Raw genomic sequence first — 67,500 nt, 5'->3', positions numbered from 1 at the left:
CTGTATCAGACTGTAATCAGTTTAGTTGAGTCATTCTAACTGTATTATACTGTAATCAGTTTAGTTGAGTATTTAGTTGAGTCATTCTAACTGTATCAGACTGTAATCAGTTTAGTTGAGCATTTAGTTGAGTCATTCTAACTGTATCAGACTGTAATCAGTTTAGTTGAGTATTTAGTTGAGTCATTCTAACTGTATCAGACTGTAATCAGTTTAGTTGAGTCATTCTAACTGTATCAGACTGTAATCAGTTTAGTTGAGTCATTCTAACTGTATCAGACTGTAATCAGTTTAGTTGTGTATTTAGTCGAGTCATTCTAACTGTATCAGACTGTAATCCGTTTAGTTGAGTATTTAGTTGAGTCATTCTAACTGTATCAGACTGTAATCAGTTTAGTTGAGTCATTCTAACTGTATCAGACTGTAATCCGTTTAGTTGAGTCATTCTAACTGTATCAGACTGTAATCAGTTTAGTTGAGTCATTCTAACTGTATCAGACTGTAATCAGTTTAGTTGAGTATTTAGTTGAGTCATTATAACAGTATCAGACTGTAATCAGTTTAGTTGAGTATTTAGTCGAGTCATTCTAACTGTATCAGACTGTAATCAGTTTAGTTGAGTATTTAGTCGAGTCATTCTAACTGTGTCAGACTGTAATCAGTTTAGTTGAGTCATTCTAACTGTATTCGACTGTAATCAGTTTAGTTGAGTGTTTAGTCGAGTCATTCTAACTGAATCAGACTGTAATCAGTTTAGTTGAGTATTTAGTTGAGTCATTCTAACTGTATCAGACTGTAATCAGTTTAGTTGAGTATTTAGTTGAGTCATTCTAACTGTATCAGACTGTAATCAGTTTAGTTGAGTATTTAGTTGAGTCATTCTAACTGTATCAGACTGTAATCAGTTTAGTTGAGTCATTCTAACAGTATCAGACTGTAATCAGTTTAGTTGAGTATTTAGTCGAGTCATTCTAACTGTATCAGACTTAAATATGTTTAGTTGAGTATTTAGTTGAGTCATTCTAACTGTATCAGACTGTAATCAGTTTAGTTGAGTATTTAGTTGAGTCATTCTAACTGTATCAGACTGTAATCAGTTTAGTTGAGGATTTAGTTGAGTCATTCTAACTGTATCAGACTGTAATCAGTTTAGTTGAGCATTTAGTTGAGTCATTCTAACTGTATCAGACTGTAATCAGTTTAGTTGAGTATTTAGTTGAGTCATTCTAACTGTATCAGACTGTAATCAGTTTAGTTGAGTATTTAGTTGAGTCATTCTAACTGTATCAGACTGTAATCAGTTTAGTTGAGTATTTAGTTGAGTCATTCTAACTGTATCAGACTGTAATCAGTTTAGTTGAGTATTTAGTTGAGTCATTCTAACTGTATCAGACTGTAATCAGTTTAGTTGAGTATTTAGTTGAGTCTTTCTAACTGTATCAGACTGTAATCAGTTTAGTTGAGTCATTCTAACTGTATCAGACTGTAATCAGTTTAGTTGAGTATTTAGTCGAGTCATTCTAACTGTATCAGACTTAAATATGTTTAGTTGAGTATTTAGTTGAGTCATTCTAACTGTATCAGACTGTAATCAGTTTAGTTGAGTATTTAGTTGAGTCATTCTAACTGTATCAGACTGTAATCAGTTTAGTTGAGCATTTAGTTGAGTCATTCTAACTGTATCAGACTGTAATCAGTTTAGTTGAGTCATTCTAACTGTATCAGACTGTAATCAGTTTAGTTGAGTATTTAGTTGAGTCATTCTAACTGTATCAGACTGTAATCAGTTTAGTTGAGTATTTAGTCGAGTCATTCTAACTGTATCAGACTGTAATCAGTTTAGTTGAGTCATTCTAACTGTATCAGACTGTAATCAGTTTAGTTGAGTATTTAGTTGAGTCATTCTAACTGTATCAGACTGTAATCAGTTTAGTTGAGTATTTAGTTGAGTCTTTCTAACTGTATCAGACTGTAATCAGTTTAGTTGAGTCATTCTAACTGTATCAGACTGTAATCAGTTTAGTTGAGTATTTAGTCGAGTCATTCTAACTGTATCAGACTGTAATCAGTTTAGTTGAGTCATTCTAACTGTATCAGACTGTAATCAGTTTAGTTGAGTATTTAGTTGAGTCATTCTAACTGTATCAGACTGTAATCAGTTTAGTTGAGTATTTAGTTGAGTCTTTCTAACTGTATCAGACTGTAATCAGTTTAGTTGAGTCATTCTAACTGTATCAGACTGTAATCAGTTTAGTTGAGTATTTAGTCGAGTCATTCTAACTGTATCAGACTTAAATATGTTTAGTTGAGTATTTAGTTGAGTCATTCTAACTGTATCAGACTGTAATCAGTTTAGTTGAGTATTTAGTTGAGTCATTCTAACTGTATCAGACTGTAATCAGTTTAGTTGAGCATTTAGTTGAGTCATTCTAACTGTATCAGACTGTAATCAGTTTAGTTGAGTCATTCTAACTGTATCAGACTGTAATCAGTTTAGTTGAGTATTTAGTTGAGTCATTCTAACTGTATCAGACTGTAATCAGTTTAGTTGAGTATTTAGTCGAGTCATTCTAACTGTATCAGACTGTAATCAGTTTAGTTGAGTCATTCTAACTGTATCAGACTGTAATCAGTTTAGTTGAGTATTTAGTTGAGTCATTCTAACTGTATCAGACTGTAATCAGTTTAGTTGAGTATTTAGTTGAGTCTTTCTAACTGTATCAGACTGTAATCAGTTTAGTTGAGTCATTCTAACTGTATCAGACTGTAATCAGTTTAGTTGAGTATTTAGTCGAGTCATTCTAACTGTATCAGACTTAAATATGTTTAGTTGAGTATTTAGTTGAGTCATTCTAACTGTATCAGACTGTAATCAGTTTAGTTGAGTATTTAGTTGAGTCATTCTAACTGTATCAGACTGTAATCAGTTTAGTTGAGCATTTAGTTGAGTCATTCTAACTGTATCAGACTGTAATCAGTTTAGTTGAGCATTTAGTTGAGTCATTCTAACTGTATCAGACTGTAATCAGTTTAGTTGAGTATTTAGTTGAGTCATTCTAACTGTATCAGACTGTAATCAGTTTAGTTGAGTCATTGTAACTGTATCAGACTGTAATCAGTTTAGTTGAGTTATTCTAACTGTATCAGACTGTAATCAGTTTAGTTGAGTATTTAGTTGAGTCATTCTAACTGTATCAGACGGTAATCAGTTTAGTTGAGTGTTCTATTGAACTGTAACGAAGTCTAACGAGCTGAAACAAGCTTTAACAAGGTGTGTGCGAGTCGAGTCTGACTCTTATAAAACTCACCTATCATATCAGCTCAGTTTGTTTGATAAGGAAATCTGACAAACCATGCATAGATATTAGTAGATTTTATTTAACCTTCATCTGAACTGGTCAGTTTTCAGCTCTGTTGTTCTCTCCTTCTCTCCTTTCTCTCTCCGTCCATCACAAAGCTGTATTCCTGGATTGTTTCACTGACACCTGATCATTAAGTCTGAGATCTGAGGTCACACACACACACACACACACACACACACACACACACACACACACACACACACACACACACACACACACACACACACACACACACACACACACACACACACACACACAGACAGGCCATGCAGAGGGATGGGATGGCCTCTGACACCCAGACCCAAATTAAGCATGACTGAGGGATGGAGAGAGAGATGGAGAAAGGAAGAGATATGGAAAGAGAAGGAGAGAGAGATTTTTAAAGGGTGGTGTTCAGGCTGAGGTTGTGTTTTGTTTTTCTAATGAGGGTGAGAAGGTCAGCCCTTGGGAAGGAACACACACACATACCATCTCAACCAGCTGTGATACTGTGGCTGCATTTACACAGGCAGCCCAATTCTGATCTTTAGCCTGTCTACACGCAGTAACCTACAGTCCCCTGTTCCTCATTTGTTGTACTGTCAGAATCATCTCCATGGAAGATAGATTAAAGACATGCTCTGGAACAGATTGAAGACATGCTCTGGAACTTTGGCGACTACCAAGTTTTCTTTAAACCTCCCACTTCGGGCTGGATGTGTCAATGTGTAGTTCATGCGTGCATAATCTATCAGCAGAATTACTGGCTTACTTCAAATAGCCACAAAATCTCTAGTTTGAAAGCGACTGTTTTCTGGAAGTTGTGCTGCGCCATTTTCCCTACATTTTCCCCTCTTGGGCCAGCCCCCTTGAAATTCGAGTTCCAGCCAATCAGCTTTAGTCCCTCGGAATTTGAGTGACAGCTAGCAAAATGCACACACAGCAGAGAGAGAGAGCAATGACATGGTGCACATATCTGCACATATGTGACGTAGTACGTCATTTTCTTGGACCACTTTTGGCTCGTAAGCGCTACTTTCATAACTACTGGCTAAAAAGTTGACAAAAGTACTGGAGAATCTTTTTAGTATGTTCTGTCACAAATGTAGACAGTGTGTAGAAGCGATTCCATATGAAAAGCCACTGGCACAGGAGAGAGCCATCCATAACACGTCCACAAGAATCAGCTTTCCAAACGTTACTCTTTTCGGGTGAAGTTCCCATTTATTGCTCATCTAAAATATAAAGAGCTCCAATAAACATACTCTCATATAAAAAGGTGCAGAGAGATGCATTCTATAAGCTGTATCTTTGATATGGTAGGAACTGCATGCCCACTCTCACCTGTGCTCACCTTTCCTGGTCACCTGTGCTCACCCTTCCTGGTCACCTGTGCTCACCCTTCCTGGTCACCTGTGCTCACCCTTCCTGGTCACCTGTGCTCACCCTTCCTGGTCACCTGTGCTCACCCTTCCTGGTCACCGTCTCCTGCACACCGGGCCCTAATTGTTCTCTGCCTTAGGCAAGAAACTATTATACAAATGCAAAAAAGGAGCCAAGAAATGTATGTGTGTATTATGTGTCTTCTTGGAGGGATGATCTTCAGAGCCAGAGGTTGCTAGCACTTAGCCCCAGCTCAGCCTATAACAAGGTAAGATCTGTAGTCGTCCAAGGCAGCATCCTGTAGCACCCAGTGTGCGTCTGTTGTAGATGGGGTGGGCAGTAACAGCAGGGCAGCCAATCTCTCCTGGGTTGTTACCGCCTTCTCTTAAGGGACCACCAGAGATCCACACCAAATCGGGTCCCAGCGGTGTCGTCATCAGCAGGGTCGATGGCCAATCAGCAACTCCACGCCGGCCCCAATATGACCCTGCTGTACAAAGTCAGACAGCCCCTGTTTCACTCGATCCACCATGTTTGAGTCTTTTTTAATTATTTCCATATATTTGTCAATTTCTTTAAATGTTCTGCGAATATCTTAAGTAAACATTTTATCAGAGCAGTTCTGGGAGAGAACGTTTTACTCCACTTCTTCCTTTATAATCCATCTTCATCTCACGCAGCCCATTCACCAGAATGTTTATTCAATGACATTTCACCAATGCGAAGATAATACAGAGCCCAATACTCTGTTCTAATGTTCATAAATGAAGCATCAACATATTGGATAGCATTTCCCTATGAAACACTTGACTCCAATTCCTATTCCACAACGCTACAATTTACAAAACAATGTTCAACTTACATCGCGCAGCACAAGAGTGGAGCGCACGTACCAATGTCCTTTGATGAGCAATGGTGCGGGAGATTTAGTTCCTGGATTCTTCTTGTTTCTCCAGGAAATGCTTGCCACAATCCTTGTTCGTTGTCACAGGCATAGCACGAGTGATTCCAATAATCCGACATGCTGCATGCAATGATCCATTAGTCCAATTTCCAAGGAGAGTTAAGTTCTTACTTTTGTAGTGGCGATTCCCTATGAAAAGCCACTGGCACAAGAGAGAGGCGTCCATAACACGTCCACACACATACATACATACTATTTAGATTTTATATGCCCAATAAATGGTAACTTCACCTGAAAAGAGTAACGTTTGGAAAACAGATTCTGGTGGACGTGTTATGGACGGCTCTCTCCTGTGCCAGTGGCTTTTCATATGGAATCGCCACTACAAATGGAAGAGCTTTATGCCCTCTCCTCACATGTGCTGCTAAGCTATGTATGTCATCAGTCTCTGTGTGCAGTATGTGGCTGTGCTTCCTGGGTCTAGGAAGGCGTACGTCTGGATAACCTTGTTGCCTTTACTGTGTTTGACCTTTACTGATACAATAGCAAGTACACATTCTTGGTCCCCGGCCCCAGTATGCCCACGTGTTCAGAGAAAACAGTGCACTGCTCACTGCTGCTTCTGATGACTGCTCTGCTGTTCCTCTGTCTCTCTGATCAATATGAAGCACACTTGGGTGAGTTGGGTTACATACACTGCATTTGAGACGCCTATGTGCCCACTTGACATGCAGCCAAAAACAAATTCAGTTTTCCTTTTGGAAACCAATCTTCTCCCTGTGGCTCCTTTTCCTAAGTAGTGGACACAGCTCCAATTTGTGACCGCCGTTACAGAACAGATATGTGATGTGTTGGGTTTGGGGGGGGGGGGGGGGGGTTGCTGTGCTGATGACACGCTGGTAGCAAAGCTGCTCTCTGTGGATCTGTGAATGAGACTTGACTGTGGCCTTTGAGTCTTGCTTCTGGATCGTGTAGGATCTTGAATATCACCGAACACTGGATGTGTGGCTATTCTCACTTGTTTTTCAATGAACAGGATGAGCTCAAGGAGTCTAGCACGCCTGCCACGGCGCTGCTCCTCTAACTCACAAGCAACCAACCTCCACCTCTCCCTGAGTTTGTAGGGTCGTTTCAGGATGATGTTCTTTAGGCTGGAGGCCAGATCCATCTCGTCCATGTCTTCCATTGCATTACAACAGCCTCTGAGGTATAACACATTGGCCTGTAACGCCTTGTGGCTAGGCCAGCTAAAAGCCTTCTCCGTGTATGCATTGGCAATCTATGTATTCATTACCGTAGTTCTCCTTTGATAAGCCCTTGGCTTTCTGACAGCCGCTATCTGGAGCCATATGTTGGCAGCTCCTAACTAGCTCTCGAGCCTGCCCTCTGGTGTACGGATCGAGGAAGTACAGTTTGTCCTGGCTAGTTTGGGCTCTATTCTCTATATACCATGTTCAAATGACTGAATGAAGGGCCTGTACTGTAAAATGTCACCATCAAAAGTATCTCTGGGTGGCAGAAATATGCTGCTGTTTGACTAACATAGCAGTAACTTCATTCTGTCTTTGGAGAATGGTAATGAGAGGGTTTTCTATGTTTTCCTGTGAAATGTCCTGAAGGTCTTGCCTGTTTTCCCCGTGGCCCTCTATGTGAGTCGGTCAGCACAGAGGGGCCTTGTCCTGTATAGGCCTGCAGACCTGGGTTTGAGTATTGTGGTGCAGCAGTGTGCTCTGTATGAGCTGCTGTCTGAATCACACTGTGTCCTGACTGTTCTGATTGAGTTGAAACACTGTGAGCCTGGGCTGATTGAATGTGCTCAATGAATTGGGGTCCCTCTTTGGGATGCACACTTGGTGCATGTCTGGCAGAAGTGCCTATCTGCCCTGTGTGAAATTCAAGGTCTGAGATCCTGTATCTCTCTGCCATTTCATCAAAGTACTCATTCATGCTATTGTTGTTGAGTTCTTTCTTCCCATGCTGAGGCAGCTGCTATTTCAGTTTGCAGCTCAAGAGTCTCCCTTCTTTTCCTCAGTTCCATCTTTCGTAGTTTAATTCCTCCTCCTTATCCTCTAGACGGTGTTTGAACTTCAGAGCAGCAGCCTTTGTTATTAATGCTGGTCTTTCAGCCTCTGCTCGGATGCAGGCTGAGGATGTGGAGGATACACCTGAGCGTGAACTCCTGTTATACCTGCGGCTGGAGGTTTGGGACACACTGTCAGTAGGTTTAACATCATCTTTCAGTGCATTCATCAGATTTCTCTGGCGCTGGGGCTGCACCTGAGATTCATTGGGACACAGTAACAGGAAATGCCTTAATATGCTACCATTTGGGTTCGTACCAATTCAACGTATTATTTTTATTTCATCCTCAGGTATCTATCATGTGATGATAGGAGTCAATAAAATCTTTGAATCCATTCATGTTTTTTTTTTACAACTTCAATATTCTTATTGTCAGTCATCAGATCAGTAACAATGTTCATTTTGCGAGTCAGCTTTCCCAGTCTACCCCTTCTGGATTTGCGCATTTGGGAAACTTTCTCCTTCAAGTCCTCTTCTGATAAAGGCTCCTCCACTAGCGCCATGTTGCCCCCATACACAACGCTATCTGCAGTTCTAGAATTCTCTTCAGCCATATTCCCTCAATAGGCTATCACAACAATATCTCTATTTCAAGATGTGACCATGAACATGGATCAATAAGCGGTCTGGTGCACTGGGCTCCTTTAACAGTGTCACTATATCATTAATCTTCACACTTAGCAACATTTCCATTACTTTGAATGCATGATACATGTAGGCATTAACACTTAAATGTACCCATGAATCAATCCAACAGTTTGTGCGCTTGTTAGGCTACTTTACATACCCAAGTGCGTCTTTTCTACGCCATTCCTTGGTTACGCGTCTTTCCAAACAATCCAGTTTTTCAATTCAAACGAAGTATTTTCCGGCAAAGTCTTTTGACTAAATGTAGTGGCTAAATTGTCCAATCTATTTGTCCCATTCTAATTCCATTCTTAGCCACAATGGAGTGGTGAAATGTTAGTCTTGACGCAAACAAATCCAATGCCCAGAATTTGATTTGGCATGGGTCCTCAGATCCTCAAACGGTTCTACAGCTGCACCATCGAGAGCATCCTGACTGGTTGCATCACTGCTGCTCTTTCATTATTTGTTACTTTTTTTTCTTATTATTTTTTTATTTAATGTTTTTTTTGTATTGTTTTTGGTATTCTTTCTTAAAACTGCATTGTTGGATAAGGGCTTGTAAGTAAGCATTTCACTGTATGCGCATGCGACAAATAACATTTTATTTGATTTGATTCAAGTTGAAAAATAATAATCAATTTATTTGTCGTTATTCTGGATACAAAAATGTGAAGAAAATTCTACCAAAACGAATTCTGATCATTCAAACTAAAGAAACAAACAGCATGGTAAACATGGTCTGCTATGGTCAAACTACTGTGCTGCCATTCCAGTAACTCCCAGTAGACCTTGGGGCATGTACGCCTGCAGAGGGGGTACACACACTTGACATGGGATTAGTGGCAAACACACTTATAACAGAAATTCATCATGAATTGGAAACATACAAAAATGTACAATACAACCTATTTGGCTCCTACACAGCGCTTTCTCTCTTGATTATCCCCCCCTCCCCCTTACTTCTGGTGTGTTTGTGTTTGTGTTTGTGTGTGTGTGTGTTGTGTGTGTGTGTGTGTGTGTGTGTGTGTGTGTGTGTGTGTGTGTGTGTGTGTGTGTGTGTGTGTGTGTGTGTGTGTATGTGTGTGTGTGTGTGAGAAGGTGAGGAGACTACCAATGCTGCTGTATTTTCTGTCTGGAATATGAGTCCTATGTGTGTAGGAGGGAAGAGAACGGGGAGAGGAGGAGAGGGAAAGGAAAGGGGGAGAGGAGGAGAGGGAGAGGAGGAGAGGGGGAGGAGGAGAAAGTGGTTGGAAGGACAGAGGGGGAACGGAAGAGAGGGTGAGTGTTCAGGGTTGCAGGTCTGTTATTCTGATCAGACAATGACTCATGGACCTGATACCCCCACTTTCTCCCTCTCTCTCCCTCTCTCACCTCTCTCTTTCTCTCCTCTCTCTCCCTCTTCTCTCTCCTCTCTCTCCCTCTTCTCTCTCCTCTCTCTCCCTCTTCTCTCTCCCGCTTCTCTCTCCTTCTCTTTCGCTCCTCTCTCCCTCTTCTCTCTCCTCTCTCTCCCTCTTCTCTCTCCTCTCTCTCCTCTCTCTCCTCTCTCTCCCTCTTCTCTCTCCCTTTCTCCCTCTCTTTCTCTCCTCTCTCTCCCTCTCCTCTCTCCTCTCTCTCCCTCTTCTCTCTCCCGCTTCTCTCTCCTTCTCTTTCGCTCCTCTCTCCCTCTTCTCTCTCCTCTCTCTCCCTCTTCTCCCTCTTCTCTCTCCTCTCTCTCCTCTCTCTCCCTCTCCTTGGAAAAGCCTGACCCAAGGAACCAGGCTTGCCAAACCATAAAAAGCAGCGCTGCCTCGCTATGTTTACAGAGTGTTTACAATCTGTCCTTTATGATGTTTTTCTCTGACATATTTTCCCCCTTCACTAAATGCTCTCTTTGTGTCATCTCTTTCTGATCAAGGGAAAGCCACTGGGTTTGGGTAAAAGCTGAGTGGTATTTCTGGGGTAAATCACTGTGTGACTTAGAGAGAGTTTGGTGGTAGGACTTAGCTTCCAATATTACAGGGCCTTTTTTTGTAGCTTTATTGACTACATACAGATGTAGGATCTTAATTTAAGCCAGTTTGATACAGCAGGAAAATAATCCTGCAGCATCAGGAAATTTGAATTATTATGTTGATTATAATTAAATGACATTTTTGTAGGGGTTGATAAAAATATTGTAAGGGAAAATCAAGTCTGAAATTTAAAAGTGGAAATTACAAACCTCAATACACCACAAATGTAAAATACCCTGTATTGCAGGAAAGTTATCCTGCAACAGTGTGATCAAATTAAGATCCTACATGTGACTGTGTTGGCATGTTTACAAGGGGAAAAATGGAAACCAATGATTGGGGGGTATTCTACGAGTTTTCCTACGAGCGCTCTGTAATTTTCTCTAGCGTCGTCAGCAGCCCCACAATCATCCAGAGGCATCAGGGTAGGAGACAGGGTTCATCGCTCGCTCAATGTTTATGTCACACTTTGATTGAACATGTGGCTAACGAGGAGACACCAGGATGCAAGCATTTCTTAGACTTTCTCGTACATCATGCAATAATTATGAGTTAATCTAGAATTATCTGACTTTGTCACTCACTTCTCTCTCTCGCTCTCTCGTACTCTCTCCCTCTCTCTCCCTCTGTCCCTCCCTCCCTCCCTCCCTTTCTGTTTGAACCTTACAGTGACAGAGAAGACTGCTGTCCTGTTCTCAGCTGAGGGGACCAGTGCATATTTCATAGAAGACAGAAGAGAGAACCCAGTTCAGACTTTATGGAAGGGGGTAGCCAGAAGTTTTTTTCCATAGAACCATACAGAATGAAAGATCACAGTCAGCTGAGTTTGACTTATACACAGACAATACCAGCCTAGACCAGACCAGATCACTACCAATACCAGCCTAGACCAGACCAGATCACTACCAATACCAGCATAGACCTCTCTCAGGCCAGAGAGAGACTGTTAGTGACATCATCATGAATGCCCCGCCCACAGGAAGCCCCAGCCCAAATATGGAGGTGAAGGTGGTCTCCCAGGAGATGGCTTTGTTTAGCAATGCCCTGGCGGCCTACACCTTCATAGCAGGTAAACATTGACTGAAACAACAGGTCTTATTGTTGAGCTGTTGTTTTGAATATAAACATGTACTGTTCAGGTCTCTGTCAGTTCAGGTCTCTGTCAGATAAATAAATAAACATTACTCTTTTTATTTTCTGCTCTCAATCTCTTTGTCTGTCTCTCTCTCTCTCTCTCTCTCTCTCTCTCTCTCTCTCTCTCTCTTTCTCATCTCTATCTCTCTTTCTCCTCTCTCTCCCTCCTCCTCTCTCTCCCTCTCTCCCTCCTCCTCTATTTCTCTCCCTTCTCCTCTCTCTCCCTCCTCTCTCTCTCCCTCTCTCCCTCCTCCTCTCTTTCTCTCCCTTCTCCTCTCTCTCTCCCTCCTCCTCTCTCTCTCCCTCCTCTCTCTCTCTCCCTCCTCTCTCTCTCTCTCTCTCTCTCCCTCCCTCCTCCTCTCTCTCTCTCCTCTCTTTCTCTCCCTCCTCCTCTCTCTCTCTCTCCTCCCTCTCTCTCATCTCTCTCTTCCTCTCTATCTCTCATCTCAGCCCAGCCTGAACGAGCAGCTCTGGTGTTTGTTAGTGGTGTGTGTCTGGGTCTCCTCCTCACCCTCTGTGCCCTCGTGGTCCAGATACACTGCCGCACCGACTGTCACTACAATAACCGACGACGACATCACCATCAGCATAGCAACAGGCATCACCATGGGGACCATCACTGTCACCACCATAACCAACCTGGCAACCCTAACACAAGCAATCCTGGCATAACCACAGAGACGAGCGAAGACAGCGAATCAGTGGACTGGGACGACGGGACTTCTGACCTATCGGCTCGACGACGGAGACGCTTTGAGAGAACGCTGCTGCACACCAGCGTGTTCACATCCGCAGAAGGTAACACACACACACACACTACGTTGTACTTTGTTGTTTTTTTATGGTTAAGTGTACAGTGCATTATTTCGTTAATATTGTTGGTTTGGTTGTGTTTTGGTCTGTAGAGTTGGAGCGAGCTCAGAGGGTTGAGGAGAGAGAGAGGATCATACGAGAGATCTGGATGAACGGACATCCTGACATCAACACTGTCACACGCAGCCTCAACAGATACTACTGACAAGGACAGAGACCAGAGGGGAAACGAGAGACAGAGAGAGATGGATAGACAGACAGAGACCAGAGGGGAAACGAGAGACAGGGAGAGATGGATAGACAGACAGAGACCAGAGGGGAAGCGAGAGACAGGGAGAGATGGATAGACAGACAGAGACCAGAGGGGAAACGAGAGACAGGGAGAGATGGATAGACAGACAAACAGACAAATAAAGGATAGTGATATGATGCACTTTTAGACAAGGTAGCATTGACAGGCTGGTGAAGCCCAGCTGTGGACAGGACTGTTAGCCAGGGAAAGGATGAGGGAGGGAGGGAGGGGACAATGACACTGGGCCACAGAACCATGGGTGTGTCAGACATAACACCAGACTTATGTCACGGCGAGATATGAACCCGGGTTCCCCCGCAGGAGAAACCAACATCTTGACCATTAGACCAAGAGGAAATTACCAAGAGCCCCCATGACCCGACTCAGGTCCACTACAGTTATGCCAACCCACGGCTTTTAGATCTGTGATGGGGCGGGAGCAAGTGCACACTTCACACTAGAGGAGAGAAGTGTGGAATGAGAATGCAGCCTGATTGTGGCCCAGGATGATTCCTCTGGGGTCAGCCCCCTCCTAATACTGAGGTGGATGTTGTCACCAACCTGTGAGCACACTGTGCTGTTCCTGATACCATCCCCATCACCGTTGACAAAGGCCCACAATTCACCTCTGTGGAATACTCTGATTTCCTGGCTGAACATTACACACTACGTTGTACCTGACTGGCACGGTCATACACAGCACTGTTCACTACCAGGACAAGGACCACAGAGAAAACCTATGAACTAAAATGTCAAGTTTGCCTTCACTCAATCTTAATGTATATTTAATTGATCCACTGTTGTATTTTGTAAATAAATTCATTTTTTATAAAATAGCAACACTTTGTTAGTTTGTCTCAGGGATGCTTTTAAGGGTTGTTGTTGGGGAAATGTTTTGTATTTATATACAGCCCTTTAGAAGGCTGGATGGAGCCACCACCATATTGCAATAATAGAAATGTGTTAGGCGCTTAAATATTTGTCCTATTCCACACATGTACATGTGTGCTTGTGTGAATTGGCATATCCCAACTCCACCTGAGACCATTGCTAATGCCTATCTGGTCCCTTCAGCTCTGCTAACACTGAGGCGGTAACTAGAGTCTCTACGATACGTGTTGCTTTTGGAGTGACGTGTGGTGGTGCAACACTACATTGTGATTTTTTTCAACGGGGCATCACAGGGTAAACGGTGCAACACAGTAGTAGTATTATCTCTGCATCATTTCTGGGTGTTTCCCCTAGCTTGTCTCCTGTATTGGAAAAACTGTCTGTAAAGTGAACACTTGTTTCTCTGCAAGAGGTTCTGTATGTACAGTATGTATGCCTCGCTTCCTTGAAGTAACCACATATCTGAGACAGGTGGATAGGTGAATGCAGTAGGATGGAGGATAGGTGAATGCAGTAGGATGGAGGATAGGTGAACGCAGTAGGATAGAGGATAGGTGAACGCAGTAGGATAGAGGATAGGTGAACGCAGTAGGATAGAGGATAGGTGAACACAGTAGGATGGAGGATAGGTGAGCGCAGTAGGATAGAGGATAGGTGAACACAGTAGGATAGAGGATAGGTGAACGCAGTAGGATAGAGGCTTTGCCACCTTGCTCTCACTTATACAATCATTATACAGATCAGTGATTTCCTCAAGGAAGGGAGAAAATAAGGAAATACAATTGAATTGAAGGATACTATTTAAGCACTCGAACAGGGAGTGGATGACTGAGACCAACACTCTGCCCTTGATTGAATAACAAAACCCTCTAGAAACAAATGTTCTGTTCTGGTCTGCCCTGTCCTGTCTTTTTCTGGTCTGTGCTGTCTTGTTCTGGTCAGGTCTGGTCTGTCCTGTTCTGGTCTGTTCTGGTCTGTTCTAGTCTGGTCTGCCCTGTTCTGGTCTGTCCTGTTCTGGTCTGTCCTGTCCTGTTTTGTTCTGGTCTGTCCTGTTCTGGTCTGTCCTGTTCTGTCCTGTTCTGGTCTGTCCTGTCCTGTTTTGTTCTGGTCTGTCCTGTTCTGGTCTGTCCTGTTTTGTTTTGTTCTGGTCTGTCCTGTTCTGGTCTGTCCTGTTTTGTTTTGTTCTGGTCTGTCCTGTTCTGGTCTGTCCTGTTCTAGTCAGGTCTGTCCTGTTTTGTTCTGGTCTGTCCTGTTCTGGTCTGTCCTGTTCTGGTCTGTCCTGTTTTGTTTTGTTCTGGTCTGTCCTGTTCTGGTCTGTCCTGTTCTAGTCAGGTCTGTCCTGTTTTGTTCTGGTCTGTCCTGTCCTGTTTTGTTTTGTTCTGGTCTGTCCTGTCCTGTTTTGTTCTGGTCTGTCCTGTTCTGGTCTGTCCTGTTCTGGTCTGTCCTGTCCTGTTTTGTTCTGGTCTGTCCTGTTCTGGTCTGTCCTGTTCTGGTCTGTCCTGTCCTGTTTTGTTCTGGTCTGTCCTGTTCTGGTCTGTTCTAGTCAGGTCTGTCCTGTTCTAGTCTGTTCTGGTCTGTTCTGGCAGGTCTGTCTATGAGCTTATACTGCCATCTGCTGTTGACTGTAATGTACTACACTTTTTCAATCCCTCCAAAACAAGGCAGTAGGCATGAAGGGTGCTTCCTCTCCTCATCTCCTTCCTTTCCTCATCTCATTCCTTTCCTCATCTCCTTCCTCTCCTCATCTCCTTCCTCTCCTCATCTCATTCCTCTCCTCATCTCCTTCCTTTCCTCATCTCCTTCCTCTCCTCATCTCCTTCCTCTCCTCATCTCCTTCCTCTCCTCATCTCCTTCCTCTCCTCATCTCATTCCTTTCCTCATCTCATTCGTTTCCTCATCTCCTTCCTCTCCTCATCTCCTTCCTCTCCTCATCTCCTTCCTCTCCTCATCTCCTACCTCTCCTCATCTCATTCCTTTCCTCATCTCATTCCTTTCCTCATCTCCTTCCTCTCCTCATCTCCTTCCTCTCCTCATCTCCTACCTCTCCTCATCTCCTTCCTCTCCTCATCTCCTTCCTCTCCTCATCTCCTACCTCTCCTCATCTCCTTCCTCTCCTCATCTCCTACATCTTCTCATCGCCATCCTTTCCTCATCTCCTTTCTCTCATCTCCTTCCTCTTCTCATCTCCTTCCTCTCCTCATCTCCTTCCTTTCCTCATCTCCTTTCTCTCCTCATCTCCTTCCTCTTCTCATCTCCTTCCTGTCCTCATCTCCTTCCTCTCCTTCATCTGCATTCTGCAAAGATAATTTAACAATTTGATCCATGAATAGCAATTTCTATCTATAGTGGTCAAGGAGGGACATAAAAACCTTGAAGTTACAGCCTACATCATTTTTTTGTCTCTTAAGTCTCTTAAACAATAGAGTGATAGCACAAATCTTTGGTAATATTCTTAGTTATTTGGTAACCATCGGGAGAATAATATGTTATTCTAATACAGGAGACTAATACTGTATTAACTATCTAATAAAAGTAATGTTGTACCAATTTGATTAATTAGTTAAAAATGACTGAAAAAAACCACAGACTGTGGCTTTAATGCGCGGCCATGACGTCAGAAGCAATCTTCAAGGGAGAACGGAGCAGAGCACCGGGTACCCTTCCTTGGAACGGACGAGTCTATGCTGCTGCGTGGGACTCATCACAACATTGCAGATCAAGATTCTACATCTCCGTGATGAGACAATACACCACGTCCCGGGCCATGGCCAGTCGGGGAGCCTCGTGCGTGGCCTGCTGCCATGTTTGCGTTTTCGCGTTTACTGCATTTCTCATTGTGGCTGAGCGGACTGCGCGTGAGTTTAGCACTGCCGTTAACGAAAACGACCGAAACACACACACACACCCCTCCAGTGATGGAGATAGGCCTGCATTCTCTCACCACACCTAGGCTACAATCACAGCAATACAGTGTTAAACCAGGGAAGGTTGCATGGTTTCATTCATATTTCCTAAAGTAATTCATTTTTTAATTTGCATTTGCAGATACATTACGATCTGTATAGGTCCGTGCATCACTAGTGTCGATCTATATTTACCAAGGTGTTACGAAAACATGCAGCAGCCGCCGCGAACAACATATCTGCTGTAGCTGAAGTTATGCTAATAGAAAAGTGGCGCATTTCTGTAATATTCGAGCGCCTTTTTCTATGTGCCATAAATGGACAGGGGAATGGGCGGACCCTACTCTCTCTCCTACCCGCCGGTCTGGTCCGGCAGATGGTTCATATTACTGGGACAGGGAGAGAGAACGAGGGAGGGCGGGGGAGTGGAGAGGAAAGGAGAGGCAGATATGGAGGGAGAGAGCACCGCATCGTTCAGTAAGTGGCTCTAGAGGCAGGAGGCGCGTGCATTTTGTAGCCTATTAGAGCTAGGAGACAGCAGCAGCATCACCCAGGTCCTACCCGGTCCTCAGCCTATAGTCGTGATAGAGGTCACATGCACACACACACAGATGTTGAAACTGTCTTCATTGTTCTACTGCTTATCACATTTGCCGTTTGGGAAAATATATTACACATTCATTAGAAAATTACATATTGATTACGTTTTAATTAGCATTCTCCTCTGTGTCTTGGGTGTTATGGACAATTTGGTACCATGTGTGTCCAGTTTGGTACCATGTGTGTCCAGTTTGGTACCATGTGTGTCCAGTTTGGTGCCAGGTGTGTCCAGTTTGGTACCAGGTGTGTCCAGTTTGGTACCAGGTGTGTCCAGTTTGGTACCAGGTGTGTCCAGTTTGGTACCATGTGTGTCCAGTTTGATACCATGTGTGTCCAGTTTGGTACTATGTGTGTCCAGTTTGGTACCATGTGTGACCAGTTTGGTGCCAGGTGTGTCCAGTTTGGTACCCGGTGTTACCAGTTTGGTACCATGTGTGTCCAGTTTGGTGCCAGGTGTGTCCAGTTTGGTACCAGGTGTGTCCAGTTTTTTAAATGTTGACCTAAGTACCAAACAGTGCCCATTATTGTCACATTATTTTTATGTAAACACCAGCTGCCATTACACTACAAAATACAGCCTGTGTGTAATGTCCTGTATCATCTCTAATGATCTACGTGTGTGTGTTTGTGTGTGCGTGTGCGTGTGAGTGTGTATGCGTCCACAGTGATCTACTGTTTTGTGTACTACCTGTGGGTGGGGCATAACTACTGTTACGCCCACTGGGCGGGGCTTACGGCCTTGTTCCTCCTCCCTGGGTGGGGTCCCCAGTTGCTCAGTTGGCTGTGGTACCAGGCGGATGGACGTATACGCAGCAAAGACCTCAAATGGACTCACATCCTACACCTGGGCATCTTTAGAAGGTAACGTACCACTGTAGTACCTCTTTGGGGTCAGAGGTCAGCGATGAAACAAGAACACTCTCTGACTCTGTGTTGTGTTCCAGGTTATGGGAGACTATGACGTCCGCTAGAGAGGATCAGTGTAGCGAGATAATGCAGCAGGCTGACGTTTCAGCTCTCCGCCTGCTGGAGGCGCTGGTGGTCACTCTGCCACAGACCGTCCTGCAGACGTACGTCCTCATCTGTACCGATGTAGGACTGTCTTCACCAGGTAGGAAAGGGGGGATACCTAGTCAGTTGTACAACTGAATGCATTCAACTGAAATGTGTCTTCCGCATTTTAACCCAACCCCTCTGAATCAGAGAGGTGCGGGGGCTGCCTTAATCGACATCCATGTCATCGGCGCCCGGGGAACAGTGGGTTAACTGCCTTGCCCAGGGGCAGAACGACATATTTTTACCTTGTCAGCTCGGGGATTCGATCCAGCAACCTTTCGGTACTACACGTGTGTCTGTGTGTGTATATTTTAATTTTTTATTAGGGGGTAGATCAGCTTTAATACTGCAGATAGATTGTAGCTTCCATCAATGTAATTGTCTGCATCATTTCTAATCCCCCATATATTTTTTTGTAAATATACACTACCGTTCAAAAGTTTGGGGTCACTTAGAAATGTCCTTGTTTTCGAAAGAAAAGCAATTTTTTTGTCCATTAAAATAACATCAAATTGATCAGAAATACAGTGTAGACATTGTTAATGTTGTAAATGGCTATTGTAGCTGGAAACTGCTGATTTCTACATAGGCGTACAGAGGCCCATTATCAGCAACCATCAGTCCTGTGTTCCAATGGCACGTTGTGTTTGCTCATCCAAGTTTATCATTTTAAAAGGCTAATTGATCATTAGAAAACCCTTTTGCAATTATGTTAGCACAGCTGAAAACTGATTAAATATGGCCTTCTTGAGACTAGTTGAGTATCTGGAGCATCAGCAATTGTGGGTTCAATTACAGGATCAAAATGTCCAGAAACAAACTTTCTTCTGAAACTCATCAGTCTATTCTTGTTCTGAGAAATGAAGGCTATTCCATGCGAGAAATTGCCAAGAAACTGACGATTTCGTACAACGCTGTGTACTACTCCCTTCACAGAACAGCGCAAACTGGCTCTAACCAGAATAGAAAGAGGAGTGGGAGGCCCCGCTGCAGTTTGAGAAACAGACGCCTCACAGGTCCTCAACTGGCAGCTTAATGAAATAGTCCCCGGAAAAAAACCAGTCTCAACGTCAACAGTGAAGAGGTGACTCCAGGATGCTGACCTTCTAGGCAGAGTTGCAAAGAAAAAGCCATATCTCAGACTGGCCAATAAAAACAAAAGATTAAGATGGGCAAAAGAACACAGACACTGGACTTTTTCTTTGCAACTCTGCCTAACACACGAAATTTGCTATGAGATGCGAAATTGAGCTCAGGTGCATCCTGTTTCCATTGATCATCCTTGAGATGTTTCTACAACTTGATTGGAGTCCACCTGTGGTAAATTCAATTGATTGGACATGATTTGGAAAGGCACACACCTGTCTATATAAGGTCCCACAGTTGACAGTGCATGTCAGAGCAAATACCCAGCCATGAGGTCGAAGGAATTGTCCATAGAGCTCAGAGACAGGATTGTGTCGAGGCACAGGTCTGGGGAAGTGTACAAAAACATGTCTGCAGCATTGAAGGTCCCCAAGAACACAGTGGCCTCCATCTTTCTTAAATGGAAGAAGTTTAGACCACCAAGACTCTTCCTAGAGCTGGCCGCCCGGCCAAACTGAGCAATCGGGGGAGAAGGGCCTTGGTCAGGGAGGTGACCAAGAACCCGATGGTCACTCTGACAGAGCTCTAGAGTTCCTCTGTGGAGATGGGAGAACATTCCAGAAGGACAAAAAATCTCTACAGCACTCCACCAATCAGGCCTTTATGGTAGAGTGGCCAGATGGAAGCCACTCCTCAGTAAAAGGCACATGACAGCCTGCTTGGAGTTTGCCAAAAGGCACCTAAAGGCTCTCAGACCATGAGAAAGAAGAATCTCTGGTCTGATTAAACCAAGTTTGAACTCTTTGGCCTGAATACCAAGCGTCACATCTGGAGGAAACCTGGCACCATCCCTACGGTGAAGCATGGTGGCAGCGTCATGCTGTGGGGATGTTTTTCAGCTGCAGGGACTGGGAGACTAGTCAGGATCGAGGCAAAGATGAATGGAAGAAAGTACAGAGAGATCCTTGATGAAAACCTGCTCCAGACCTCAGACTGGGGCGAAGGTTCACCTTCCAACAGGACAGCGACCCTAAGCACACAGCCAAGACAACGCAGGAGTGGCTTCGGGACAAGTCTCTGAATGTCCTTGAGTGGTCCAGCCAGAGCCCGGACTTGAACTCGATCGAACATCTCTGAAGAGACCTAAAAATAGCTTTGCAGCAACGCTCCCCATCCAACCTGACAGAGCTTGAGAGGATCTGCAGAGAAGAATGGGAGAAGCTCCCTAAATACAGGTGTGCCAAGCTTGTAGCATCATACCGAAGAAGACTCAATGCTGTAATCGCTGTCAAAGGTGCTTCAACAAAGTCCTGAGTAAAGGGTCTGAATAATTTTGTAAATGTTTATTTTTAATAAATTAGCAGAAATTTCTAAAAACCTGTTTTTGTTTTGTCATTATGGGGTATTTTGTGTAGATTGATGAGGGGAAAAAACTATGTAATCAATTTTAGAATAAGGCTGTAACGTAACAAAATGTGGAAAAATTCAACGGGTCTGAATACTTTCCGAAGGCACTGTATATATATATTTTTTTTCTTCCCCTAACCCTACCATCCCTCCCCTAATTGGAGTAAACTAATGGACAACAACACTTAGGCTTCTACTTCCAGCTTATACATACTATATACATTTTACGAACACAATGTATTTTTACAATAGTTATCCTTTGTTTGTTTTTAATCCCATCCTTCAGCTACCATCAACCCATCCCATCTATCTCTGAAGACCATCCTGTGTGTGTTTGATACAATCTCCTTATAGATTATTCATGTTCTCTCTCTCTCTCTTTCTCTCTCTCTCTCTCTCTCTCTCTCTCTCTCTCTCTCTCTCTCTCTCTCTCTCTCTCTCTCTCTCTCCCCCTCCCTCCCTCCCTCCAGTGTCAGTGTGTTTTGTGGTGTGTCTGCTGTCCCTGGCCTGGGCCTTAGTGCTGTATGCCAGAGCCTGTTCCCTCATCAGACCTGGACATCTCCCCATGTCCCCTGCTGCATTCGCCTGTAGACTGCTCTGGAGGGTAAGAGGGTAGGGGGGCGGGCTGGGTGTGTGGGCTGGGCTGGGTGTGTGGGCTGGGTTGGGTGTGTGGGCTGGGCTGGGTGTGTGGGCTGGGTTGGGTGTGTGGGCTGGGTTGGGTGTGTGGGCTGGGCTGGGTTGGGTGTGTGGGCTGGGCTGGGCTGGGCTGGGTGTGTGGGCTGGGTTGGGTGTGTGGGCTGGGCTGGGTGTGTGGGCTGGGCTGGGTGTGTGGGCTGGGCTGGGTGTGTGGGCTGGGCTGGGTTGGGTGTGTGGGCTGGGCTGGGTGTGTGGGCTGGGATGGGTGTGTGGGCTGGGTTGGGTGTGTGGGCTGGGATGGGTGTGTGGGCTGGGATGGGTGTGTGGGCTGGGATGGGTGTGTGGGCTGGGCTGGGTGTGTGGGCTGGGCTGGGTGTGTGGGCTGGGCTGGGTGTGTGGGCTGGGTTGGGTGTGTGGGCTGGGTTGGGTGTGTGGGCTGGGTTGGGTGTGTGGGCTGGGTGTGTGGGCTGGGTTGGGTGTGTGGGCTGGGTTGGGTGTGTGGGCTGGGTGTGTGGGCTGGGTGTGTGGGCTGGGCTGGGTGTGTGGGCTGGGTTGGGTGTGTGGGCTGGGTTGGGTGTGTGGGCTGGGTGTGTGGGCTGGGCTGGGTTGGGTGTGTGGGCTGGGCTGGGCTGGGTGTGTGGGCTGGGTTGGGTGTGTGGGCTGGGCTGGGCTGGGTGTGTGGGCTGGGCTGGGCTGGGTGTGTGGGCTGGGTTGGGTGTGTGGGCTGGGCTGGGCTGGGTGTGTGGGCTGGGTTGGGTGTGTGGGCTGGGCTGGGCTGGGTGTGTGGGCTGGGTTGGGTGTGTGGGCTGGGCTGGGCTGGGTGTGTGGGCTGGGTTGGGTGTGTGGGCTGGCCTGGGTGTGTGGGCTGGGCTGGGCTGGGTGTGTGGGCTGGGTTGGGTGTGTGGGCTGGGTGTGTGGGCTGGGTGTGTGGGCTGGGCTGGGTGTGTGGGCTGGGTTGGGTGTGTGGGCTGGGTTGGGTGTGTGGGCTGGGTTGGGTGTGTGGGCTGGGTGTGTGGGCTGGGCTGGGTTGGGTGTGTGGGCTGGGCTGGGCTGGGTGTGTGGGCTGGGTTGGGTGTGTGGGCTGGGCTGGGCTGGGTGTGTGGGCTGGGCTGGGCTGGGTGTGTGGGCTGGGTTGGGTGTGTGGGCTGGGCTGGGCTGGGTGTGTGGGCTGGGTTGGGTGTGTGGGCTGGGCTGGGCTGGGTGTGTGGGCTGGGTTGGGTGTGTGGGCTGGGATGGGCTGGGTGTGTGGGCTGGGTTGGGTGTGTGGGCTGGGCTGGGCTGGGTGTGTGGGCTGGGTTGGGTGTGTGGGCTGGGATGGGCTGGGTGTGTGGGCTGGGCTGGGTGTGTGGGCTGGCCTGGGTGTGTGGGCTGGGCTGGGTGTGTGGGCTGGGTTGGGTGTGTGGGCTGGGTGTGTGGGCTGGGCTGGGTTGGGTGTGTGGGCTGGGCTGGGCTGGGTGTGTGGGCTGGGTTGGGTGTGTGGGCTGGGCTGGGCTGGGTGTGTGGGCTGGGCTGGGCTGGGTGTGTGGGCTGGGTTGGGTGTGTGGGCTGGGCTGGGTGTGTGGGCTGGGTTGGGTGTGTGGGCTGGGTGTGTGGGCTGGGTTGGGTGTGTGGGCTGGGTTGGGTGTGTGGGCTGGGTTGGGTGTGTGGGCTGGGTTGGGTGTGTGATAGTAACATACTTATTGTATTGTGTTTAGGTCAGCATGTTGGGAGCACGTCTCGCCACCCTCACACTCTTCACACGCCTGTTCCGTCAGTGGGTCCTTGGAGTTATTGGTGAGTGTGTGTGTGTGTGTGTGTGTGTGTGTGTGTGTGTGTGTGTGGACGTGTTTAACTATACTTGTGGGGACCAGAAGTCCCAACAAGAATAGTAAACCAAGAAATGTTTTGTTAGTCCCTACAAGGTCAAATGCTATTTCTAGGGGGTTTAGGGTTAAGGTTAGAATTAGGTTTAGGGTTAGGCGATAGGGTTAGGGTTAAGAGCTAGGGTTAGGGTTAAGGTTAGGTTTTTGGATTAAGGTTTGGGAATTGTATGTCCCCACAAGGTTAGCTGCGCAAGAGTGTGTGTGTGTGCAGTATATGTGTGTGAGCATCTCTTTTAATGTGCGTTTGTAGATGTGTCCATTCAGTGATGTTTGTCCTGCACCCATGTATCTCAGGTCTTCACTGGTTGGGTGCTACGTTCTGGTTGGTGTCTCAGCAGAGTGACATCATCAAAACGCCGCTGCGCTGGCGCCTGTTCAACCTGGTGCTGGGAGCTGTTCACATCTTCCTCTTCCTCAACGTCAAGGACGGAGCCTCCCGATGCCGCATGGCCGGATTCTACCTGGTGGGTCTCTCTCTGTCTGTGTGTGTGCGTGTGTAAATGTCTCTCTTCTCTCTGTCTGTGTGTGTGTGTGTGTGTGTGTGTGTGTGTGTGTGTGTGTGTGTGTGTGTGTGTGTGTGTGTAAATGTATCTCTTCTCTGTGTGTGTGTGTGCGTGTGTGTAACTCTCTGCTCTCTCCTGCAGGCCATGTTTATCGAGAACGCTCTTCTTCTGCTGGCAGGTTCCGACTTCTTCAGTGCTGCATCATGGGATAGCATGGGTATCCCAACCGCTGTGTTCTGTAGTTTCCTCATTGGTGAGACATGCACACACACACACACACACACACACACACACACACACACACACACACACACACACACACACGTTTGTTTCTATCCTCGTGGGGACCTAAAATTAATTTCCATTCAAAATCCTATTTTCCCTAACCCTAAACCTAACCCTAACCACTAACCCCTTTACTCTTACCATAACCCTAATTGAAACCCTAGCCCCTAAGCTTAAAATAGCCTTTGTACTCATGGGGATGTGAGAAATGCCCCCACGAAGGAGAATTTACCTTGTTTTACTATCCTTGTGGGGACTTTGGGGGATTTTAGGTCCCCACAAGGATAGAAGAACACACCAACACACACACACACACACACACACACACACACTCACCTGTCTCTGTGTCCCTCTAGGTGTAATAGCTATAGTCCTGTATTACCGGTTCCTCCACCCCAAGTCCTTTGAGATCTTCCAGAGCATACGTCACCATGGAATGGGCGGAGCTTGTGCCGACCGGGGCTCTTCTCTCTCATTGGATGAGAAGAGCCATCGCCACGGTCAACTTGTGGGGGGCGGTACTTTGTTGGACCTCCCTAGCCAATGGCAGGGCTGGAAGCACCACCACTGGCTGCTTATTCGCCTAGCCCTGAAGACTGGGGATGTGGCTAGAATAAGCCATGCCTATGGCGAAGGGGGATTGGCTGGGCTGCTGGGACTGCGGGAAATGGCGCTGCCAAGGTCCCCGGACATTCCGCAACATTCTCTCAACGTTCCACAACCTTCTCCGAACATTCCACAACCTTCGCCGAACGTTCCACAACCTTCTCCCAACCTTCCACAGGTCAAACAGGTGGAGGAGGTGAGATGAGCATTCCTTCCTCTTCTCCCTGAAGTGTACACTTCACATGTTGTTGTTGTTGTTGGCAAGCTGCTGTGCCATGTTTGGAGGATCAGAACTCCTATATATTCCAAATAAATCTTTACCCTGAAAGTTCTATGTGGTTGAATGTTGTCTGTCTTAAAACCGAGCACTTCTGGGAGCAGGCATCAAGTTGAGGATTGATTTGCAGTTCTCTACTATTGTTGGATATTATCCTCTATGTTTGTCTCCTGGGACAAGTTAGCTTTTTCCTTGATGTGGAACCTTTCACAATAACTTCTGTCTTCCTTCCCCTCAGGTGATAAAGGCAGCCCCAGCAAGAGACATCATCAGTGAGGTGAGACAGGCGGTGAGACATGAGGTGAGACAGGGGCTGTCCTCTCCCTCTCCCATCCAGGAGGTCAAGCTGCCGCTGGTGGAGGTCCTAGTTGAGGAGGTCAGAGCCTGCCACCACTCTGAGCCTGCCACCCCGCAGGACGACTCCAGCCCCCCTCCCTCCGACGATCGAGATGACGAAGACTTCCAGAGTTTTGCCTATGGCTCCCCTACACCCTCGTCCCCCAGGCACCCAGACTACCGACACATCGACAGCAACGTGGTCACCTCCAACACCCAAGGGTCACCTTCTGCGGGGTCTCTGGATGTCAGACGTGGTTCGTCTCCAGAGAAAAGGTCACCGTCCCTGCTGATGGGCATGGGAAGCCCCCAGCGGAACTTTAACCCCGCGGAGTCCGGCACCACCTTGTATTTCAGCGCTGACGTGGTCTCCCCGTCCAGCGGCAGCTACCTGGGCTGGGGCTCTGAGCTGTCACCCATCTCCAGCTACCGGAGCCCCTACCGCATCAGGGAGCCCCTCTTCACCTCCACCCCCAGACAGGAGCCTCGTGCTGGGCCAGAGGAACCAGGCCCTGGCCCCTCTACTACCGCCACCACCGCCATCACCACCCATGCTAGAAAACAACTGGTCCAGTTTGTAGACCATAGAGAGAAATTGATCTAGAGGGGCCAATGGGTGGAGCGAGATGATCAGACCTCGTCAAATACTCTCAAATACATGTTGACGTGTGTTTGATTTAGCTCGACCGGTGTGCAGCTGGGTGGCGGAGTTTACACTTTTGGGACTATTTCATTAGTTCCATTGTACCACTGTTCCATTCCAAGCTAAATCAAGCGTGCATAAAGTATTTGAAAGTATTAAGGCCCAAGGGGGTGTGGTATATGGCCAATATACCACGGCTAAGGGCTGTTCTTATGCACGACACGACGCAACGCGGAGTGCCTGGATACAACCCTTAGCTGTGGTGTATTGGCCATATACCACAAACTCCAGAGGTGCCTTATTGCTATTATAAACTGGTTAACAACATAATTAGAGCAGTAAAAATAAATGTTTTGTCATACCCATGGTATACGGTCTGATATACCACGACTGTCAGCCAATCAGCATTCAGTGCTTGAACCACCCAGTTTATCATATTGTATTTAACCCAGATGTAGAGATTATATAGAACACAATATATAGAGAGTATTTTAGAAGATATATGACATTAGCCTGGGTGTCAGGCTGGTTCTGCATTCAACAGTGCTATTACGACATTGTTATCATGCCAGACAACTGCTTCATTACTAGCCAAGGGCTTGTTGACTAATTCAGAACCAGCCTGGCCCCCAGGCTAGCCAGATGTGTTTCACACTAAATAACTATAGCTTGTCTTGAGTATCCAGTATTATCAGCTAGTGTGAGGTTGTGAATCCACATGTAACTGTCACACGCAGACACATTACATAAGAGAAGTAGTCTGAAAGTAGTCTTTTAATGAAGGAACAGTGTTTTTCTCCTTGGCCCTGATTCAATCAATCACAGATCAGCATTGTGGCTTTACTCAAAATGTATGGATTTTGCTGACGTGAAGTTTCATGTTCACATTCAATGATAATGTCTGTGAGAATAATAGCTTGTAAGGGTGTGTTGGTTTTAACACGGTTTACACCTCTGATAGTGTCAGCATTTTGAGTGAACCCTCAGTGTGGTTTACCCTGATATGTGATTGATTGAATTGGTGCCGTCATAAAGCGTTATGATTCATAATATCTTAAATTAAATTGTGATTATTAAGGTTTGACAGAGGAAAGAGTTTATATATTTTTATTTTTTTTCTTGTATATATCTGATATAATAATGAGACAGTTTGCACTTCTGCGCAAATATGAGGTATTGTGATATGATTGGATAACTGAAGGGGAGCTATTGGTTAGTCAAGAGAGGCTCTGATCACATGTTAAGGTTTACTTTACTATTATAGGCTACTGTATATAAAATATTTATTATTTTATCCAAATGTGATATTTAATCTAAAGGTACCCTAGCAAATTAAGGTAATATACGTTAATGCTTTTTATTAACAAATATGAATACTCTTATTTACAATTAGTTTACAGCTAGTCCCGACATGTCAAGCAGACAATTCAATCTGAAAGGTACTAGCATTACAATATACAGTATATATGAGATTTTCAATTGTGTTCAGGTGTTCAATTCATTTCGGTCAGTATAAATACTGTTCCCAAGTGTTGAATTAACTTTATATGGTAAAGATCTTTTATGAACCATTTGTAGGGAGCAATGACCTATTCCTGTGAGACCGGAAGAAGATCCAACTAATCTGATCTATTGAAGTGGCACCAGAGCAGACTGTATCTTTCAGTGTGGAAGTGCCTGAAACAAGCTGCTAGTAATATTGATAAGCTTCCAGATCCTCTAACCCTACAGCCTGGTCCCATTTCTTTCCCTAGCCCCTTCCCTTAGTCCCTAGGGCTTAGTTCATAGAAGGGGCTAGGGAGAGAAGAAGTGACAGGACTATCTAGGGGGTATAGGTCACATGCTGCTATGGATGTTTGGAGGTCAGTGTTATCAGATAGTTTTTTTTTTTTTTTTACAGTTCTTTATTTTGTTTGATTGGGTTTATAGTGAGTTCATAACTAACCTCGTCCTCCAGGCTCAAGAGATGGAGCCGGCTGGGGACCAGATTAGTTCTGAACTATTGTTTTACCTCTGTTGCTATAAAGGGAATGTGTGAGCTAGATAGAGCTGAGGAAACAGTACCATTGCATGTTTGTCCTTATTTTTATACAGCCTGACACAGTGTACTGTAACTAATGATACATGTGAAAAAATAAAGCACTCACACACACATTGCATTAACTAGCTTTTAGAATGTATGTCTATGCAAAGTTAATATGCTAGCTAATATAACCTATTAATATCAGTATTGACTTTAAAATGTATCTTTAGTGCAATAACACGCTTTAGAATGCTATCTCAAAGCCTTGGCTTGATAATCAAAATGATCAATTGATGATCAGCGCTTGCCTTGTAGAAACGACAGCATCAGCTGCGATGGCTGTGGGTCTCATTGCCTTACCTGTATGTAATGTTCATCACAATGAATGGAATGGAGGGCTTCCATTTTCAGTTTCTTGCTTTGTATTCTTAGAATTTTTATTTTGGCCACATTTACTGTATGGAATGTGTACGGTAGTGTGATTAATTGTGTTTTGACTAGGTTTTATATCTGTACTTGACAATATGCATTAACAAAATGTTGTTATTTTTATTATTATTGTTACATCAGGCAAATGTGATGCATCTGATTGGCCATCATTTATTCTAATAATACTAGGGGTGGTTAATAACTGTATTAGTACACCTGAATAAACACTATGGTTACCACTATGGAATAATGCTTTGTGTCTATTGCTCTAATCTAATCAGTAAAGAAATGAAAGTGACCATCTTGATTTTACCTCCCAAAGTAAATGCCTAGGCTTTAGCTCAGCAGGCTAACATAGTCTTCTGCTATGAAGATTACCCCGGTTCAAGCCCAGTCAGTCACACCTTTATTCTGTTTCTTCATGATTATCTAATCAGATGTTTGTCCGCTGAGTACAGAACAGAAAGAAGACTGATCATGCTTCATTAGTTACAATAGCCGATGGCTTTTGATAAATGCACGTGTCATCATGTCCTCGGGTTCTTTATATGATGACTTCGCTTGTTTTGCAGTCACGAGATGTTCTTGAAATGCAGTCTTTTGTGCTGATGATCCTTTAAACGTGTCATAGACTAATGTGTGTTAGCAAATGCAAATTCTATAGGCCTACATTTCTCCTTCACCTGCGTCAAGGGGTCTGTTCAGGACAGTGTAGCAGACAAGAACAGTCTGTCATGTAGGCCTAGGTAGAATTTCTGTTTGAAATTGTGCACATTTTATCTCACATGAATATACCCCCCTACAATCATCGTTGTTGTTGTAATAAATTAGTTACATAATATGCCTATTGTGTCTATTTACTAGACATTAAACAATTTAGCAAATCTTCTAATGCAACCTGCAACAATCAGGAGGACCATGATCAGAGCAAGAGGCACATGACAGGTCACGTGATTCTCCTCTGATTTAACGTTCAGAACCGAACGTTATAAAACACTTTGCCAGGTAATTTACTAGAGGTGGACGTGTAGAAGTGTGCTGTAACTGATCTTCCGCACACCCGACAAGCAGATAACAGGTAATGTAACGTTATTTTATTGAACTTCATTTCAGTTTGCTTAGAAACATGAGGTATTTGAGAGGAACTCCGCATCAGCTTTAGCTAGCTTTCTGGATGGTTAGCTAACAACCCGCACAGTAAAAAGGCCAATTTACAGCTAACAAAAGTGTACTTTTTTTTGCTAAACGAGTATTTATGTCCTGATTAAAATATGGTTGTGACGAGCAGATGAAATTGCTTAAATTATCTATTAACGTTAGCTAACGATAGTTTGAAATGCAGCAGCAGTGTTGTTGTTCGGGCGGTGTTTGTTGTCAGCTTTGTGTGGCCTACTTTTAAATTGGCAGCCAACGTTATAACCTGATGGTATTCTTATCTCAACTTGTTTTCTATATACGCGTGTGCATGTTATGAAGTCAAAAGTCAGATTTGCAGAGCATTTGCATACAATCTTGAATGACTAACCATACCTTGACTCAGACATTTCTCAAAGGCATCTTATGATGAAAGGGCTCTGACAAGTGCACGACCATATGCAAACAACATGCCTGGACTGGTATGTAACTGAAATCGTATGAAATCCAGATTTCACTTTAAACAAGTCTATGCAAACAACATGCCTGGACTGGTATGTAACTGAAATCGTATGAAATCCAGATTTCACTTTAAACAAGTCTGATATCTGGATAAGAAATTGAAAGCCAGACACTCACTTAGTAATTGTATCTCAAAGCTACTCTTGTGGGTGTCGGAAGACAAGTGATCTAAAAGAGACCTGTGACAACCCTATTTCACTCTAGCCAGTGTACAGGCATTTGTCTAGTACCAACCTAGTGCTGCGTTTAGACGAGGGACTGAAAAACCCTCATACCTGTCGGCATAGGTCAAAGCAAGAAAGACGGTGACCGCAAAAACAAGCCAGCACGACGGTATGCTTTGCTATGGTGATTTCAGTGAGAATCATCATCCGGTAGAAAATAACACTATGGCAAAAGTTTAAATATTTCAACTTTGGTGGCAAGTCCCGTCTACCGTGGCGGCTGACTGCATTCACCACCAACCTCAACGGCATTTACCGTCGTGCTCTCTTTGAAAACATTTGACATCCGGTTTGCCATCTACCTGGTACACGTAAACACGGCATAATACCCAATTCAACCAACCAATGTCTTGATGGTGGTTCTATGATTTAATACAATGGGTGGTTCTAATCCTGAATGCTGATTGGTTAAAACCGCATTCCAGCCGGTGTCTATTCCACAAGTTACCACCCGCTAAATCTATGAAGTTAAAATGCCTATTTACTCTGTTCTATCTGACTGTGCAATCCACTGTCTCATCAGCCCAGCCAGGCACTTTATAAACTTTATCTCCACTATAAAAAGCATCTAGACATCATGTCACATTTCTTTTAGACTAACATTTAGTTTAAAACAGCGGAGATTTGCATAAACTTTGCTCACTGTCTCCGACATTTGCAACATTGTTTCAATATCTTAAATTCGATCTCCAGCTGTCCCATAGTAATGAACATGTAGGGGCCGGGACTAGACAGACAGGCAGGCAGCGTTTCTCAGCCGGTCGAAATCATGAATCGGCTGGCATTTTTATGGATATATCCAAAGAAATGTCAATTGAGAAAAAAAAGGTAAAATGAAATAAAGTGCAGCAACTTTGCAGTCTTTCCAGCTTCAGTTTGAAGTTATTGTGTTAGCTGTGTTGTTGGCTAGCTCCTCTGAACAACAGTGTCCTGACAAGCGAGCACATTTTCTATGCCATGCGAAATCGCGCCTCATTAACTCATTGTTTTGGATGCATCCAGATAAATGTCACTAGAAAACAGCTTAAACAAATGCAAATATAGCTACTTTGCTGTTATTCTGGCTGCACTATTTGAATTGACTGTAATTTAGCCTTAGTTGGCTAGCTGGCAAGCAAGGGATAAACGTTGCCAGCCAGTAAGGCAATGGAACATTTAGAACGAACGACTGGGTCGCGTCCATAGATACAGAACAAAAAGACTGAACGACTGGGTCGCGTCCATAGATACAGAACAAAAAGACTGAACGACTGGGTCGCGTCCATAGATACAGAACAAAAAGACTGAACGACTGGGTCGCGTCCATAGATACAGAACAAAAAGACTGAACGACTGGGTCGCGTCCATAGATACAGAACAAAAAGACTGAACGACTGGGTCGTGTCTCTAGCAACCGAACCGATAGAACAACCAGCCGGCTTGGGTAGCAACCCTAGATTTGTGTCGGGGCTATATCTTGTGGAAGGATGAAATAGTATGAATAAATTCATCAAAATAACGTTAATGAAAATATGTCAATCATTATTTGAATATGTTGGTAACCCGTTGTATAAAAGTGATGATGCCCTCAAAGCCGGTGTTTGGAGGATATATTGATATTTTTTTTTTTTTGGCATGGTTTGTTGGTCAATATATCCAGTATCACTCATCACCAGCTTCTCTGGCATTCTCACTTAAGGGTAGCTCAATCAGGAGTGTTGTGCTTAGCTGGATAAATCCTGTACACAAAGGCTCTAGACCATTACACGGGGTGCTGAAGACCGAACATTTGTCATTGTGATGAGGTTAATCATTCATTTCATAGCAGAACAATAAAGGTGACTTCTGAGAAATGTAGTTTAATTTCCCCCTGTGGGTTTGTGAAAGCCTGCTTTTCCACTGCAGCAGACAGTTAGGTTAACATGATCTCTCCTCTCCCACCTTACACCCTATGGGTAGGCTACTTCTTCAGCTCCATGAGTCGCAGGCTATGAAAGGCAGATAGATGTCTGGCATGCTAATCTGTTGCTTAGCTATTTGTTGCTGTCATATTGTTCAAAATCTGTTCAGGTAGTACCTACCAGTTTCACGCCCTTTCTAAATGTTTTCTCCCTACTGAACAACACAGCGCTGCTTATCACCTATCCTTGACCCACTAATGGAAGATAAGGTGGCGCTTTAGAATTGCCAGTGAGACAGATTGTTGCTCCGGGTAGTCTGTCAGACAAGGGGGTAAAACAATGTCTTATAGGCATGTATTAATACATTTACATTTTACATTTTAGTCATTTAGCAGACGCTCTTATCCAGAGCGACTTACAGTTAGTGAATGCATACTTTATTAATTTTTCCATACTGGCCCCCCGTGGGAAACGAACCCACATCCCTGCCGGCCAAACCCTCCCCTACCTTGGACGACGCTGGACCAATTGGTCGAAGTTAATACTCTTAACTTTCATCAAGTCAATAAATGACATCTGGAAGTCTTGGTGGTTTTAATGTTCCTCTACCATATGACCCTGGCTATGCTGAGTACAGGCATTCTAGGGAAGCAAGACTTGGTTGTCTTTGCTGAGTTGAAAGAAGTCAGTCATGTTGTCCTAAAGGTGAATTCCATGTGAAGCTACTTGCGGCTGACTCATTCAGTCATGTGATTTCACCATTGCACAGCCCATTTCTTGGAAGTTGTGATGTGACCACACACACACACACACACAACCCCCCCCCCCCCCCCCCCCACACACACACACACACAACCACCCACCACATGCTGTAATGTGTGTTTAGGCTTAATATGCATTCCTGTTTGTGTCAGGTTACTGGTTAAAGTAGCCATGGAATCATGTTTCTGATCTGAACAAGGTAGGGCTGTGTAATGGTGGCCAACATTCTGTCTCATCTGTGGTGTAAGTTATTCTATACCATGAATGACTTGGCAGTATCGGAGACACAGACACACCCTTCAATCTGCACTGGTATTGATCTGTGGACCTGAGCCAAATCCATTAGGCCTTCAATGCCTAATGGAGAGCCTTGCTTGAATACGCCAACTCCAGTTGAGCTGAAGTGCTCTCCTCTCTGCCCTCTTGGTCTGCTGGTCTGTCCTGTCTGAGTGGCTTAGAGCTGCTGAAGTGTTTGTGTCCCTGCATGACTGCATGCGCATGTCACCTGACTCCCTGAGGCCAGTATGGTAGGTCTACATGTGACATTAGCTTTGTTTTGACCTAAAACAAAGCTAATGGATGGTGGGGGGTGGGTGGATTGCAGTGGATTGCGCAGTCAGATGGAACTCATGTTCCCATGATGCCGTTGTGTCCCTACAGGAAGTAATGTGGCGTGTGGCATTTTTGATGCTGGTGTCTGGGCTGTCAATCAGCTGGGCCCGGCCCCGCCTACCTCCGCTCTCCCACCAGATGGTGGACTACATCAATGAGGCCAACACTACATGGAAGGCTGGCCACAACTTCCGTAATGTGGACTACAGCTATGTTAAGAGACTGTGTGGAACCCTGCTCAAAGGACCCAAACTGCCCGCCATGTGAGTGACTGAGTTGTATGAAGGGAATGTACATGTGTATTTGTGCTGCATCCAGAAAGTGTACAAGCAGGAAGTGAACTGATCTGTTAATCGAATTGAACTCCTTGGCTGCTGTACAGATTGACTTTACCAAGAACACTACATAGTAACAGCACATATTCAGTCATTGTCCTCACCTGTTACTCACTCTCTCTCCTGTTCTTTCATTCGGTCTCTCTTTCTGTGTCGCTCTGTCTCTGTAGGGTAGGTTGTAGGGTTAATGGCAATGTTGTCCTCTCCTCTGTAGGGTGCAGTATGCAGGGGATGTGAAGCTACCTGACAACTTTGACCCCAGAATGCAGTGGCCCAACTGTCCCACTCTGAAGGAGATCAGGGACCAGGGCTCCTGTGGCAGCTGCTGGGTAAGAACAGAGACAGACCCACACTGGAGGAGACACCTATTCTCAGACTCCTGTTACTGAACCATGAAGTTGAGTGTGTTTTGACGTGCTTGTTCCTCTGCAGGCGTTTGGTGCTGCGGAGGCCATCTCAGACCGTGTGTGTATCCATAGCAATGCCAAAGTCAGCGTGGAGATCTCCTCTGAAGACCTGCTCAGCTGCTGTGAAAGCTGTGGCATGGGGTACGTGTTTTCTCATTCACCTGCTCTGTGGCATGGGGTGCATGTAAGGGATCGGAGGTTGTGTTAGCATTGCTTACTGTGTGTGTTCCTAGTTGTAATGGTGGTTACCCCTCTGCTGCGTGGGACTTCTGGACTACAGAGGGGCTAGTCTCTGGAGGACTCTACGACTCTCACATTGGTATGTAGGGGACTCTCTCTCTCTCTCTCTGGTCTCTCCTGTCAGGCCCTACTCTTTCCCTCCCTGTATCTAACTCTCCCTCTCTTTCTCTGGTGTCTCCTGATAGGTTGCAGGCCCTACTCTATCCCTCCCTGTGAGCACCATGTTAACGGCACACGACCCCCCTGTAAAGGAGAGGAGGGTGACACGCCAGAATGTTCCAACCAGTGTGAGGCTGGATACACACCTGGCTACAAGCAGGACAAACACTTCGGTTAGTAAACACATTCACACACTCAATTTGAATGTATTCAATGTATGCTAAGTGGATAGGTTTCTCTTGCCCATGGAAACACACACTAAGCCCTCTCTCCTGTCCCCTAGGTAAGAGCTCGTACAGTGTTCCCTCTGAAGAGCAGCAGATCATGAATGAGCTCCTAAAGAACGGACCTGTGGAAGGAGCTTTCACTGTCTACGAAGACTTCCTGCTCTACAAGTCTGGTGAGCACGCTCACCCTCTATCACACATTTCCGTCTTTCTGACACCCTAACTTTATCTCTCTCTGTCTAGGTGTGTACCAGCATGTCTCTGGCAGCGCAGTAGGAGGCCATGCCATTAAGGTCCTGGGCTGGGGAGAGGAGGGGGGAACTCCTTACTGGCTGGCTGCTAACTCCTGGAACACTGACTGGGGAGAGAACGGTGAGACACACTTACACAAATTATGTTACAACTCTGGACAAACTAGAGGTTAATTCTTCTTCAGGAAGATTGTGTGCGTGCTCGGCTACTCCTACACAATGTGTGTTTTCTCTCCTGTCTCCCAGGTTTCTTTAAGATCCTGAGAGGTAAGGACCACTGTGGCATCGAGTCTGAGATGGTGGCTGGCATCCCTTTGTAACCAGGACAACAGTAACCAGGAAGTGATTGGAGCGAGACGCTGCAGATGCACCAGTCCTCCTGTCCACTAGAGGGAAACCATCTCCTCTTTCTGCCTGCCTTTTCTGGCTTTTACTCTGGTTCTAATGCCCAATTCAACCCCTAGGCACCTCTTTAGTTTCAAAATAATTGGTTTAGAAAATGCTACCCTGTCTGAGGGAAAGGCGGATCTACTAGCATATTGCTCATACCTGTCCTATCCTGATTCCTTATCAGATCTATGAGAAGTGTATAAGAGGAGAGGCTAGGGGTCCATTTGGAACTGGGCATATGTGAACTATTGCTTTCTGTCTTTAGTTAAATGTGTTCTTCCTAGTGTGTCTCAATCTGTAGTGGCTTCTTCCCCTCGTATCCACTCTGTCATCTCCACCGATCTGAAAATGCAGGATGGGTGAAAGAAGACACCTGTCCAGTTATGTCAGTGCAGATTGAGAGGAAGCAACAGTAGACTATTGAGACTCTGTAGACCATCTTGCTTCCTGTGTTTGATCAATGGAGCGGTGGCTAGCTGTGCTAAAATACCTCTCTCCCTGTACTAGTTTGCAACAATCACATCAATTTACAATTTTTAATGCATGATGCTTTAAACACCTTTTTCTAGAGGTGATTTTTTTTTTCCCTTCGACGTGCTCACTGACTGCATTGTACACCTTTTTGTGTTTTTAAATTGGATTATAAGAGAAACATGGAAGTAGTTTTATACCGATGGGGGGGGGTTATTTGAATGCTGTGTTTTTAATGCTTCTCTCTGTTCTGATCAAAAGTGTTCTGGAATGATTGTATTGAGTTGCATAAAATAAAAGCCAACCAACATGTTTAACTTGGCCTCTGAAAACTTGCCTGGCTTAAACTTCTCCCTGCCCTCAAGACATGGCTTTTTTTTTTATATCCACAGTTGGCACAAAATGCAGATACCCAGCCTAAAATCCCAAAGACCCCATTACTTTCACCCATCTTTGCTGAAAAATGTGTAAGTTGACCTTAGTAGGTATGTTTGTGTAGGAATCCCTCCGCCGAGTGGAAATCTTAGAGCAGCAACAAAAGTGAGTGGACATTCTCCTTGGTTCCCCATTTTTAATAATAATTTTAACAAACAAGGTACAACCAGGCTGTTGTTTAGTGACCACCAAGATTAAAAACCATGTCATCACTACACACAGTGATAAAGGTGGGATATTCATATTAGCTTTATTTTTAGTCTTAAATATACAAACCCTCAATTCAGGAAATTTACAGCAAACCAAATATTCATTTGTTTCTTTGAAAATGTATCCCAAAAATGTGTTCTTAAATATTTGATTACATGAAATCAAATGCATTCAAAACATATCCTTGCCCAATTTAGATGACCCTTCTCCCCAAAGTGTACAGTTCATTCCCCTCATGGATTTCAAAGGAAAGAGTGCACACTTCTGGGAGAAGGGGGCGAATCTGAATTGGGCTCTTAGTATTACTGGGGCTGTGCAGGGAAGCAAAACTATTTGTACAAATCAACACAGACTTTAGTTTTAAAGGTTGCATAAGTGAAAAGGGCCAAAGGTTTTTGACCTGCGCTACCAGGAAAAACAAATGTCCCTAATAATGATGGAGACTCTAGTCTCAACAAATGCAGTGACGAGAGAGCCCAATTCCATGAGTTTGAGGGATTTCCCACCTAATTTCTTAACCCAGTGAACGAGCGCACAATTTTCATATTGCAGTGTGTTCTGGGAGGGGGAATACCTTTTCTCAAAGTATCATTGGAAGGCATTGCACTTGACACATTCATACATTCCTGAACTTTTCTTCAGATTGTCTATTGCAATATATGGCTTAATTTGGATTGCTTCTTCAACAGAGAGAAAATATTTACCGCAAAAATCTATGACAACCAAAAGGCCGAACTGCTATTTAGCAGTGTAAGGCATAGTATATTTTTGGCACAATAAAACATTCAATCCTGAGTTATATTGTCTCTTGTTCAGAAGGGCAATGTGTTGAAATGTAACAGCATTTCTTTAGTACAAAAAAAAGGGGGAAATCCATCAGCGTGAAACTGAAACAAGACCCTCCCTCAAAGGTGGATAAGGGGCTGTGATTTGGTCATTCTGCTGCCTGTCAGTCAACGGGCTCCTGTTATTGGCTGACCCAACTCTCAGTCTGGATGGAAGAATTGTAGTTGAGCTGGAGTGCTGTTTGTGTGTTATTATTATTATTGTTATTATCATTATTATTACTATTATGTGTTTGTTTGTTTACATCTCAGGTTGCCCCTGATGTAGTACAGGATCAGCAGCAGGGGCCTATGGGATATGTGGTCCTTTCTCCTCTTCCTGTATAGAATGTTCATCGGTCTTAACTTACTGTCCCTCATCTCCTGGCTTTGACCCTTCCTCCTTGAGCTGTTCCTCTGCGTTCTTCTCCTATTTCTGCTCTGCCTCTTCTTGTTTTGGTTCCTCAACATTGACTCCCTCTTTGACCTCTACACCCCCTTCCTGTTCAGGTGCACCCTGGGAGTTAGAGTCTGGCTGTTGTAGTTTGGGAGGAGAGAGAAGCTCAGAGGGAGCTATTAGACCATCCTGGTTTAGATCCTGAGTCTGCAGGAGAACATCTACCATGGCCACCACCTGGATACACACACACACACACACACACACGCACACACACACACACGCACACACACACACACACACACACACGCACACACACACACACACACACACACCAACAAGCATTGGTCTAGGGTGCAGATTTACTAACTGACATGTACACACACACACCAGCAAGCGTTGGCCTAGGGTGCAGATTTACTAACTGCAACAGTCATATTCAGTTACACTGAGCTACAGTAAGTCCTACAGTAACCCTATCTTTATATTTAGACAACAGTACAGGCCACATGATGTATGTGTATCCTAATACACAACCCCTCTGATACTATGTCACGCTAGCTAGCTGGTCATCAACTGACTCTGTGATCAGGACAGAGTTACAATATCAGTCAGTATAGTATATGACCTAGCTATAACACTGAAGATATATACAGATGTTTTACACACACAAACACACACACACACCTCACCGACTCAGCTGACTGTTCTCCAGGTGTATTGTGGGAGTTGTATTCAGAGAGCAGCTTCATCATCTCCAGGCCGTCCATGTGACCGCTGCGGTCGTAGTCATGGAGACTGAACAGGAAGAACACCTCTGACCAGCAGGAAATAGGAAGATGTTGATTCATTAATAATGTCACTAATTGTGTGTGTGTGTGTGTGTGTGTGTGTTTACCTTGTTCCCAGGTGTTATCCGGCCCTCCCTGTCCCTCCTTTACATTGGCCTTGATATAGCTCTGCAGCAGCCTGACACACACAGAGGTCAGAGGTCAGAGGTTAGAAGGTTCAACCGCAGGCCCACCTGACTGGGTAGCACGTTACTTCACGGTACAGAAAGTACCACTGTAATCTAGTCTCAACATATCTCAAGGTTTTACAAACAAACTCTCTGTTCCCTCCCTGGAGTGCTCGGAGTGCAGTTGGTATGTCACAGTAATCAGTGGAGGTGTGTGAGCTCAATATGAATATGACAATATGACACTTGGACAGCTAGAACACTCCCCACACCTGGACAACCTTTGACCTTTTACAGAACACAACTGAATGTGGTAAACTATTTAGTCATTTGTTCGCTCGGTTAGGTTAACGAACAAGGCAAACAGCACTCACTAACTGTAAGTCGCTCTGGATAAGAGCGTCTGCTAAATGACTAAAATGTAAATGTAAATCATAAACCTATTTAATCTTATCTGTCTGTCTGAAAGACACATCGACACACATCACAGCACCTACTCAGAGTCCACAGAGCTGTAACGGAATACATGCCCCTGTCAGAGTAAAGGCGTTTATTGACAATTTTGACCGGTTCTGGAAGCGAAGGGATTGTTTCTGTGAGGATGGAATACATCCCAACTACCGGCGAGCACAGAAGCTCTCTTCGAGCATAAATGAGTCACGTACTCAAATCAAAATAAAATGTTATTGGTCGCGTTACCTACACATATTTTGCAGATGTTATCGCAGGTGCAGCGAAATGCTTGTTTCTAGCTCCAACAGTTCAGTAATAACTAACAATACAAAACAATACACACAAATCCCCAAGAAGAAAAATAAATAAATTAAGAAATATCAGAACGAACAATGTCAGAGTCCAGAATATAAATGTACATGTACAGTGCTGTGAAAAAGGGTTTCCCCCTTTATAATTTTCTCTACTTTTGCATATTTTTCATACTGAATGTTAGCAGATCTTCAACCTAAACCTAATATTAGATAAAGGGAACCTGAGTGAACAAATAACACAACAATGACATACTTATTTCATTTATTTCATAAACACAAAGTTATGCAACACCCAATGCCCCTGTGTGAAAAAGTAATCGCCCCCTTATCCTCAATAACTGGTTGTGCCACCTTTAGCTGCAATGACTCCAACCAAACGCTTCCTGTAGTTGTTTGTCAGTCTCTCACGTCGCTGTGGAGGAATTTTGTCCCACTCTTCCATGCAGAACTGCTTTAACTCAGCGACATTTGTGGGTTTTCAAGCATGAACTGCTCGTTTCAAGTCCTGCCACAATATCTCAATTAGGGCTGTTTTCACCCTCTCCACTGCGGCCCCATCAATGTGGATGAGGAAGTGCTCTCTCTGCTGTCTCCTGAAGTCCACGATCAGCCCCTTTGTTTTGTTGACATTGAGGGAGAGGTTATTTTCCTGGCACCACTCCGCCAGGGCCCTCTCCTCCTCCCTGTAGGCTGTCACATCATTGTTGGTAATCAGGCCTACTACTGTTGTGTCGTCTGCAAACTTGATGATTGAGTTGGAGGCGTGCTTGGCCACGCAGTCATGGGTGAACAGGGAGTACAGGAGGGGGCTGAGCACGCACCCTTGTGGGGCCCCTGTGTTGAGGATCAACGTAATGGAGGTGTTGTTGCCTACCTTCACCACCTGGGGGCGGCCCGTCAGGAAGTCCAGGACCCAGTTGCACAGGGCTGGGTTCAGACCCAGGGCCCTGAACTTAGTGATGAGCTTGGAGGGTACTATGGTGTTGAACGCTGAGCTGTAGTCGATAAACAGCATTTTGACGTAGGTATTCCTCGTATCCAGATGGGATAGGACAGTGTGCAGTGCAATGGCGATTGCATGATCCGTGGATCTTTTGGAGCTGAATGCAAATTGTAGCGGGTGTCAGGTAAGGTAGAGGTGATATGATCCTTAACTAGCCTCTCAAAGCACTTCACGATGACAGAGTTGAGTGCTACGGGGCGATAGTCATTTAGTTCAGCTACCTTCGCTTTCTTGGATACAGGAACAATGATGGACATCTTGAAGCACATTTTCTGCAAATGTTTATTTATTGTTTACCCTTATTTGACCAGATAAGTTGACTGAGAACACATTCTCATTTACAGCAACGACCTGGGGAATAGTTACAGGGGAGAGGAGGAGGAATGAATGAGCCAATTAGAAGCTGGAGATGATTAGATGGCCTTGATGGTATGAGGGCCAGATTGGTGTGAGAGTGTACTCCGTGACAAGCCCTCAGGAGTATATCGCCCTGTCTCTGCCACAGCAGGAGAAATCAGTGTTGTCTACCATTATAACACAGCGTTATCGTCGTACTTTTACAGATGTTCATATTCAAAGAGGTGTTGTCAGTCATAATCTTGTACCCATAAAGTTGAATCCCATTTTGTTAGCTCTGTTACTGTTAGCTCAAATGGGATGCCCACTGTGGCTAGCATAAGCTCAACAAGTGCTATTAGTTCAAATGTTAATTCCATAAAAATGGATATCCCCTCAGTTTCCAAATCACATAAGGGGCTTGGACTGTTGCACTTCAACGTAAAAAAATGGACCTTCTTGATATCTGGGTGCAGGACACGAGCCCTGAAATTCTGGTTCTTACAGAGACTTGGCTGAAAGATTTGGTCTCGAATAAGGACATTGACATTTGTGATTACAATATCTTCAGGTGTGACAAATCGCAAAAAAAGGGTGAGGAGTGGCTATTTATGTAAAATCAACATTCACCACATCATGTTCTCTAAATATTACTGTTCCTAAGAAATTTGAAATGTTGTGTATAGATGTGGCCATAAGTGGATGCCGTTGGTACGATTTCTGAGTATTTAAGTCCTTTTCTGTCATCCAAATTAGTCGTTTTAGGGGATTTTAATCTAGATTGGTTTACCCCGGCCGCAGATGATTTTAAGAATATTTGTCTTGACTTTAACCTGACTCAACTGATTTCAAAACCCACACAGATTAATGTAAAAAACAACAATCCAAAATCCTTGCTGATTGACCAAATTCTGACAAATTGCCCCCGCAAATCTCTGCGATCACTGTCATATTGCATGTATTAGAGATACCCAACAGAAAAACACTGATCCTCATTTAATTATGAAGATACATTTTTTTTATCTCCCCAAGGGTTTCTTCATGACATGCATTACTCAGCGCTTTCCTCTATCAACTTCATGCCTGACCCTGAATTGGCTTTATAATTTTTCTCATCTATTTAAATCTCTGGCAGATAAGCACGACTCCTTCAAACGCCTTAGAGTCAAAGGCAGATAAGCACGACTCCTTCAAACGCCTTAGAGTCAAAAATAGAACAAATCCTTGGTTCTCTATAGAACTTTCAGATCTCATTATGATCAGAAATCAGTCCTGGGCCAAGCATTGTGCTGCCCTTTTCATAGACCTGTCAAAGACTTTCGATGCTGTTGACCAGCCATTATTAATTAGTAGACTGTTTGAAATTGGCCTAGGTCAGGCAGCCTGCAATTGGTTTGAAAACTACCTGACAGACAGGACACAATATGTTTCGTCTGATGGTGTTAAGTCAGGTTTCCTTGATATTACTAAACGTGTCCCACAAGGGTCGATTCTGGCCCCTGTACTTTTTACTATCTATATAAACAATATTGGTTTGCCTGTAAGAAATTGTAACCTCCACTTGTATGTGGATGATACTGTTGTGTATTCTGTTGCCCCTTCTGTTGAAAAGGCTTTCAGAACTGCCCTTTTTGCTTTGCAGAAAGCTTTTGTTGAACTGAAATTGGAACTTAATGCAGGTAAAACTAAGTATATGTTATTTTCCAAAAAGCCTAAAAATGCATCTGATGATTTATGTATACAGTACATTCGGAAAGTATTCAGACCCATTTACTTTTTCCAGATTTTGTTACATTACAGCCTTATTCTAAAATGGATTAAATACATTTTTCCCCTCATCAATCTACACACAATACCCCATAATGACAAAGTGAAAACAGGTTTTTAGAAATGTTTGTACATGTATATTAAAATATATAACTGAAATGCCTTATTTACATAAGTATTCATACCATTTGCTATGAGACTCGAAATTGAGCTCAGGTGCATCCTGTTTCCATTGATCATCTTTGAGATTTTTCTACAACTTGAATGGAGTCCACCTGTGGTAAATTCAATTGATTGGACATGATTTGGAAAGGCACACACCTATCTATATAAGGTCCCACAGTTGACAGTGCATGTCAGAGCAAAAACCAAGCCATGAGGTCAAAGGAATTATCCGTAGAGCTCCGAGAGATGATTGTGTCGAGGCACAGATCTGGGGAAGGGTACCTAAAAATTATGCAGCATTGAAGGTCCCCAAGAACACAGTGGCCTCCATCATTCTTAAATGGAAGAAGTTTGGAACCACCAAGACCAGTGGCGGCTCCTGAAAAAATTCTCAGGAGGGGCAATTTTTCTGATGATTTAGGTGACCTACACACATTTTAAAAAAGATATGTCCAGCAACAACATGAAGACAGGGGCAGCATATAAGTCAATACCAGAAGCATTTATTGACTGATCTGGGGAGATGGATTCCAGTTTCTGTGACAGATTATAAATAATCTCTGATGCCTTTGTTATATTAGCTTTTGGTTGAATGTACTGTCGTAGTAAATATATAATGTTATAGCTTGGTCTGACTAAAATCTTGTGCATGACCCATTTTGTGTTGGGCGTTTGTTTCTGTTCCTATCCTATAACAATGGACAAAAGAGTCCTATCTTGTCAGCCTTGTCAGCAGGTGGCCAAGGAGTGGTGATCCTAGCTGACCTAAGACAGGACACTTTTACTTTACTCGCGTGCACGAACGAGTCCGTGCACGCGATTCCAGATATCTTTACCTCTGAATAAACTGCCTTTATTATACCATATCCACCCTGTCCAAAGTCTCTACTTGGTCTCAGTTCTCCAGTAAACTTGTGATTATCAACAGTACACAACGGTAACAAACAATTGGGGGAACTCACGGGGCAGATAGTAACCACTTAAAAGGAAGCGATTCCCAAACCTTCCATAACAAAGCCATCACCTACAGAGAGATGAACTTGGAGAAGAGTCCCCTAAGTAAGCTTGTCCTGGGCCTCTGTTCACAAACACAAACAGACCCCACACAGCCCCAGGACAACAACAACAACAACAACAACAACACAATTAGACCCAACCAAATCATGAGAAAACAAAAAGAGAATTACTTGACACATTGGAAAGAACAAACAAAAAAACAGAGCAAACTAGAATGCTATTTGGCCCTAAACAGAGAGTACACAGTGGCAGAATACCTGACCACTGTGACTGACCCAAACTTAAGGAAAGCTTTGACTATGTACAGACTCAGTGACCATAGCCTTGCTATTGAGAAAGGCCGCCGTAGGCAGACCTGGCTCTCAAGAGAAGACAGGCTATGTGCACACTGCCCACAAAATGAGGTGGAAACTGAGCTGCACTTCCTAACCTCCTGCCAAATGTATGACCATATTAGAGACACATATTTCCCTCAGATTACAGCGATCCACAAAGAATTCGAAAACAAACCCAATTTTGATAAACTCCCTTATCTACTGGGTGAAAAACCACAGTGTGCCATCACAGCTGCAAGATTTGTGACCTGTTGCCACAAGAAAAGGGCAACCAGTGAAGAACAAACACCATTGTAAATACAACCCATATTTATGTTTATTTATTTTCCCATTTGTACTTTAACTATTTGCACATTGTAACAACACTGTATATATACATAATATGACATTTGAAATGTCTTTATTCTTTTGAAACTTCTGAGTGTAATGTTTACTGTTAATATTTATTGTTTATTTCACTTTTGTTTACTATCTACTTCCCTTGCTTTGGCAATGTTAACACACGTTTCCCATGCCAATAAAGCCCTTAAATTGAATTGAATTGATAGTAAGGTCGCAATGACACAGAAAGCAGTTCAATGTCGGGGTACAGAGTCGCTCTCTTACCAGGATCGCGGTCCGCTCTGACCAGGGTGAAGGTGGCCGGCTCCACTTCTCTGTCCGGGACTCTGTCATCCAGCCAAGTCTCCCAGCTGTATTGGGATTACAGCTGCCTGCAGCGTTTTCATTATTTAGTCCGTTCGTAGCGGGTATGTACACGATCAACAAGATCAGTCCAAAACCGAAAGATCAGTTCAAAGCAGAATGTTTGCAGAATGTTTGTAAACTAAGTCTACAAATTAAAAACATAAAATAACGCCACACTGCAGGTCACAACAGAGACGCTGCTAGCCGCCATTGTCTTAGTTACGTTCATGGTTACGTCATGTATGACGAAAGCGCGTAAGTGCATGCCCACAGACACCCATAGAGAATGTATTGAAAGCTTTGAAATTTGAAAAAAATAGATTTTACATGACAGGCTATGAGAGACTTCTGGGCGATTTTCAACTTGACTGAAATCGCCCCAAAAACGGGCGGGGCCATTTGAAGCACGACTTTAGCCTGATTTGATATTTAGTGGCTGGCAGATCAGACGTGAACACTGATAACTACTGTTGCCGTGATATAATTGATTAGAAAAAAAATCCCTTCCTTTTCCCGTTTGGCAGTGCGTCGCCCATATCGCCCTATTGAACACACCGCCCATGACCAAGACTCTTCCTAGAGCTGGCCGCCTGGCCAAACTGAGCAATCGGGGGAGAAGGGCCTTGGTCAGGGAGGTGACCATGAACCCGATTGTCACTCTGACAGAGCTCCAGAGTTCCTCTGTGGAGATGGGAGAACCTTTCAGAAGGACAACCATCTCTGCAGCACTCCACCAATCAGGCCTTTATGGTAGTGGCCAGATGGAAACCACTCTTTAGTAAAAGGCACAAGACAGCCCACTTAGAGTTTCCCAAAAGGAACCTAATGACTCTCAGACCATGAGAAACATGATTCTCTGGTCTGATGAAACCAAGATTGAACTCTTTGGCCTGAATACCAAGCGTCACGTCTGGAGGAAACATGCCACCATCCCTTCGGTGAAGCATGGTGGTGGCAGCATCAGCTGTGGGGATGTTTTTCAGCTGCAGGGACTGGGAATCTAGTCAGGATCGAGGGAAAGATGAACGGAGCAAAGTACAGAGAGATCCTTGATGAAAACCTGCTCCAGATCACTCAGGACCTCAGACTGGGGTGAAGGTTCACCTTCCAACAGGACAACGACCCTAAGCAGACAGCCAAGACAACGCAGGAGTGGCTTCGGGACAAGTCTCTGAATGTCCTTGAGTGGCCCAGCCAGAGCCTGGACTTGAACTCGATCTAACATCTCTGGAGAGACCTGAAAATAGCTGTGCAGTGACACTCCCCATCCAACCTGATCTGCAGAGAAGAATGGGAGAAACTCCCCAAATACAGGTGTGCCAAGCTTGTAGCGTCATACCCAAGAAGACTCAAGGCTGTAATCACTGCCAAAGGTGCTTCAACAAAGTACTGAGTAAAGGATCTGAATACTTATGTAAATGTGGTATTTCATTGTATTTATTTTTATGTGCAAAAAAATTTAAAAAACTGTTTTTGCTTTGTCATTATGGGGTATTGTGTGTAGATTGATGAGGGTAAAAAAACGTTTTAATCCATTTTAGAATAAGGCCATAACAAGGCCCGTAACAAAATGTGGAAAAAGTCAAGCGGTCTGAATACTTTCCGAATGCTCTGTATGTCCATTGGATAGTGCCCACACTGATTGTGTCCCCACTTATAAATATCTGGGTATCTGGATTGACAAAAAGCTATCTTTCAAAAAGCATATTGATGAGTCAGTTAAGAATTAAAATGGGCTTCCTTTATAGGAATAGATCATGTATTTTGTTTAATAGCAGATAGAAAACAAAATCATTCAGTCGACATTCATACGGGTTATAGATTATTGGTGATATCATCTATGAATGCGGCAGCCACTGTATTGAAGCCATTGGATGCAGTTTATCACAGCGCACTGCGCATTATTACGGGCAACGGGTTCAGTACACATCACTGCTTTCTGTATCAGAATGTAGGCTGACCCTCTTTAAAGTCTCGTAGATCTATGCATTGCACAATTTTTCTTTATAAAGCCCTCTTGCACAAATTTCCGCCATACCTTATATCATTGTTAACCTACAGACGTACGAGCTACCAGACCCGGTCTCAGGGATGGATAACTCTGGATATCCCTTTGATCTCCACTGAGTTAGATAAAACTGCTTTTTAGTTTTTTTTGCACCTTCCTTGTGGAATAATCTCCAGAACTCTAAAAAATGTTATGTTTTGGTACCACTAGGGCAATTTAGATGGCTGATTGATTACCTTTTTACTGGAGAATGTTGTTTGTTTTTTATGATTGTATTTTGTAATTTGATAACTGGGTTATATTTGTAAATATTTTACATTTGTATGATTGTGTACATGCAGGGCTCCCTTGGAAAAGAGGACTTGGTCTCAACGGGATTTCCCTGCTTAAATAAAGGTATAGAAAATGGTTAAATTAGGGCTGGAGCAAAACCCTCTAGCTCCCTTTCCCTGCTTTAACCCTGTATTTAATAGAGTTGTCCCCCAGCTGGAATAAAGGGTTTTATGATGCCACTCACCTGCGGTCCTCCTCTCCAGAGCCGAAGGGATTGGCCAGTGTGAAAGGGGGAGGGGCTCCTGCTGACTGTACTCTGCAGGACAAACACACACACACACAGATAGAAAGAGAGAGGTGGGGGAGAGAGATTATTTGAACATCATTACAACACTGTATATATACTTCATATGACATTTGAAATGTTTCTATTCCTTTGAAACCTGTGTGAGTGTAATGTTTACTGTTCATTTTTTATTGGTTATTTCACTTTTGTTTATTATCTATTTCATTTGCTTTGGCAATGTAAACACATGTTTCCCATGCCAATAAAGCCCTTTGAATTGAAGAGAGAGAGAGAGAGAGAGAGAGAGAGAGAGAGAGAGAGAGAGAGAGAGAGAGAGAGAGAGAGAGCAGGAGAGAGAGAGAGAGAGAGAGAGAGAGAGAGAGAGAGAGAGAGAGAGAGAGAGAGAGAGAGAGAGAGAGAGAGAGACAGAGAGACAGAGACAGAGAGACAGAGATGGGTGATAACAGAAATACTTTGTGTTGGTTTTATGGCTAGTATTAAGTGCATGGAAAGTTTCCCTTTGACCTCTACCTGAGGTGCTACATAAACAGGCTCCTTCTGAACTCTGACCCCTCTCTCTCTCACCTCTGTTGTTGTTACCACCCAGGGACAGGATGTGATGTAATCCAGTGCCCTTACCTGAGAGTTCCCTTAACATCATACTTCCTGTCTCTGTTATTCCTACATGACCTGAAAGACAGTCCAACAGTATAGCCTACATTCCTAGTTCTCATCACTGGACCAGTGATGTACTAGGCTAGCTGGCATTGACTGACTGCTCAGTGCCCACTATTATTCTGGCAAACAACCATGCAGTCACACCTCCTGAAGGTTCACATCTCAGAGGCTGTTGTGATGTGAGCTCACATACAGTACATACCATCTAGTCATGTTGTCTGACAGGCTCACCAATAACTAATATAAACAACAAAAGAACGACATAACATAACCCAGCCATTCAACTGAACTTGAAACGTCACCCTGCTGGAAAATCCAGTTTAGACCAGTTTGGATTTTGAGCTGGTCATTTTTAAACCTTGACGCCAAATTCTCTCTGCTCTATACTTTCACTGCGCGCTACACTGTGTGTGTTCGTGTCGGGGCCTACCTTTGGTCCTCGGGCACCTGTGGCTCGGACACACACTGGTGCGCGAACAGGAGCAGGGAAAGCATACCTGTCACCAGCACGTCAGCGCCAGACTCTACGATGCACCTGCAAGCACGACAAGTGCTGTCGCTATCATTCTTCAGCTCCGACATTAAACATTGTAGGCGTGTTGTATATAACATTTAGGCCGATCATTTACTTATTAAAACATTTGGAATTGTTATTCTGCAACAAATGTGTAATAACCGTAGGTTATGAGAAATAATCATCATAACGTAAAGCAGTGATTTAAAACATTTCCATTATTCCCAATGAGTTATAGTGATGCTAATGCTGCAACATTGTATCCATCTGGTGCTACAAAAGTCTCAATCTCTCACTCAAAATGTAACCTATCAGTTATGATGTGTTACATGTTTGCAATCGTACATCGCAATGTTGTCATATCTTACCTGTTGGCCTGTTTGATGAGTAGATAGACAAACGCATCCTAACGTCCTGTTGTAAATTCAGATTGTGATTTCATAGCGAGAGATTCTACCTTTCAGCCAACCCTCGCGACCTCCGGGTAATATCTACACTGCACTGCGCAACAGCGAGAGGCCAGGGCCGCAGTGGAATAATTTCAAAATACATCCCTCCTTCCTCCCTTTCCTTAAAGTAATCACTGATCTGACATGACAGGAGAGTTGGAAGATATATGGAGCCTCTGATTACATCTATCTAGTTTTGTTGACTTTAGATAATACATATCCTCGTGGAGAGGAGTAATTAAAAAAGTAATAAAATGAAGGAAGGATGTATTTTGAAAGTATTCGAACTGGAATCTGTTTTGGTCAAGGACAAGATCCACGTGGAACCCCGGGCGAGGAAAGGAGAGGAGATGACGTGTCTGCGCTGGTCAGTGCGGTCTCTCTCTCTCTCTCTCTCTCTCTCTCTCTCTCTCTCTCTCTCTCTCTCTCTCTCTCTCTCTCTCTCTCTCTCTCTCTCTCTCTCTCTCTCTCTCTCTCTCTCTCTCTCTCTCTCTCTCTCTCTCTCTCTCTCTCTCTCTCTCTCTCTCTCTCTCTCTCTCTCTCTCTCTCTCTCTCTCCGCCCTATACCTGCGATGCCACGTAGCTGCAGCTGACTAGGCACGAATCAGGCGGGATTTTATAGAATGTGTGTGTTTGCGGCTCCATTCCTACTGTTCTGCAGTGTTTTTTTCCCCTGCCTCTCTTTCTCTCTCATGTACAAACTGTAGGCTACTTTTCTACATGGATTATGAGCGCGGATCGCCACCAAAGGGTGCGCACTAGTAGTAGCTCACTCATACTGTCTCACAGGTAGACAACATTGGTCCAATACCTACTCTTCATTTAGAACTGACATGACAACATTCACCTTTATTTATAATGTCGCTTTTGACTAGACACATTCACTAATTTCCTTTTGGAACATGTTTTAGGAAATAATTTAGCCTACTTGTCTCTCTCTGGGAAGGCTTGGTGTAGGAGACTGTAGTAGGGTGTAGCTGCTCTGTCAGAGAGTTGAAACAATGATTGGCCCAAAGGGCAATAGGTTCATATCAGTGCATGTGTGTTAATGTATATGTATATGTGTGTGTATGTGTGCGTGCGTGTGTGTATGTGTGTGTGTGCGTGTGTGTATGTGTGTGTGTATGTGTGCATGTGTGATGTGTGTGTTTATGTGTGTGTGTTTATGTGCGTGTGTGTACATGTGTGGCGGCAGGTAGCTTAGTGGGTAAAAGCGTTGTGCCAGTAACCGAAAGGTCGCTGGTTCTAATCCCCGAGCCGACTAGGTGAAAATCTGTCGATGTGCCCTTGAGCAAGGCACTTAACCCTAATTGCTCCTGTAAGTCGCTCTGGATAAGAGCGTCTGCTAAATGACTAAAATGTAAATGTAATGTGTGTACTGTGAATGTGTGACCTCATTACTGTAGTGTTGTTCCACTGTGATGGTTTGTTTTGACCACTAGATGGTAATCTAGTCTCACTAGCAGATGTCCACCCTGTGCTGTTGCTCACTCTCTCACTTGACAGGGAAATAAAGCTTGTCTGACACACACACTATTGTCTAAGGGAGGAGAGTGAAAACAGAGGAGGGAGAGATGGAGGGAGGGAGTGCAAACAGAGGAGGGAGAGATGGAGGGGAGGAGGGTGCAAACAGAGGAGGGAGAGATGGAGGGAGGAGGGTGCAAACAGAGGAGGAAGAGATGGAGGGATGGGAGTGCAAACAGAGGAGGGAGAGATGGAGGGAGGAGGGTGCAAACAGAGGAGGAAGAGATGGAGGAAGAGATGGAGGAAGAGATGGAGGAAGAGATGGAGGAAGAGATGGAGGAAGAGATGGAGGAAGAGATGGAGGAAGAGATGGAGGAAGAGATGGAGGAAGAGATGGAGGGAGGGGAGTGCAAACAGAGGAGGGAGAGATGGAGGGAGGGGAGTGAAAACAGAGGAGGGAGAGATGGAGGGAGGAGGGTGCAAACAGAGGAGGGAGAGATGGAGGGAGGAGGGTGCAAACAGAGGAGGGAGAGATGGAGGGAGGAGGGTGCAAACAGAGGAGAAGAGATGGAGGGAGGGAGGGAGGGGAGTGCAAACAGAGGAGGGAGAGATGGAGGGAGGGGAGTGCAAACAGAGGAGGGAGAGATGGAGGCCTGTCCAGTGAGTGAGGGTGAGGGAGGGAGAAAAAGAGAGATGGAGGGATGGAGAGGGATGTACAAAGGAGATGATGGTGGACTACAGGAAAAGGAGGACCGAGCACGCCCCCATTCTCATCGACGGGGCTGTAGTGGAGCAGGTTGAGAGCTTCAAGATCCTTGGTGTCCACATCACCAGCAAACTATCATGGTCCAAACACACCAAGACAGTCGTGAAGAGGGCACGACAAAGCCTATTCCCCCTCAGGAGACTGAAAAGATTTGGCATGGGTCCTCAGATCCTCAAAAAGTTATACAGCTGCACCATCGAGAGCATCCTGACTGGTTGCATCACTGCCTGGTATGGCAACTGCTCGGCGTCCGAACGCAAGGCACTACAGAGGGTAGTGCGTACGGCCCAGTACATCACTGGGGCCAAGCTTCCTGCCATCCAGGACCTCTATACCAGGTGGTGACAGAGGAAGCCCCTAAACATTGCCAAAGACTCCAGCCACCCTAGTCATAGACTGTTCTCTCTGCTATCGCACGGCAAGCGGTACCGGAGCGCCAAGTCTAGGTTCAAAAGGCTTCTTAACAGCTTCTACCCCCAAGCCATAAGACTCCTGAACAGCTAATCAAATGGCTACCCAGACTATTTGCATTGTCCCCACCCCCTCTTTTACGCTGCTGCTACTCTCTGTTTATTATCTATGCATAGTCACTTTAACTCTACCCACATGTACATATTACCTCAATTACCTCGACTGACCGGTGCCCCCGCACATTGACTCGGTACCGGTACCTCCTGTATATAGCCTCACTACTGTTCTTTTTACTGCTGCTCTTTCATTATTATTATTATTTTTTTATTTTTTTATTTTTTCTTTATCTATTTTTTACTTAGCACTTATTTTTCTTAAAACTGCATTGTTGGTTAAGGGCTTGTAAGTAAGCATTTCACTGTAAGGTCTACACCTGTTGTATTCGGCACATGTGACAAATATAATTTGATTTGATTTGATTTGATGGAGAGGGGGAGAGAGATGAAAGTGTTGGGTAACAGCAGGGAGCGGAAGATGTTCTCAGCATGATCCCTGTGTTGGAGAGCCAGGCTGGGAGTAAGGGAGAGACTGTGACATGCACACACACACACACACACACACACACACACACACACACACACACACACACACACACATACACACACACGCACACACACACATGCACACATACATTCACACACACACATACACACACACACACACACACACACACACACACACACACACACACACACACACACACATACACACACACAAACACACACACACACACACACACACACACACACACACACACACACACACACACATGCACACATACACACTTTATATTTGTAACACAGTCATACTTGACATAGCACATTCATAATGTATACTGTATATCCTATTGTGTACAAATCCGTTTTATTACTATGCATACTACTTCCCTCTAATTACTTGTTCTTTTTGATTGACTGTTGGTTATTATTGATATTGATATTGTACTGCATTGTTGAGAGAGCTAGCATGGAAGCATTTCACTGCACCTTTTATACCTGCTGTAGACTGTGTACACGAGCGAATACAATTTGATTTGACACACAAACACACACACACAAACACACAAAAACACACACACACACACACAGAAACACACCACACACACACACACACACACACACACACACACACACACACACACACACACACACACACACACACACACACACACACACACACACACACACACACACACACACACACAGACACACACACACACTCACACACACACACACACACACACAGTGAGAGATGGGTCCTCCAGGACATAGTCATATTGTCAGTTCCTCTGTGTAGACTCAACCTCCTGACCCCAAAATGTCCAGGAAGATCGCTCAAGATTGACTTCGAAATTGGACGTGTGTCCATATCCTGAGGAAAATACCTTCAAAACCGGCCACTAGGGGCAACAGTGAGTGCTATTACCATCAAGTAGGTTTGGGTTTTTCTAGGGCAGTGTGGAAGGGAATGGTGGATGGGCGTAAAGGTCATGTTTTCAATCCCAGTGGTTGACACTCATTTTAATTTATTTAAAAAAAATGTAATCCTATCCCAAACCTTAACCCTTAACTTAACCATTCGGAATAAATGCCTAAAAGTAATGTTTTAACTCTATCTGTCAATGGCTGAGGTGAATGTGGTGTGGGAGTCAGGCGCAGGACACCGAAGCTTAGTCCAACAAAGTTTACTAGTGCAACACAAGGCACAATACAAATCAACGGCCTCAACATAAACCAGAGGCGAGCGATTACGCAAACTCTGCGTAAACTACAAAAACAACAAACAGAGAAAACACGCAGCACTAACGGACAGGCGAATAACAACACACAAACTAACCAACACAAAACAGGCAACTTATAGGACACATAATCAGACACAAACGGACACAGGTGCAATAGACAGACAAAAGCAATCAAACACTGAAACATCTAACGGTGGCAGCTAGTACTCCGGGGACAGCGAACGCCGAAGCCTGCCCGAGCAAGGAGGAGGAGCAGCCTCGGCAGAATCCGTGACACTATCCCAAACCTTAACCCTTAACTTCGAAATTTGACGTTTGGAGAAACGGAACGATGCTGATCAGGAGCCAATCGAGGGTGTCAAATACACTTCTAAATGTTTGGAGCAACTTCGAAATTTGACGTTTAGAGACATGTGGATAAACCTCAGAATCTTAAGTATAATTGGTAAAACCGTGAGATATTGTTGAAATGGCTCCATATGGAAAAGAGCCGTCAGTGGATCATTTCCATTACAGTGAAACACGTTACATGAATGTGGTCACACACACACACACACACACACACACACGCTCACACACACACACACACACGCTCACACACACACGCTCACACACACACACACACACGCTCACACACACACACACACACACACACGCTCACACACACACACACACACACACACACACACACACACGCTCACACACACACACACACACACACACACACACGCTCACACACACACACACACACACACACACACACACACACACACACACACACACACGCTCACACACACACACACACACGCTCACACACACACACACACACACACACACACACACACACACACACACACACACACACACACACGCTCACACACACACACACACACACACACACACGCTCACACACACACACACACACACACGCTCACACATGCACACACACACACACACACACACACGCTCACACACACACACACACACACACACACACGCTCACACACACACACACACACACACACGCTCACACACACACACACACACACACACACACACACACACACACACACGCTCACACACACACACACACACACACACACACACACACACACACGCTCACACACACACACACACACACACACGCTCACACACACACACACGCACACACACAAACACACACACACACGCTCACACACACACACACACGCTCACACACACACGCTCACACACACACACACACACACACACACACACACACACACACACACACACACACACACACACACACACACACACACACACACACACACACACACACACACGCTCACACACACACACACACACACGCTCACACATGCACACACACACACACACACACGCTCACACACACACACACACACACACACGCTCACACATGCACACACACACACACACACACACACACACACACACACACACACACACACACACACACACACACACACACACACACACACACACACACACACACACGCTCACACACACACACACACACACACGCTCACACATGCACACACACACACACACACACACACACACACACACACACACACACACACACACACACACACGCTCACACATGCACACACACACACAGGGCCGGACTACTGTATTTGGGGCCCCGGGGCAACGACCTTACCTGCTATTCTACATATTTTGCCATGAGGCTGAGATAGAATTTTGCTATCATATGCAATCTTGGGGGTCCCGACCTCCAGGGGGCCCTTTCCGTAATCCGGCCTTGCACACACACACACACACACACACACACACAGACACAGACACACACACACACACACACACACACACACACACACACACACACACACACACACACACATACACACAGACACACACACACATACACAGATATGTCTTACTATACTTGTGAGGACCAACAATTGATTCCCATTCAAAATCCTATTTTCCCTAACCCGTAATCCCAACCCTAACCTTAACACTAACCCTAACCTTAACTCCTAACCCTAAACCTAACCACTAAGCCTAAAGAAGCCTTTTTACAAGTGAGGACTGGCAAAATGTCCTCACTTCTCTGAATTGGAGTTGGTTTACTGGTACTCACAAGTATAGTAAAATGTGTGTCCACATTTTACCCTCGGGGGTTTGTGGTATGTGGCCAATATTCCACGTTGCGTTGTGCCTAAGAACAGCCCTTGGCCATATACCACACCCCCTCATGCTTTATTGCTTAAATATACCACAGCTGTCAACCAATCAGCATTCAGGGCTCGAACCACCCCGTTTATAATTAAATAATATGCCCTGGCAAATATATTATAATACTTGCCGTTGTAACATTTTTGATATGCTGCTTGAATGTATTTGCTCATGGAGTAAAAAAGCACATAGCTAGCAGCTGTTTTTACTCCTTTCAAAATAGCCTAGAATCACATAGATATCACTTCTTACAGTTTTTTCCGACTGCTTACACACAAAATCTTTTCATGTCACACGATTTTTGAAACCTCTCACTCAAAGTGCAAAACTACACACCAAATCTCCAAAACCATAAGCTATTTCTCAGCCTTTGACTCAGTTGTCAATTGCATAAAACACTTTTTTCAAAACACTACACACAATTCTCACCCTAAAACACAAAAATCTAACAGGAAGTGACTTGCTTTCCTTTTCCAAACACAACCATTCAAAATGCTACACTTATTCACCAGGTCACACACACACTCTTCACATGTGCAAACACTAATTGCTTAACTGATCACTAACCAATCACTGCTTTACTGTAGTATAGGCCTATAAATAGGTCAAAGGTCAGATTACCTGTTTTGAACAATGGATGCCAACAATGGACAGAGAGCAAGAGGAGTAGGAGGGAGAGGCAGGGGACAACAACGAGGACAAATTCAAAGACGAAGTGTTGGAGGAGGAGGAGGAAGAGGAAAATGAAGAGGAAGAGGAAGAGGAAGAAGAGGACGAGGGCAAAGAAGAGAAGGAAGGAGATTTATTTATGTGGATGAGGTTGGCTTCAACCTCACCAAAACCAGGCGCCGCGGAAGAAATGTAAAAGGACAGAGGGCAATTACCAATGTCCCTGGACAGCGTGGGGGTAATATAACTATGTGTGCTGCCATCACTCAAAACGGGGTCCTCCATCACAATGCCACACTGGGTCCGTACAAGACCGGCCATAGGCTCACTTTTCTGGATGCAATTTACACAATGCTTGTCCCTGATCCAGATCAGGAGCCTGCTAGATTTGTGGTTATATGGGACAATGTTAGTATTCACCGGGCTGTTCTGGTCCAAAACTGGTTTGCCACCCATCCACAATTTGTAGTTTTGTACCTACCCTCATATTCACCTTTTCTAAATCCCATAGAGGAATTCTTCTCAGCCTGGCGCTGGAAAGTGTATGATTGCCAACCCTATGCCCGCATGCCGCTTCTCCAGGCAATGGAGGACGCATGTGGGGACATAGAGGTTGCCTCTGTCCAAGGTTGGATACGCCATGCTAGGAGATACTTCCCTCGATGTTTGGCAAGAGAAAACGTATCTTGTGATGTGGACAAAGTATTGTGGCCAGACCCAGCCCGGAGAAGAGATGAAGCGTAGCTTAGCACTGGTGACTGCCCACCCCCCTACCAATTCCTGGACTGCCCCCCGGGACCCCACACACACAATTGTGTTCTTTACTGTATTCTAAAGAATATACTTTTGGTTTACATATGTTTATGGTTTTGTTGTGTGCTACTGTATACAACAGTAATGTTTGGCCTAATAAATATTTTCTGTTTCTACATTGCATTGGTGTTTACAGTGTACTTGTTACCCCTCTCAGCAGATTACTTTCACTGTAGAACATTGTATTGAAATGTAGATATAAGCCTATGAAAGACCAAAGAGCTTTAGATTTAGAACAACAGTGTTTACATGGTATATCCAAAAATGTACTATTATGAAAGATGTGTTTGCCATTTGATGCAAATGCTTCATTCTGACATGTGTTTACGGCATTTTGAATGCAGTGTTACATTTTGAAGGAGATGTGAGGCATTTTGCATTTTGTGTGTGCAGTTTTGGGAATTGTGTGTAGAGTTTTGAAAAAAGGAGACATAGTTTTGAAAACGTGTGTAAGCAGTTGGAAAAAACTGTAATAGCATACCTTTTGGGGGGATTCTAATAAGGCTACAATATTGTTTGGTTTATTGTTTGAACAGTCGCTGAGATTACATTTGGTTATCAATGCAAAATTGAATTTGATGCGTAGCCGATAGATCAGATCAAAGAACCAAGCATGTTTACAGTTTTTTCCGACTGCTTACACACAAAATCTTTTCATGTCACACGATTTTTGAAACCTCTCACTCAAAGTGCAAAACTACACACCAAATCTCCAAAACCATAAGCTATTTCTCAGCCTTTGACTCAGTTGTCAATTGCATAAAACACTTTTTTCAAAACACTACACACAATTCTCTACCTGAAACACAAAAATCTAACAGGAAGTGACTTGCTTTCCTTTTCCAAACACAACCATTCAAAATGCTACACTTATTCACCAGGTCACACACACACTCTTCACATGTGCAAACACTAATTGCTTAACTGATCACTAACCAATCACTGCTTTACTGTAGTATAGGCCTATAAATAGGTCAATGGTCAGATTACCTGTTTTGAACAATGGATGCCAACAATGGACAGAGAGCAAGAGGAGTAGGAGGGAGAGGCAGGGGACAACAACGAGGACAAATTCAAAGACGAAGTGTTGGAAGAGGAGGAGGAGGAGGAAGAGGAAAATGAAGAGGAAGAGGAAGAGGAAGAGGAAGAAGAGGACGAGGGCAAAGAAGAGAAGGAAGGAGATTTATTTATGTGGATGAGGTTGGCTTCAACCTCACCAAAACCAGGCGCCGCTGAAGAAATGTAAAAGGACAGAGGGCAATTACCAATGTCCCTGGACAGCGTGGGGGTAATATAACTATGTGTGCTGCCATCACTCAAAACGGGGTCCTCCATCACAATGCCACACTGGGTCCGTACAAGACCGGCCATAGGCTCACTTTTCTGGATGCAATTTACACAATGCTTGTCCCTGATCCAGATCAGGAGCCTGCTGGATTTGTGGTTATATGGGACAATGTTAGTTTTCACCGGGCTGTTCTGGTCCAAAACTGGTTTGCCACCCATCCACAATTTGTAGTTTTGTACCTACCCTCATATTCACCTTTTCTAAATCCCATAGAGGAATTCTTCTCAGCCTGGCGCTGGAAAGTGTATGATTGCCAACCCTATGCCCGCATGCCGCTTCTCCAGGCAATGGAGGACGCATGTGGGGACATAGAGGTTGCCTCTGTCCAAGGTTGGATACGCCATGCTAGGAGATACTTCCCTCAATGTTTGGCAAGAGAAAACTTATCTTGTGATGTGGACAAAGTATTGTGGCCAGACCCAGCCCGGAGAAGAGATGAAGCGTAGCTTAGCACTGGTGACTGCCCACCCCCCTACCAATTCCTGGACTGCCCCCCGGGACCCCACACACACAATTGTGTTCTTTACTGTATTCTAAAGAATATACTTTTGGTTTACATATGTTTATGGTTTTGTTGTGTGCTACTGTATACAACAGTAATGTTTGGCCTAATAAATATTTTCTGTTTCTACATTGCATTGGTGTTTACAGTGTACTTGTTACCCCTCTCAGCAGATTACTTTCACTGTAGAACATTGTATTGAAATGTAGATATAAGCCTATGAAAGACCAAAGAGCTTTAGATTTAGAACAACAGTGTTTACATGGTATATCCAAAAATGTACTATTATGAAAGAAGTGTTTGCCATTTGATGCAAATGCTTCATTCTGACATGTGTTTACGGCATTTTGAATGCAGTGTTACATTTTGAAGGAGATGTGAGGCATTTTGCATTTTGTGTGTGCAGTTTTGGGAATTGTGTGTAGAGTTTTGAAAAAAGGAGACATAGTTTTGAAAACGTGTGTAAGCAGTTGGAAAAAACTGTAATTCAGCTTTATTGCCTACACACAACACTGCCCCCATGGCAGTCCATTCACCATTTGCATAAGGCTTGTTTCTCGCTTTAGGCTGCAGCCTTTATGGCACCCTGGTCAAAAGTAGTGCACTATATAGGGGATCTGGTCAAAACTAGTGTACTATATAGGGGATCTGGTCAAAAGTAGTACACTATATAGGGGATCTGGTCAAAAGTAGTGCACTATATAGGGGATCTGGTCAAAAGTAGTGCACTATATAGGGGATCTGGTCAAAAGTAGTGCACTATATAGGGGATCTGGTCAAAAGTAGTGTACTATATAGAGGATCTGGTCAAAAGTAGTGCACTATATAGGGGATCTGGTCAAAAGTAGTGCACTATATAGGGGATCTGGTCAAAAGTAGTGCACTATATAGGGGATCTGGTCAAAAGTAGTGCACTATATAGGGGATCTGGTCAAAAGTAGTGCACTATATAGGGGATCTGGTCAAAAGTAGTGCACTATATAGGAGATCTGGTCAAAAGTAGTGTACTATATAGGGGATAGGTGCCATTTGGGTGCCATTTGGGATGCACTCTTAGTGTACACTTCAGGGAGAAGAGGAGAGTTGATTGTTGCCATAGTCAGGCCAAGGTGGGAGGGGAAAGGTGAAGAATATATAGTTGGTTGGTGGCACCTTAATTGGGGAGGACGGGCTTGTGGTAATGGCTGGAGCAGAATAAATGGAATGGTATCAAACACATGGTTTCTATGGTTTCTATGGTTTCTATGTGTTTGATGCCATTCCATTCGCTCCGTTCCAGCCATTATTATGAGCCGTCCTCCCCTCAGCAGCCTCCACTGATGTAGCTAGATGTACCCAGGCTTTTCTGAAATGAGAGAGCTTCAGTTCATTTCACATTCCAGCTCAGCTTTCACCAATGTTACCAAGGTGGATGTTGATCGTGCACCCGCCACTTACTCGAGCCTGCTCGAGCCAGGCTTGTAACTGCGTGTTCATGTCGCACACGGCTAGTCGAACGCCAAACCCTTCATTGAGACAATGCTGAAACATTCATCCATGGCCTAGTCAGTGCCACATATTAATTTGTGCCAAAATCAAAATGAAAGACAAGTTATCTTGCAAATTCAGCAGGCTATGGTAGGAAATAGGCTGTTAGGAGTGCCGTTTTTCTTTTATTACGTGTTGTTAATGCCTAAATCGAATTAGTATAGTAAACAAATCCCCATAAACTCCTTCAGTTTAAGCTAGAGATATCAGTTTTTTATTTTTATTGGATGCGTCTCAATCCACTGCATCTGCCGATGTCGCACTTCCACATCTGCGGTGAAAGATGGCAGAGCTAGAGCGGTGTTTATCAGACCATGAGACATCACGGAAATCGGTCTTCTCACAATATCGTCTGTAGAATGGTTTGGCCTACAAACTATTATGAAAGATGAGACTCTCGCGAACACCATGGTGGTCTCCGTTTTGCTCTACGACCCCAACAAGCATCTTGGGACTAGTCTGTAGTCGGTACAGCCGATCTGTCAACTTCTGTTTGTAGCGTCCGAACAGTTTGGGCTACACACTAATATGACCCCTCTGTGGAAAGGTGAGACTCTCACGCGGTTTCGCTCTAGGACGGTCACAGGCCTCACAAGAGTCATCTGAAGGTGCCCTGGTACCAGTTGAAAAAATGAATGAAAGTACTGTATATTTCGAGACTGTTGAGTGCCAAAAATAAGGGGTTAAATACATGTAAAATAAAATAAATGTTTCCAGATCGTTCTTACAGTGAGGGAAAAAAGTATTTGATCCCCTGCTGATATTGTACGTTTGCCCACTGACAAAGACATGATCAGTCTGTAATTTTAATTTGAACAGAAATACTTATTTCCCTCATTAAAATGCAAATCAATTTATAACATTTTTGACATGCGTTTTTCTGGATTTTTTTGTTGTTATTCTGTCTCTCACTGTTCAAATAAACCTACCATTAAAATTATAGACTGATAATTTCTTTGTCAGTGGGCAAACGTACAAAATCAGCCGGGGATCAAATACTTTTTTCCCTCACTGTATATCTCTCAGACATAGGACAGACACTTTAGGATAAACTTCCTTTAGATTTATTGGGGGGACTATCTGTTGTTCCATGTAGTGAATCTGTTATTCAATGTGTTTGTATGGGCCAAATAAAAATAAAAAATATGTTTTGTTATTTCAAGGGGTCTTAAAATTCCAAATTAAATAGCTAAATGATCCTTGGTATGACCTTAATACATTTCCATATACTGTAGCTTAGTAGAACAGGCTGTTAGGGGTTGATGCCGTCTTTGGTGTGATTATCAATGCACAAGCACCCTTTTTTCCCACTCCTATGATCAATAAAATAATTGTATTAAGTCATACAAAAGTTTTACTGTGTGTGAAGTTTCAAATGCATTCTGTCATTACTAAATGTGTATTGTGATAGGTATTTTAACATTACAATTTTTTTACACAAAACAAACATTTGATTAATAAAATATTTCATCAGCCGTCTTCCTCAAATGAAGGGGATGATGATGCAATCTTTGCGAGAGGGAGGGAATCTTTTTTAATTGGTCCTCCACTCGTGGCTCAGACACTTCATTCAGGATAAATGGAGTTAACCTGCCCCGGAGCAGTTTAGTTTTGAAGGATTCGTTGCCGTAGAAATTGACCTGGCTAAAAGGTGAGCCACTTTCATGTCACCGGTTATCCCGAGTTTGAACTGAGAGTTGACCAAAGTTACCTCGCTAACTCCTCAAACCAGATTCGTAGTACAGGGCTCTGATCTCATCAATTACTGTAACGATAACTGTTGTTTCGACTGCCCCTCGTGTGTGTGTGTGTGTGTGTGTGTGTGTGTGTGTGTGTGTGTGTGTGTGTGTGTGTGTGTGTGTGTGTGTATGTGTGTGTACGTGTGCCTGGAGGGAAGGTTGGTGGGAAGGTTTCTTCACAGGATTGAACAGTGGTGAAATTCTAGTCATCGTACCCCCCTCCCCAAGACATGTCATTGGTTAATTGTGTTCACCTGTAAAGTATTAAACCCCCTGTTCCTTCTGTTTGAGGTAAGGCCGCCCACTGGCGGTGATACAGTCCAGAGGTATGGTTGTTTCCAGAAGCATGTTGTAATGGATGGCTGTGCGTTTGAGGAGCATGGGGAAAAGAAGATGGCCGCCTGCCTCCTGGGCCTTTTGTTTTGGTTAGATTTTAATATGCATGGTTTATTGGTTGGGTTTGATGTGTGAAAACGAAAGATTACAAAGCACATTCTGAGACTGTGAACAACAGTTATCCTATGTAAACCATGCCTTCATTTATTAAATGTCCTTGTTGTCTGGCTCTACTTCACTCTGCCTGCTCAACCCAGATCCCCAAAAACCTATCACTTTCCCACCTTGTGACACACACACACACACACACACACACACTTTCCCACCTTGTGACACACACACGCGCGCACGCACGCAAGCACACACACGGCTCACTGGAAGGGCTGAGCTAAACCAACTCAGCCATTCAGTGGAATTCCATTCACATAGAGAACATCGCCACATAACTGAAGCTTAACTCTTCTCTCTCTCTCACCGCTCTCTCTCCCCTATCTCTCTCTCACCGCTCTCTCTCCCTCTCTCTGACTCTCTCCCCCATTCTCCCTTTGCCGCTCTCCTCTCCCTCCTCCACCTCTTTCCCTCTCCTCTCTTTGCCTCACGTGTGCTCATTAATGGGCTTGCGAAGCAAGAGTCCCCACTTCAAATCTTTGACAAAATTCTTCTTATAATTATTTGGAACGCTACTCATCTTACACCGTTTATTGCTAGAAATGTAGTTCAAACATTAAAGACCAGTCTGGATTGAGTTGCTTGTATATTACCTTTTGATATATTTTAAACTTTTAATCCTTCTTTTTGTCCTCCATCCACTTTCATGGGATTTTCTCAGCATTCTAAAGGTCCCATTGGGACATAGTCACTCCCAACATTGTATTCTATTCAAAGTAGCTTTTAACACCAATCAGCTATTTTGACCACTTTGCCAACAATTTAGACAAAAAGTTAGAGACTTCTTGGTCTACTTCCCTGCTAGAATTATCTGGTACCGATCAAATGTTACAGCTGTTTTAGTAACCGCATCAACAACATTTTCTCAAACTTTTTATAAACGACTGACAATTTGACCACTTTCCCAACAAGTTAGACAAGAAGTTAGTGGGCATGACATCTTCGTCTACTTCTCTGCTATTCAAATCTGAAATCAGAACAGAATTATCTGGTACCGATCAAACGTTACAGCTGTTTTAGTAACCGTATCAACAACATTTTCTCAAACTTTTTATAAACGACTGACAATTTGACCACTTTCCCAACAAGTTAGACAAGAAGTTAGTGGGCATGACATATTCGTCTACTTCTCTGCTATTCAAATCTGAACAAAAATATCTCTTACCGATTCCACTCCGGAGCCAGAGCAGTTCGATCCACCGTCGTCGGGTCCAGCTCCAGTCAGCGGTTCCAGTCCAGACCCAGACGTCAGCCCCTCTCCAGGTTCGGGGTCTCCCACACCAGGGTCCAGACAGGGCTTGGTGCATCGTGGGAGGAAGGAGAGGGGAAGCAGCGCGCCGAGGTCCAGACCAGACCAGGGGCGCAACAGGGAGGTGGAGAGTAAGTGGTGGTCACGCCCGGCGCCGGATCCGCCTCCGAGGCGGAATGCCCACCCGGCCCCTACCCTGTTATGTTTATGTGGCGCGGTCGGAGTCCGCACCTTTGGGGGGGGGGGGGGGTACTGTCACGCCCTGACTCTAGAGACTGGTATTTGTTGAGTCAGGGTGTGTGTATTTCGTGTTGTGTTTAAGATCTAGAATGTGTAGATCTATGTTGGCCTGTGTGGTTCCCAATCAGAGGCAGCTGTTGCTCGTTGTCTCTGATTGGGGACCATACTTAGGCAGCCTTTCGACACCTGTTAGTGGTGGGATCTTGTTCCGTGTAAGGTATGTTGTTTGTATGTTACCTTGGACTTCACGTTTCGTTTGTTGTTTTGTCGTGTGTTTAGTCATCAATAAACATGAATGCATATCACGCTGCGCCTTGGTCCGTCCCGTTCATAAACGATCGTGACAACTAATAACAACACATAGCCTACACACACACACACACACACACACACACCTGGGTACCCAACCCTTTAATCTGAAGATCTTTCAGTGGCTTTCACCATTCAGTGTCCCTTCCCTCTCAGGTCAGCTAAAACACATTCACACAGAGATAAGCCCACAATAGTGTTGGACGACATTAAACGCAGTGGCAACAGGTCACAAATCTTGCTGCTGTGGTATTTCACCCAATAGATATGGGAGTTTATTAAAATTGGATTTGTTTTCAAATTCTTTGTGGGTCTGTGTAATCTGAGGGAAATATTTGTCTCTAATATGGTCATACATTTGGCAGGAGGTTAGGAAGTGCAGCTTAGTTTCCACCTCCTTTTGTCGGCAGTGTGCACATAGCATGTCTTCTCTTGAGAGCCAGGTCTGCCTACGGCGGCCTCTCTCAATAGTCAAACCTTTCCTTGATGTTGGTTCAGTCACAGTGGTCAGGTATTCTGCCACTGTGTACTCTCTGTTTAGGGCCAAATATTATTCTAGTTGGCTCTGTTTTTTTATTAATTCTTTCCAATATTTCAAATAATTGTGTTGCTGTCCTGGGGCTCTGTGGGGTCTGTTTGTGTTTGTGAACAGAGCACCAGAACCAGCTTGCTTAGGGGAACCTTCTCCAGGTTCATCTCTCTGTAGGTGATGGCTTTGTTATGGAAGGTTTGGGAATCGCTTCCTTTTAGGTGGTTGTAGAATTGAACAGCTCTTTTCTGGATTTTGATAATTAGCAGGTATCGGCCTAATTTGGCTCTGCATGCATTATTTGGTGTTTTACGATGGCGTAGAAGGCAATTCTTGCCTTGTCTCTCAGATCGTTCACAGCTTTGTGGAAGTTACCTGTGGCGCTGATGTTTAGGCCAAGGTATGCATCGTTTTTTGTGTGCTTTAGGGCAATGGTGTCTAGATGGAATCTGTATTTGTGGTCCTAGTGTCACGGTTCAGACAGACGACCAGAGGACCACAATTGCGTCACACCAGAACGTTTATTAAAACTTAAGGGAAAAGGGAAGTAGGGAGTGAATGAAGGCTCCAGGGGTAACAGGGATCCCGTCCAATGTGCTGGGTCTGTGCCCCCCCCAGTGGCAGCGATGCGTCCTATGAAGCCGGTGGTGGGTGGTCCAGAAGTCCTGGGGGGGGGAGACACAGACACAACAGGGCGGAATGAAACAAGGCAGCAGTACAGTTCAAGGGAAATCCAAAATACGTAGTAGCAAGGCAGAAGGCTGGTCAGAGTTACCGGGATTGCAGAGTAGTCAGGAGTCGTTATGGCAGAAGCAGGTCTGGATCTCCTGGGGCAGAAGAGTATCCAAAAATCAGGCAGGTCCGGGGTCACAAAACCAGGGTGAGCCAGAAGCGCGAGCAAACAGGTTCCGGGTGTGAGCTTTGCAGACGATCTGACACCGGAGAGCTGAAAGACAGGGCCTTAAATACTGGGAGAGGTAGTGGGTAATGCAGCGCAGCTGGCAGAGTAATTAGAGCAGAGCAGAGCAGGGACAGGTGGAGCTAGTTAGGCTGAGTAGAGAGAGTGGTGAGCAGAGTGGAAGAAAATAAAGGTGGTAACCCGGTGGAGTGAGAGGCTCATGACAGAACCCCCCCCCCAAGGGACGGCCCCAGAAGTCCCAAGAGCAACACCACGCCGGGCGGGAGGAGGGGAGCCGGAGGAGGGCTAGAACTCCTCCGAACGGTCCGAGTGAACGTCCTCATCCTCGGAGGAAGCCGGAGGGCCGTGGTCGGGAGATGGGACAGGTCCCGAGACAGGATCAGGCACAGGACAGGAAGCCGAGCGGGCAGGACGGTTAGGGACCCCTCTGGGGCGGCCCCTACGGATTGCAGGTTGATCAGGATGCCGTTGGTGGAAAGCGGTGATGAGAGTCCTATCCACAATCCGACTAGCTGGCACCCAGGTCCTTTCCTCAGGTCCATAGCCCTCCCAGTCAATGAGGTACTGGAGACCCCTACCCCTCCGTCTGGACCGAAGCAGGCGGCGGACGGTGTAAACCAGACCACCATCGACGAGCCGTGGAGGAGGAGGACAAGGCGCAGCAGGGACCAGCGGACTCTCATGGATGGGCTTAATCTTAGACACATGGAAAGTGGGGTGCACCCTCAGGGAATTAGGCAGTTGGAGCCGGACAGCAGTTGGGCTAATCACTCTTATGATAGGGAATGGGCCAATGAACCGAGGTGCCAGCTTCTGCGACTCCACCCTGAGTGGCAGGTTCTTCGATGACAACCACACCCTTTGACCAACATGGTAGGTGGGAGCAGGAATTCTCCGACGGTTGGCCCCGGTAGTGTAGCTGGCAACGGATCTGAGGAGTGTGGCTCGGGCTTGTGACCAGGTGCGGCGACATCGACGGGCAAAAGCAAGTGCAGATGGGCAAGTAACCTCCTCTTCCTGGCTGGCAAATAGAGGAGGCTGGTACCCATAAACACATTGGAAAGGGGACATACCGATGGCAGAGCAGGTCAGAGAATTGTGTGCGTACTCCACCCATGTCAATTGCTGCGACCAGGAGTGGGGGTTGCGTGAAGTCATGCATCGCAGTGCCTTCTCGAGCTCCTGATTAGCCCGTTCTGACTGCCCATTGGATTGGGGATGGAATCCGGAAGTCAGACTGACTGTGGCTCCCAGCAGGTGACAGAACTCCTTCCAAAAAGCGGAGGAGAATTGTGGACCACGGTCAGAAACTACGTCCTTTGGCAGTCCGTGGATCCGGAAGACGTGTTCCAGGACCACCTGGGCGGTCTCCTTGGCGGTTGGGAGCTTGGGGAGGGGAATGAAGTGTGCCATCTTGCTGAAACGGTCAACTATGGTGAGAATGACGGTCATGCCACTTGAAGGGGGCAGCCCCGTGACAAAGTCAAGGGCGATGTGAGACCAGGGACGTCTGGGCACAGGCAGGGGCTGCAGCAATCCGGCTGGGGGCTGGCAGGACGACTTGTGTTGGTTGCAGATGGGGCAGGCTTGGACGAATTCCCGTACATCCTTTCTCAGAGAGGGCCACCAGAACCTCTGGGCGAGCAGGTTGTAA

General features: G+C 44.9%; 4 protein-coding genes across 4 annotated transcripts; 3 read left to right on the top strand and 1 right to left on the bottom strand.

The window, feature by feature from the left end:
* Positions 1–11,291: 11,291 nt before the first annotated feature.
* On the top strand, positions 11,292–12,483 carry LOC311102348 (protein eva-1 homolog A-like; the record flags this gene model as incomplete). The annotated part of the gene is made up of 3 exons (XM_084143664.1): positions 11,292–11,400; positions 11,916–12,263; positions 12,371–12,483. The coding sequence occupies 3 exons, from the start codon at positions 11,292–11,294 to the stop codon at positions 12,481–12,483; spliced, it is 570 nt and encodes a 189-aa protein (XP_083999790.1).
* A 3,715-nt stretch (positions 12,484–16,198) lies between these two features.
* LOC311102448 (XK-related protein 5-like) lies at positions 16,199–25,622 on the top strand (the record flags this gene model as incomplete). Its single annotated transcript, XM_084143803.1, has 9 exons — positions 16,199–16,316; positions 17,630–17,825; positions 17,909–18,075; positions 20,984–21,117; positions 22,844–22,922; positions 23,306–23,475; positions 23,656–23,767; positions 24,156–24,601; positions 24,921–25,622. 9 exons carry the CDS (start codon positions 16,199–16,201, stop codon positions 25,620–25,622), a joined length of 2,124 nt encoding a protein of 707 aa, XP_083999929.1.
* A 3,427-nt stretch (positions 25,623–29,049) lies between these two features.
* On the top strand, positions 29,050–36,044 carry LOC311102449 (cathepsin B-like). The gene is made up of 9 exons (XM_084143804.1): positions 29,050–29,191; positions 33,296–33,510; positions 33,797–33,911; positions 34,015–34,130; positions 34,223–34,308; positions 34,415–34,561; positions 34,672–34,788; positions 34,859–34,987; positions 35,113–36,044. Exons 2-9 carry the CDS (start codon positions 33,302–33,304, stop codon positions 35,184–35,186), a joined length of 993 nt encoding a protein of 330 aa, XP_083999930.1. The 5' UTR covers positions 29,050–29,191; positions 33,296–33,301; the 3' UTR covers positions 35,187–36,044.
* Positions 36,045–36,387: 343 nt separating this feature from the next.
* On the bottom strand, positions 36,388–48,830 carry LOC311102450 (cell growth regulator with EF hand domain protein 1-like). The gene is given in 7 exon segments (XM_084143805.1): positions 36,388–37,830; positions 38,286–38,410; positions 38,492–38,562; positions 47,154–47,225; positions 48,304–48,400; positions 48,403–48,408; positions 48,756–48,830. Coding segments are annotated over 7 exon segments (612 nt in total). The 5' UTR covers positions 48,793–48,830; the 3' UTR covers positions 36,388–37,626.
* Positions 48,831–67,500: the final 18,670 nt, after the last annotated feature.

The sequence above is a fragment of the Coregonus lavaretus genome (genome assembly GCF_964263955.1).
Source record: "Coregonus lavaretus genome assembly, chromosome: 27".
NCBI classification, from domain to species: domain Eukaryota; kingdom Metazoa; phylum Chordata; class Actinopteri; order Salmoniformes; family Salmonidae; genus Coregonus; species Coregonus lavaretus.
The sequence above is the reverse complement of the archived record's forward strand: the minus strand, read 5'-3'. Positions and strand labels throughout refer to the sequence as shown.

What these genes read in the sequence shown, in the direction of transcription:
- LOC311102449 (XM_084143804.1), top strand. Translation starts at nt 33,302, where the DNA reads ATGTGGCGTGTGGCATTTTTGATGCTGGTGTCTGGGCTGTCAATCAGC. An exon ending in TGTGAAAGCTGTGGCATGGG is followed by an intron (nt 34,131 to 34,222) that starts GTACGTGTTTTC and finishes GTGTGTTCCTAG; the next exon opens with TTGTAATGGTGGTTACCCCT. An exon ending in ACTCTACGACTCTCACATTG is followed by an intron (nt 34,309 to 34,414) that starts GTATGTAGGGGA and finishes GTCTCCTGATAG; the next exon opens with GTTGCAGGCCCTACTCTATC.